The sequence below is a fragment of the Ctenopharyngodon idella genome, chromosome 16 (genome assembly GCF_019924925.1).
Source record: "Ctenopharyngodon idella isolate HZGC_01 chromosome 16, HZGC01, whole genome shotgun sequence".
Lineage (NCBI taxonomy): Eukaryota > Metazoa > Chordata > Actinopteri > Cypriniformes > Xenocyprididae > Ctenopharyngodon > Ctenopharyngodon idella.
In genome coordinates this window covers 296,996-366,857 of record NC_067235.1, presented here as the reverse complement: position 1 = coordinate 366,857, position 69,862 = coordinate 296,996, and the positions used below count along the sequence as shown (strand labels likewise).

The following is a 69,862-nucleotide window of genomic DNA, read 5'->3' as shown; positions in this document are numbered from 1 at the left end:
AAGTAACTATAGCAGAATTAAAGGGATAGTTCACCCAAAAATGTCATCATTTTTGTAATCATTTACTCGCCCTCAAGTTGTTTCAAACCTGTATGAATTTCTTCTGCTGAACACAAAGGAAGATATTTTGAAGAATGTTTGTAACCAAACAGTTGATGAGCCCCATTGACTTTCATAGTATTTTTTTTCCATACTATGGAAGTCAGTGGGGCCTAGATTTCAATCATTATAAATCACACTGTACGACGTGGATCTAATAAACTTGGGTATGACATGTATGTAGATTGTACGATCATGACGCCTATTGAATGACCTATTTGACACAATCCTGGAGCATACTCTGGACTTGGACGGCGGTGACGATTGGGCTGCTGTTCTTGTCTGTGTACTGCACGTAGTAGATGGGTGTGTGCTCTGTTCCAGGCCTCTTCGCTGCGCTGAAGCCACTCAGTGACAGAGGGGAGATCGGATGGTTTGCCGGACCAGGGAAACAAGGGTGGTTGATAGCCCAGAATGCATTTGAAGGGAGTCAGACCAGTGGCAGGTTTCTGAAGAGAATTCTGTGCATATTCCGCCCACATTAAATATCTACTCCAATCAGACTGGTTCTGTTGGCAGTAAGATCTGAGAAAACGTGTGAGTTCTTGATTTAATCATTCAGTTTGGCCATTGGATTGTGGATGGTAACCAGAAGTGAGACTGATGTTTACATTAAGCTGTTGGAAGAATGCTGACCATACTCTAGAGGTAAACTGAGGGCCTCGGTCTGACACAATGTTTTCAGGTAATCCATAGAAGCAAAAGACGTAATTACATAATACCTCAGCAGTCTCGAATGCAGTGGGGAGTTTAGACAGAGGAACAAGCCGACAGGCTTTGGAGAAGCGGTCAATGACTGTTAGGGTGGTAGTGTTGCCCTGAGAGTTGGGAAGGTCAGTAATGAAGTCGATAGCGATATGGGACCATGGGCATTGGGGAGTAGGCAGGGGTTGAAGTAAACCAGTGGGTAGTTGTCGAGGGGTTTTAGAGGTATTACATGTGGTACAGTTCTTCATGAAGTTTGTAGTGTCTGTAGACATTGTGGGACACCAAAACCGATTAGTGAGGAGATGGTGAGTTGCTGTTATTCCACGGTGTCCAGAGCTGGGAGTTGTGTGAACCTGATGAAGCAGTCTCTCCCTCAGAAGTTCAGGCACAAAGGTGAGGTTGTGTGGACAGCCAGATGGTGGAGGATTCTGGGTGTTGGATTGGTCAATCTCTGTCATGATGTCCCACTGTACTGGTGCAACAAGCAAAGTCTCTGGGATGATACTCTCAACACTTTCAGGATGGACTGGGCCTTCAAGCTGTTGTGAGAGTGCGTCAGCCTTGGTATTCTTGGAACCCGGTCTATAGGTGACAATAAAGTTAAACCGAGTGAAAAACACGGCCCATCTTGCCTGACGAGGATTCAATCGTAGCTGAACGAAGATACTCCAGATTCTTGTGATCTGTGATGACTGTGAAAGGATGCTGTGCCCCCTCCAACCAGTGACGCCATTCCTCTAGTGCTGCTTTCATGGCCAAAAGTTCACGATTGCCGACATCATAATTCCTCTCTGCAGAAGATAGTTTCCTGGAGAAGAATGGTCATGAAAACATACGTGCTGGAGGTCCATGATGCTGAGAAAGTATAGCCCCTATGCCTGTATTGGAAGCATCCACCTCCACAATAAAAGGGAGGTCTGGGTCAGGATGATGGAGAATGGGCGCAGAAGTGAAGCGTGTTTTAAGATTCTTGAATGCCTGTTGGGCCTCAGGTGAGCAAAGGAGGCGTGAAGTGGAGCATCTGGTCATGGCAGTTAGAGGAGCAGCGACTGTGCTGAAGTCTCTTACGAATCTTCTGTAGAAGTTGGCGAACCCAAGAAATCGCTGTAGCTCCTTCACTCTGCGTGGTTGTGGCCAATCAAGCACTGCCCTTACCTTACTTTCATCCATAGCTACCCCCTCCTGACTGATGATGTACCCCAGGAAGGATGTGGATGTCTGGTGGAATTCACATTTCTCTGCTTTGGCATAAAGTTGATACTGGATTAGGCGTTTGAGTAAGGATCTTACGTGTTGGACGTGTTCCTTGAGAGAATTGGAGTAGATCAAGATATTGTCTATATACACTATAACCCATCTGTCGAGCATGTCACGGAAGACATCATTGATGAATGACTGGAACACAGAGGGACTGTTCGCCAGGCTGAACGGCATAACCAAGTATTCGTAGTGCTCGGACGAGGTTGAAAAAGCGGTCTTCCATTCATCCCCTTCTCTGATACGGATTAAGTTGTATGCACTGCGTAAATCGAGTTTAGTGAAGTACTTGGCTTGACGGAGTTGTTCAAGTGCAGCAGGAACTGATGGCAGGGGGTATCGGAATTTAACTGTGCTGTCGTTAAGACTGCAGTAATCAATGCAGGGTCTTAAGCCGCCATCTTTCTTCTTGACAAAAAAGAATCCAGCTGATGCAGGAGATGTAGAGGGTCTGATGAAGCCTTTTACCAGTTCTTCCTCAATGTAAGCCTTCATACCTTCTGACTCAGGTTGTGAAAGAGGGAATATTCTACCTCTAGGGGGAGTTGCACCTGGTAACAGATCGATAGTACAGTCACTGGGGCGATGAGGTGGCAGTTGGGCTGCTTTGGTCTTACTGAATGCCTCGGTCAGATCAGTGTATTCGATGGGTAAACCTTGAATTACAGGCGTTTGTTCATTGATGGTTACAGCATGCAATGGTAAGGAGTTAACGTGAGTGAAACAAAGATCATGGCAGGCTGGGTCCCACTAAACGATTTGTTCCTCCTTCCAGGAGATGTGAGGATTGTGTCGGTGCAGCCAAGGCAAACCCAGAATGATGGGGTTATGGGGAGAGTGAATTACATAAAATCGTATGGCCTCCTTGTGCAAAACTCCAATGTGCAAACAAACTTCTCCAATGGGGCGACCATCTAGCGCCTCCACTGCCAAACAAGAATTGCACTGTGTTAGAGCGAGTTTATGCAGTCGAGCAAAATCATGTGACATAAAGCTGCCAGCAGCTCCTGAGTCTAATAGAGCAGAGGTAGTAACAGTCTTGCCTTGAACAATTAACTCCACTGGAATCTTTACACATGAGGAGGAATAATTGGGTTGCGCACGAACACTCACCGATTTGGAATTGTAAGAAGTGGGTCGTATGGGACATGACATCTTCAGGTGTCCGGCCTGACCGCAGTACATGCACAGATGGTGTTGAATTCGATGTTCCCGTTCTTCAGGGGTTAAATGAGTGTAGCCAAGTTGCATAGGCTCTATAGTGACGTCAGGTGCTTGCGTGCCAGTAAACATGGTGCGAACAGGGCGTCGTGTGCGGATTAAATCGTTAATTTGGATCGTCAGATCAATAAACTCATTCAGCGATCTTCCCTCGTCGCGGCACGCTAGTTCTGCTTGGAGTTCCAGACTTAATCCTCTTCTGAACAGCAATTTTAAAGTGTCCTCCACCCAGTTAGTTTGTGCCGCGAGAGTACGAAACAACAAAGCATATTCTGCTGCCGTTCTCCTCCCCTGACAAAGAGCGAGCAGCTGATCACCAGCAGTCTTACCTCCAGCGGGATGTTCAAATACCTCTCTGAAGCATTGGAGGAAGATATCGAAGGACGGCACAGCTGTCCCGTCATCTCTCCAGACAGCGGTGGCCCAGTCTAAAGTCCTCCCAGTTAGCAGCGAACAGACAAAAGATATTCTGCTTGAGTCCGTGGGGTAAGGTGGGTTGTTGATTTACAAACAGAGAGCATTGTAACAGGAATCCCTTGCATTTCGCTGGATCGCCGTCAAATTTTTCGGGGAACGCGAGCCGTGGGTTCACGCTGGCGGGAGGATTGGGCATGTTGTCAGCGGGTGGAGTCGTTGGCGCCACCGCGGCCATCACGCGTAGGCCTTGTAGCGTCTTGACGAGTTCTTCGGTCAGGGAAGTTAAACGATTGAGCTGATGCTGATGCCTCGCGAGCTGATGGGCTTGTGCAGATAGCTCAGAGGACAACTGCATAATAGCTGCTGGATCGCTGTTTGGTGAAGTCTTCTGTAACGCAGAGTCAGCGGAGTGAGGATCCATCTGCAGCTTTATTATAACCAGAGTCAAACAGTACAGGGTCGTAACACAGCAATGGCAATAGCGGAGACAAAACTGAATCGTAAACAGGGGCAGGCTAAGTTTGAGGCAGGCGGCAAACATACACAGTCCAGGAAAACAGGCAAAGGGTCAGGGCAGGCAGAGTACAATCACAATCCAAAGAACAGGCAATAGTCGGGGCAGGCAGCAGAGAATCAGGCAACAGGAAAACAGTCCAAGATCAAACACAGAATAACAATCCACAAAGAAACGGTCAGAAATGACCACCGTAGCAAATCAAGACTTCGCGATGGTGGTTTGTGTGTGTGTTGCTTAAATAGCGTGTGTGTGATGAGCTGCAGGTGTGTGCGCAATCAGTCCCAGGTATGAGGGCTTATGGGAAATGGAGACCAAAAGCAACAGTCAGTATTCTGGTGAGAGCTCCCTCTGATGATCCGGAGGAAGCGGAGAGGGAGCCTCACCTGTGACAGTATGGAAGCTTGTTTCCACCACGGAATAAAGAAAAAGATAATTGGAGATATAAGCTCGCAATTCTGAGAAAAAAGTCAGAACTGCAAGTTTATCTCTCGCAATTACAACTTTGTCTAATTTTGACAAGAAAAAAAATTGTGAGATAAAAAGTCTCAATTACCTTTTGTTTTTTTTTATTCCATGGTGGAAATGAGCTTCCTTAGATCTGAATGCAAGCGTGCAGGGACAGAAGTCTGGCGTACGTCATCAGAGAAAAAGAGTTTTTTTTTGTTTTGTTTTTTTAAATAAAAAAAAAATAAATGTATGGATAAATTATTTAAAATAAGATCAATAACATGTATTTTTCATTTCATGCTGAATTTAAGTCTGTGTCAGGTGTGGGTGTTTGGAGGCACATGACGCAGGAGTATAAATGGAAAAGTCTTTAATAGTCAATCCAAAAACCAAACATGTAGGAGATTATAAGGAATCGAATATTAATATTAGCATTAGCATATAAGCTGTAGATGATACCGGACAAAGGAACAGAATGAAATTCAGGGCTTAAAGACGAGGAACAGACACAGGGAACTAGATGAACACAGGTGAACAGAATCTAATGACCAGTCATTAACCATTACAACTCTAAAAAAAATCTGTAAAAGTAGGGCACAATGTACTGTATTAACAGATTTTTTCCGTATTTATTTATTTATTTTACAGGTGTTTTACCTGTATTTAGAATTTTGCACTTCATTGAGTTGTATTACGGTTAATGGAAATCTCCATAAAATTACTGGATAATGTCCAGGTAATGAGCTGCCAGTACAGTGTACAGCGTGTAACCAAGGAAACTAATATGAACAGGCAAACAGAGAGAAAACAAAACTAAAACAGAACATACATACATCTTCTTGTTTTTCAACCATTCTGAGGGAATGTGCTTGTATGTTTCGGGTCTTTGTCTTGCTGAATGACCCAACTGTGCCTGATTATTTAGACATACCAGAAAACCCCAGCATACCAAGACACATGATTTAAAACACTTAGTAGTTAGTATTTTAGCTCATGTGTTTGGCCATGGTGAATTAATTGTACACTTACAGTTTTTCACAATTGATGTGACACTAAACTCCATTCTCTGAGCCTAAACCCATTCATCGAATAAATCACTCTTTCTGCAAAACCTTAAACAAGTTCAGGCAGTTAGACAATATTTGAAAATCTCATGCACTCTTTTTGCAAAACACTCTTGCTCACTAAAGTACACGTCGTGTATTTTGCAACTTGTGTTGCAAAACAGTAAACATGAGTGTCATAAGTTAAACAGAACTACAACACAGTTGTCATCGTTTACACTCAAAAGTGTTCACACTTGTTTCTAATGGTTTGATCAAACCGACTGTACGAAATAAGCCAGTTTGAGTGCACAGGTGACACGGGAGCACTGAATGATGATACCAACAATAGATGGAAACAGTCTGAGAGGGAGAGGAGGAAGAGCGAGGTGAGGAGAATGTTTCAGGGCTGGATCGGAATTTTCCCATCATTCCCTGTGATGTGGTGAAGTCCTCAAGCTGGACCCAACGTGAAGACGTGATGCTGCGGCACAATCAATCTCTCACTGACTTTCATGTCTTTTTTTTTAACATGCTTTCATTTCATTTAGAGTTTTCTTTGGCCTTTTTGGCTTTTGCACTATGACTACTGTATTTTTACAGTATGCAAGTGCTGAATATACAGAAATTCAAAACCACACAATATTCAGTACAATACTATACTTGCAGCACATGCAGTATACAATATATTCATCTTACTAAGTTGCGATTACTATACTTTTTACATAACTGCAAAATTTGTTTACTGTGTTACAATATATATATTTTTTATTTTCCTGCAACCTCATGATCTGGATGCTGTTCTCCATTTTTTGATGTAGTGTCTAATGAATGATCTGTAGTGTATGATCTGAGCGCATCGCTTGATTTTGAGTACAGGTGAAATGGTTTTGAGCGATTGTTTGATTTTGCCAGAAGAGGGGTTTTGTGTTTAATGTTGTGAGAAAATGGGTGAAGGTTTCTAGAAATGTGTTTTAGCAATTGTAAAAAACTGTAAGAATTAAGGCTCCAAAAGAGGGTTTTCATATGCCGAAGAAGAACCACAATTCGGTTCCCCAAAGAATCTTTCAGTGATCAGTTCATAAAAGAACCATTTTTTTCTTAGTTGGAGAACATTTCAATAATCCCTTTTAGTAATCATTTTCTACTAAAAAGAACATTTTGTGGAAGTGGTGAGTTTATCTATTGATCCAGCAGACCAACCTAATAATCTAATATCTAATAATAATCTAATAATCTAAGCGCTTGTGACCTGCAGATTATTGTGTTCCTGTGGTTGTCCTGCTGGCTCTATACATGAGCTTCAGAGCGCAGCAGTATAGAGTAACTACTAGAAGTAAGAAATATGATCATATCAGCCCAAAATCTTCTACCTGTCATGTTACTTATCAGTTTTAAAATTCTGATAATCCGTCACGACAGTCGCATTCTGATCTGATGATTGTACCCAAAATAAAATAAAAATACGCAACTCATAGTTATGCTGTATTAGTCAGAACTGAAAACATTTTTATGCCTTTTATACTGAATGAATGACATCAGTGGTAATGTTTTTCTTTTTTTACTCTGTTCTCATTCCCAGCGCTCTTTGACTACAGATCTCTGACCATCACAACTACACGACTGTCTCCAGTGTCCCACGTTTGGACCTCACAAAGACTGAACATCATCTGCGTTCACTGCATCAGGGCAGACGTACACACTTTTCCTCGTGGCAGAGAGAGAGAGTTTGGAAATCTAAGCAATTCTTGCCCCTTGCCGTTCTCAAGTAAAGGATTTGGACACTGACTGGTGCTCTTTTCACATATACGCACATTTGAGAAATGACCGTAAGACCAAATGTAGGATGGTTTCTATGCAACGTTTTATAAAGAGGCCCCAGTATTTCAGAGACGAGCCTCAAAGGCACTTGTTGTTAATGTTTAAGTTGACATTGTTTGAACTGGGTTCTCCTCGGGTCTTATTTCATTCCTTGCCACTGACGTCTATGGTTTGCTCACTGGGTGATTAAAGCATTACGTGTTGACTTTAGTTTTACACTGGTGGACGATATGACCAAAAACTACTCCATGATATAAGTAATATTTAACCACAGTAACGAACAACATCACAATATAGCAAATCTGCCTGAAATCAGAGACGTTACTGTTTGAAATTAAAGTCATAGCCTTTATTTTTCTACATCGTCTCTTAAATGACTGCTAATTAAAATTGGAAAATGTTAAGCTCACATCAGGCTCTCTATTTTTCACTTAAGATAACTGATTTTTCCCTCACTGATGGTTTTGAGAATTGTTTACTGTCCATTTTTAAATACCTTCATTACTGTTGTATGTTGAATTTTTGTGAATTTGTCCGAGCTTCAGATTTATGAAACCTTTCACGTGACAACCGATCATATTTTCATTAACACTTTTTGAGAATGGCTTGCTCTCAAAACCGACCAGCATATAAATCTCTTAATAGAACAAAACCAATGAATATTTAAAACTGTTAATTGTCCTGATCACTGCAGCACTGATATAACACTATAAATACAATATAGCTATAGATCTAAATCACCCATATCATCATTATCATATCATATCATCCAGCCCTAAAACTAAAACTTGCTTTATATGGTAAACCTGTAAGGCATTGTGGACATAACATAACATAACATATCTGTAATGTCTAGTTTTGGGTTTTGTTCATGTTCATGTTTTCATGTCTTTTATTTTGTAGTTTGATTCATGTTGCTTGTTTGTGTCATGCTTCCCTTGCTCCTCATGTTCCCCCTTAGTCTGTGTGTCATGTTCTGATTGGTCATGTGGTTTTCATTTCTGTTCTGTCATTGGTTCACTTGTTCCTTGTTCCTTGTGTCACTTGCTCATTGGTTGTCTTAGTCATGTGTTCACTTAGTTCTTGCATTTAAAGCCATTGTCTTCCCCATGTTACTTTGTCATGTATTGTTAATGTAACCCTGCTGTCGGTGAGTCTTGTTGTCAAGTCAAGTCAAGTCAAGTCAAGTCAAGTCTGTTCATGTCCAAGTCTGTTCATGTCAAGTGGTTGCTTTGTTTGTTTGTTCGTTCGCTTTGTTACAATAAACTGCACTTGGGTTCATCAACTCACCTTCAGTTTGGACTGGGATCATTACAATAACATAACATAACATAAACATAACATAACATAACATAACATAACATAACATAACATAACAATATGTCTTTCTGTAAAGCATTAAAAAATGCTATACAAACAGTTTTTACTTGTCTTTAACCTTTTGGTTACTAAAGCAAGTCTTCAATGAATATCTTTCCACCCAGACATCAATGAAAGGGTGTTGTGAGAACCTGCATTGACCAAAACTCACCCTGCCAGTTTAGCAAGGCTTCGTGTGAATTAATAAGAGCATGTACTTGAAACCACCCACATGTCTGGCTATAAACCTGAAAGTTAATACTCCTACTTGTGTACTGTATGTAAGAATGTATTTTCTTAGAAACTAAGTGGCTGTAGTTTGATTGTCATGATAAAAACATGGTTGCACGTCACTGCGAGTTAAGCTGTCACACAGGTCCTACATCGTGTCAACAGCAGAAAAAGCCATTCTGATCTGCCTGCTCATTCCCGGATGCTGATTTAAGGCCGGTTTTCTCTCATTCCAGTTCCACTACAGCACCTGGAAGGAAAGATAAAACATATACATTTGCATTCCTCATTTAAAAGGAATGCATTCTTACAGAGAATCGAATAATAATGAAACCCGTGTCAAAAAAAGGTTTGGTTTTCGATTACATCTGCTGTTTAAATAGCTGTTTTCTTTATTTTTCATAAAAAGTTTTTTTTTTTTTTTTTATAAATTTGTGTTCTTTTACATTCAATTATAGTCAACAAATCTGATTTGGCAAAGTGACTTTCCAAGAATGCTTATATAAAGTTTTCACCGCTGATCGATTCTGAGCAGATTTTGCTGATCTCAAACGAGCCTATATTCCCCTCCAGCAACCTGTCACTCACATCCACCTCAACCATCCAATCAATTCCCCATGGACACAATCAAGCCCCGCCCTACATTTGTTCTTGTTCCAGAAGTGTTTCACTCGGATATACGGCACAATAGGGAAGAAAAGACTAGTGTAACTTCTCTTTCATGATGACTTTAAAGATGCATAAAGTGATGGGATCCTGACAAACTATTCTGACGTTTATAAGACATTGAATATTAGTTACTTAATACCATGATTTAAAACCAACAAAATATCAATATCAGCTGTCAGCACTACATCAAATTGATGTTGGCAATGGACATTGAATTTTGGCCATCTATATTCAACCATTTAGCGTCTCATGACGGTGGGTGACTGCTATAGTGGTATAGTGGTATGGCCATACAGCAACACAAGTACTTTTTTGCACTCATATCCTGAATTTTGTGGACATTCGTATTAATTTAGATAACATTTTTGACACAACCCCTCATTTTTTGATAACAAAAGAAATCAAAGTGGAATAAGTTATTGATTGCATTTGAAGCAGGAAGTTTTACATCCAATCACATTAATGATGAATCAGAGAAATCAGTTTAGTGATGTCGTGTAGTTGTGGTCTTGACTGGTCTTGAGGTAAAATCCTGAGTCATCTTAGTCTGAGATGAAGAATGGAGCACATGGTCGCCGCGTGCTGGTTTTGTGCTCAACTGTCACATGTTACCCTGTCCCTCTTGTTAGCTCATTATCTCATTATTCCCTCCTCTTCTGTCCTCTGTCAGATCAAAGTTTAGCTCTTTACCCTGGCTCTCGTCTGAGGACAGTGTTTATCTAGATCTTGTTATATTCATAGTTTTAGTCTTAGTCTTGTCTTATTTTCCCTGCCCTTATCTTAGTCACAGTTGGGGTTTCTCTCTCTCTCTCTCTCTCTCTCTCTCTCTCTCTCTCTCTCTAGCCTCTTGTTCTTTTGAGCTCCTGTTTAGTTTAGTTGTTTCATCTTTTCTCTCCCTTTTCTTTTGCTCCTGCCGTTCTGTCCTCCCAATTTTTGAAAATTTCCCCCTTCAATTTAAAGCTTTATTTTTGACTTGACACAAAGTTTTATTTTGCACCCAGAGAGCTGTGTGTAAATTAAAGTTTACAGAGATACTCTAGAAAAGATACTCTGAATGACTGACACAGAGGCACGACGCTTCTCGGAACACCCCCGGTTCCTGCTTCCATGGCAACAGCGACTCTCTCTGCTGTTCGGGCTCATTAGGGCCCGAGCACCGATGGTGCGAGGACCCTACTGGAATTGCTCCATTTATTATTATTATTCAGATTCTTCTCCGAAATAGATCGCATTTTTGAGGGCCTAAACATACCCGAAAATTTTGCACACGCAAAAGTCTCTTGGAGCAAAATCTGAAACCGAACAGGAAGTCAGATATTTTTAATTAACTCTACACAATTTGTGCAATTTTTGCCATTTCCAAGCGTTGTACTTTAACGAACTCCTCCTAGAGCTTTAATCAGATCAATGTCATATTTGGTCAGTCTAATCTAAAGGCCTTTGAGACGTTAAATTGCACAGATCTAGAGTTTTCGCTGAAGGGCGTGTTCTTGTTTTTTTGCTAAACATTTTCTGTCAATTGTTCAATTGTTCATCAACAATGTTTAATTAATGTTTCATTATTTTATACTCTATGAAAATTTCCAGTGCACCAGGCTACAATAATACTCTTAAATGACTTTGCCAATTCTCCTGTATTTACTTGCTCACTGTCACGATCACCAGTGAGAGTGCCCATCATTGCCACCAGAGGGCACTCCATCCTGGACTACACACATCATTTGGACTCCATTTCCCATCTACCCTCATACCCTGGACTGATCACCCTGCACCTGCTACCCATTATACAATCACTCACTCACGCATAAAAGACACTTGCACCCACACCTCCACGTGAAGTCTTGATTTTCCCTGGTGATCTTTTCTGAGAGTTATTGTGGATTGCTATTCTTGTGTTTGACTGGACTGTTACTCGTGTTTGATTCTCTGCTGCCTGCCCTGACCTTTGCCTGTTCCTGGATTCTGTATGTTTGCCGCCTGCCCTGATCTCTGCCTGTCCCCGTTTACGCATCTGCCTTGTCCTTGCCCTGTTGTGTTTGCTTATCAATAAAAACTGCAAATGGATCCTAACTCCGTTGACCCAATCCTTACACTTACATGCATGTCACCCACTGTTCACTGCTTTCCTAAGGCCACCGGGTGGCGTTGAGCCCGGGTGCGAGGGCCCTTTCATCGCTGCTTGCAGCTTTGATGGGTATTGAAGTTATTCCCCAGGAAACTGGCAATTGTTAAATGTGACTTTTTTTTAATAAGTAAGTACGTAAGTAAAATTTTATTTATATAGCACTTTTATCTCTACAATGCACAAGGTGCTTTACACAATATAAAAAAACACATCATTGAAATACATTAATGAAGAGCTATACAATATATGAAGAAACAAATTATAATATAAAATATCAAAACACAATAAAACACAAAAGACATCACAAAATACTAAAAGCATGTCTATACAAGTAAGTTTTCAGATGACATTTAAAAACAGACACACATTCAGATGATCTAATATCAACTGGCAAAAAAACAAAAAAAAACAAACATGACCTTCACTTTAGAATTAATTATACATTATGCATTATTCACATTAATTATGAACCTGTATATAGGAGTTCTTAGTAGTTCTCTGGGAGGAATGAAAGAAAAGGTAATTACTGATTAGCTAATAGTGAACGACCACCTTCAACTGAGCACTATTACTTACTAATTCATTAATCAGAGTTTCTTGATAGTTAATAGTAGTTACTAGAGTGTTAATAATGCGTTACTCATTTGTTCATGTGTAGTTATTCATTAATGAAGGATCAGTATTCTAAAGTGTTACCAAAAGAAGATCTAAGACATATCCCTGTTTCATAAGGTCTCAGAAGCTCGGTTAAATGTATAGGTGCCAAACCATTTAAAGCTTTATATGTCAAAATCAATCTTTAAATGAACAGGTAACCAATGTAAAGAAGCTAAAACAGGTGTAATTTGACGAAATAACTTTGTTTGTGTCAGTAGTCTGACTGCAGCATTCTGAAGAAAGAAGAAAACAGAGCGTGACAATAATCAAGACGGTAATAAAAGCATGTATCTGTATCATTAAAATTCAAACACCGCCTCACTATGGAAATGTTTCTTAACTGATAAAAACAAGAATGAACCAACTTCTTGACATGAAATTTAAAATTTAAATTGGAATTAAAATAAACACCCAAATTTCTTACTACCTGCTTAATATTCAGAAAAACCCTATTAAGAGCAAGCTCAATCTGATTTTTACTTGAGCTTATCACAACTTCGGTTTTTTCAGTAAGCTGAAATGTATGTCAAAATGACGGAAAGCATTTTGAACTATCCCTCCGTGTGTTAACATTTCGGTAAACTATGAATAATGTAATATGTTGGCTACCTTTTACTTGGTATTCTGTTAGAATAGCTAAAACAGGTTTGCTCTTATTGCTCCTGCACTGACTATTCATTCAACTGTTTCCAATAAATATGCTTATATTGGCTAACACTGATTCAGTGAATGCTTGTAGATTTTATATGATTCTCTACAATAATAAGAATGAAAGGCAAGCACGTATCAAGTACAATATAAGCCCTATTTTCCTAAAGCATGTAGTGTCAGATTGGTTGGAAGCACAGGTGGGTAAACCTGCAAGGCATTTCTGCCAGACGCACCTCCGCCAGTGTCACCAGCCGGGAGCCACCCTTCACTGAAGCTTTGCTCCTTTAATCCGAGAACATCTCCAGGTGGTGGAGCAGTGGCTGGGACGTCTCTCTACTGCCCCCTGCTTTTTTTTTTTTTTGCCCACATCTTGTCTTTCCTCTGGAGCCAGAGCCAAAAGCTCCTATAATAAGTACTGCAAATTAAATGTCAATAGAAATAAAGAAATAAACACATGATAAATGAATTGCTTGCTGTTGTGTAGTGTAATATGTCATAAAAGGTAGCAGGGTAGTTTCTTGTTTTTTTGCAAAACATTTTCTGTCAATTGTTCAATTGTTCATCAACAATGTTTAATTAATGTTTCATTATTTTATACTCTATGAAAATTTCCAGTGCACCAGGCTACAATAATACAATGGTTGTATTAGTGTTTAAAACTTTACAGTGTATAGTAACATTAACTCCAATGATCATAACATGCTACATGGGTCAACATTAAAGGGTACATAACACACACAGTTTCCGCCAATCTCATGTTAATCTTGAGTACCTGTAGAGTAGTAGTGCATCCTTCATATCTCCAAAAAGTCTTTAATTTTATCATATTTATAAAAGATACATACGCTGCTGTCACGTGTATGTTCTGTTTACCTCAGTTCTGTCTTGTCTGCATTAGTTTCTATGGTTTCTAATTAAGTCTCGTCAGCTGTTCCCGTTTAGTAGTCATTATCTGTGTGTTTAAGGTCCCGGATCCAATTCCCACCCAGAGCCAGGAGCAGATCTAGACCTGATCGATCTGTGCTCCGCGGATCCAATTCCCACCCAAGTCCCCACCCTCGAATCCTCCTCTTCTTCGCCGGTCCCGTCCGGTTATCTGGATGCTCCGGTCCCGTCCGGACATCACCTTCTGCCTGTAACCCTGCCTGTCCTCCTGGTCCTGTCTCCATCGCTGGTCATGACCAGCCCCCTGGATCCGTTGGTACTACCGGTGTCATCAAGCTCCTCGGCTCTGTCCCCGCCGCTCACTCCGTGCGGCTCATTCTCCTCGCCTCGGGTTTCCCTACCACCGGCTCGGCTAGAGGCTGAGTCCACGGCTGCACGTCGGGCCTCCAGGCCCACATCTCCACCTCGACCTGTCAGCCCGTCACCATCGCCTCGGCTCACCGCTCCCTCATTGCCTTCGTGGCCCGTCTGTCCGGATGCTCCGCTGGGCTCACTCGCCACTCCAGGTCGGCCTCCGGTGGTCGACGCCCAGCTTCCGCTACGGACTTCCGGGGTTCAAGCTGCGCCTGAACCCTGCACCCCTTCGTCATCGGTCTCCTCCCTTCCTCCGACCTCCCTGTCGTGCTCGCTCGCCTCATCGTCACCCCGGTCATCCGAGTCCCGGTCATCGTCTCGGTCCCGCGAGCCAGCAGCTCAGCGCCAGGCTTCCAGGCCTGCGATGTCGCCTAGGTCCGTCAGCCACTACATTCCGCCGGCGCCTCCACTCACCATTGTTCCGCCTCCGCTGATTGGTCCCAGGGTTCCGTCCACCCCTGCAGTCGGGACTCCACCCTGGCTCCTCCCACCGTCAACTCCACCATGGTGCCCGTGGTCAACTTCTCCAGGTTGCTGTCTGTCACCAGCTCCACGCCCTCCACCGAAGCCTCCGCCCTCTCTCTTCTCCATAGACTTTGTTACGGCGCGAGGACACGCCTTTCCGAGGGGGGTGTAATGTCATGTGTATGTTCTGTTTACCTCAGTTCTGTCTTGTCTGCATTAGTCCTCATTAGTTTCTATGGTTTCTAATTAAGTCTCGTCAGCTGTTCCCGTTTAGTAGTCATTATCTGTGTGTTTAAGGTCCTGCCGGTTCTGTGTTCTTTGTCAGTCATTGTTGGTGTAACCCGTAATGCTCTCCTGTTGGATTAAAGACTGTGTTTTCTACTATTATCTTCGTCGTGAGTTTCTAAGCCACCAGTACTGTAACAGCTGCGGCTGTACCGACTCTTTCTGAAAAAAGCAGAGGTCCTGAAGGAGTACCTGCCATGAGTAGAGCTAAAGAGTCACGAGCGCGCAGCTTTTGTGTAGAGATTGTCTGCGACATCATTATAAATAAAAAGGGAACAAAAACGTTTGTGTTGTTTACATTTTATGCACTTGTGCGCAGATTGCCAACAAAACACAGACATTTGATGCAGTTTTAGTCAGTGCCCGCGATCTGTAAATCCAGCGCTGAACTGGGACTTGTTTACAAATCATTCATCACCAAAATCCCGGGAACAAACAAACGTATGTGCACAACTCCGTTGCTGCCCCAGAAAAATAAACTGCATCCACTGTTCCCTTAACGCTGGGTTCTTTGGGAAGCTGAAAAAGGTAATCTTTCCCTCACAACCAAATACTTCTTTGGTGCCATTGTTGAAAACTCTCTTGGCAAAGCACGTTGCTCTCGTTCTGGGTGGTGTGTGTGTGCGCACGCTTATCAGGGAGAAGTGCCCATACAAGGAATTCTGCCCTTTATGACTTGATACAGGGCCATACTCGAAAAAAAACTTTCCGAAACATATCCTGAAGCATGAAACTTATGTTTAGCATGAGAATGCAACTCTTTAATAGTGTAAATAAGTCAGAATGCATGAAATAGCATTAGATTTTTTTTTTTTTTTTTTTTTTTTGTTCTCGGAACAACGATGAAGAAAAGAGCATGGACAAAGATGAAAAGGCCAGAAAAGAGAGAGAGAGAAAGCACAGACAGCAGTGAGAGAGAAACAGCAGCACAGACAGACATGGTTCCTTTTAAACCACATCAGCCCACTTCAGTGTTCACTGTTGAATCGTGACTGTCCTCGGCTCCACTACTCTGCAGCAGTTGGTGGAGTTTTGTGCTTTCATTGTGCAAATGCATTTAAAACTCAAACCCCAGCCCTTGCTAAAACACACACCAGGCCTTCATCCCAGCAGGGTTCAAAAACTGGAAAAAGCCATCAACAAATTCACAGCTCACCAAAGTAGCCAAGTGCACATAATTGCTGTCTTACAGTTTAAAAAAAAAAAAAAAAAAATTGCTTTGGTGCAATTTTCACAGGGAATTGGTAAATTTTCAAAACTCTTAGTACTAATATCACAACAGATCATCAAAGTGCACTTTTTTTCAAACATTTCAGCATATTTTCAATTGTTTTAGTACAATACACAAAATCACAAAGTATCCTTTTCACTTCACAATATAAGTGTTTCATCTATATAAATGTTTCATTCACAGTGACTGCCTTTCATAAAGCTTTTACTATCAAACTTTTCATCAGACGATTTTAAGATGTCAATCATACAACAGTAGTTCGAATAGCCACAGAGACATTGCACAGCCTCGATGTTTTTTTATCCTCACTAATTTTGCGCTCTGGCTCAAATTGAAAAGGCTGATCGGGTTTTAAAAGAAACCCCGCAGATTTTAAGACTTGTATGCGTAACTAGATTACTGTTGCACCAAAACATACAGATAAAAAGCCTCAAAGTCATCAGGGCTAAAGTGAAGAGAACAAAGACACTTTTATTCGTCCACATTCTTCACAACGTCCCATTCTTTTCTTCTCTTATCACTAGTAAAGCAGTGAAGACTTACATCACTTGCTCATCGACTGAAAATTACAACCAAAAGCTGCACAATGGATAGAGGGACAAGGGAAAACAGGAAAACAGTCAATGCTGTATAACATCAGACTGATCAGAGATACATCAGAAATATGAGAGAGATGGCATCAAATACAGCATTTTACATTAATTATGTATGCCATGTGACACTGTAAACAGATTACCATGGTAGAGACTGCCACATTACTGTAAGTCACCCTTATAAAGGTCATCTTCAGTATAGATTCAGTCATATGGCACAGTGAGAACATTTACTGTATTGGCAGCAACCTCGGTTCTAGCACAGAACCTCATGACTGTGTCATACTTCATCACACCTTTTGATAACACACTGAATAGATACTATTAAACATTATGGATTTTATGAGAATTATGTAATGTAGGTAATGTAAGTGTATTTTCTAATGTGGTATCTGTAGCCTGTGATACTGTAATTATTTCAGCATCAAGGGTGATATAGAAACATTATCTTGCATTGTTTGCTACTGAATGAACTGATTGTTAAAAGTACTAAATTGAAAGAAGATCATACTGTTGATCATTTCGGTGATTAAACCAAATGTTCTCATTACATATCACAATGATCTTGTGTCTTGAAACAGTGATTATGTAGATTGAAAATATGTACAACTAGAATGAAAGCATGAGATCAGGTTTTGAAAGAATAGCTGCGTTACAAGTGTGATCAGTTTGGATTTTTGTACTAAGAGTTTTGAAAATGTACACCTTACTTGTGAAAATAGTACCAAAGCGAATAAAAGAAAACTGTAAGCCACTCACAGAGGAAGAGACTTGTTGATGCCCAGGTGTCTTCTGCCAAAAACATACAAATGAGAGTGTGAAAAATGTCTCATGAAAATTGTAGGTTCAGTGCAGTTTTGGCCAGACAGTAACAATGCTTTAAGGGGTCATAATAGCCAAGAAGGCAAACTTGCATTTGCATTTGCTATTTAAACAACATGGGCGTGAAATTAATATCTGCATCGGGCTGAAACTAGCAAAAAACACTTGCGTCACGCCTGGCGTCGCATTGAGCCGGGTGTATGATAGGGCCATAGTTAGTAGCATTTAAAACCTGCCTCTTCCTCAGTTTGCAGTCATAATGGATGGAACCCAAGACCTAATCTGGAGCAAACAGGAATCCATAAGTCTGAGGCATGTAGACCATAACCTAATTCCACAAGAGGCTTTTATTGGATTTTATGAAGTTTCAGACACAACTGGTGAGCACTTGGATAAAGTCACTTTCAATGTCTTGGTGCGCTTGAATATGCCTTTGTCTGGTCTGCAAGAATATGATGGCGGAATCAAAGGGGCACAAGCCAAGATACTAGAGCAACAGCCACTAGCTTTATTTGTGCACTGTGGCCCTCATTGTGTGAATCTGGCTGCCCATGCTGCTTGCAAGTCATTAACCCTGACATGTGATGCATTGGATTGGGTCCATTGTCTCGGCTGTCTGTACAGTCTTTCTGGCAAGTTCAGAAATGCATTTAAAGAAATAGCAGCCACAAGGGGTTGATGTCCAGAGCTTAAAACACTGTAACCCACTAGGCGGGTTGAGAAGACTCCTGCCTTTAGGTCTGTACTAAGTCAGTATGAGACTGTGCTACTCAGCTTAGAGCAGATGGCAGAAATGAACTCTCAATCAACCACAGTAGCAACTGCCAGGGGGTTGTTGGTTAAATTTGAGAGAGGTACCACAGTCCTAGGGCTCTTGATGGCTTCAGAGGTTATTCAGGAGTTAGAATGCTTCAACTGCACATTGCAAAAGAGAATAAAAACTGTGTCTGGAATGCTTGCTGCAGTGGATTGTGTGGAAAAATACATTGAGGGCAAACAGATCTGAAGAAAACTTAAAGAGCATCTACAAACATGCAGAAAATATTGCATCTAAACTTAATATTCAGCCCATTACACTGCCCCACCTTCACAGACCTCCAAAACACCTTTCAGGTAATTCTGCTCCTTAAATGCCAGCAACAGCCTAGGAGCAATACAAGGTTGATTTCTGTGGGATGTTGGACACAGCTGACCGGCAGCTAAGTGAGAGGTTTAGAAAGAGCGGCCTCAACTGGAGAACATGCTTTTATCTGGAGAGGTGGATTCTTCAGTCATTGCTCCATAACCTGAGTTGAATCCTGCAACAATTCAAACACAGATTACTATTTTCAAACACAACTACGAAACTCTGCAGGAAGCAGCAGCAGTACTTAGAGATGAGATGCCTGACATATGTGGTTTGTTAAACCAGGTTGAAATTTTATTAGACTGTTCACTGTCGTGCCTGTTGGAGCTGCTGAGGCAGAACAAAGTTTCAGCACCCTGAGAAGACTGAAACTTATCATCGCTCCAGAGCCCGATCCCAGTGAAGAGTCTGACGAGGTGCATGAGCCGGCAACATTGTCCGTCTCAGTGGCTGTGCTGGTGGAGTATGAGGGCATGGAGGGAAGCTGCATCTGACCCCTTTAAATTATTTTGAGTTTATTTCTCATTGTCTCCTGTCCCTGCTGGTCCCGCCCAGCTCCAAGTCTCCTCTGTCTCCAATGATCCCACCCAGCCTCTTACTCCCACCTCCTCTACCAAAGCAAACCAGTCCTCTGGCCCCACCTCCGCTGGCTCCCTTCAGTTTCTCGGCTCCTCTTCTGTTTGCTCCACTCTGCTCCATGGATCTGCCTCGGGTCTTCCGGTCTCCAGCTCCGCCTTGGCACATTGATCCTCTCCAGCTCCGTCTTGGTCAGTCGTTGCTCTGCCTACGCCACAGACTTCCGGGCCTTTCAGGTGTGCCTCGTCCCTCCACCCCTCAACCATCCTTCCCTCCGGCTCTGCCTTGGTCCTCAGTCACACCACCTCAGTCCTCCAGCACCCTGAATCCACCTCGGCCTGCTCGTCACCGCGGCTTCGCCTTGGCCTCCAGGACCTACAGTTTCGCCTGGTCTCTATGTCTCCTCAGCTCAGCCTGGGTCTCCAACTCTTCTGGCTCCACCACTGGTGCTCGGTCCTCTGACTCCATCTTGGCTCCTCCCACCATCGGTTCCGCCATGGGCCTTCGTCCTGGCTGTGCTTTGGGTCACCTGTATCCTCCCTCCATCGTCGCCTCCCTGGCTCCTCCCTCCATCTCCACAGTGGTGTCTCTATCTGCTGGCTCCTTCCAGTTGCCACCTATCTCCACCTCCTCGTCCTCCTCCAGAGTCCCTACCCTCCCTCCTCTGTTTGACTTTATTTAGTTAGCTGGTTGACATTATTTAGTTTTGGTTTAGTTTTCTCTGTTTCCATTTTGCCTGTGTTCATGGTCATTGATAGTTTCCATGGTTGTTGATTAATTTTACTCCTGGTCTTAGTTCTGTTGTTTACTCCCTGTGTATTTAAGCCCTCAGTCTCCTTTCTTCAGTGTTCGGTCTCGTTTATGCTTATGTGGGTGTTTTTTATTCTTATTTCCTGTGTGTTCTTAGTTTATTGTACAATAAAGTCTTTCTGTTCAGTTTTCCTCGTCATTATGTACTCTATAAAACCACCAAGCCACAAAACAAGATAAACAATGCAATAATTGCACCTGAAAACAGCACTCACAAGCATAATATCAAAGAAATCATGCAGACACAATATTCTTAATGACATTCATCATATAGAGCTCACTACAGTGGACAGCTATTCAAAAAGCATTTTCTTGCATATGCATGGGTTTTGATGGCATAGTTGCACATCAATCTCTACAGTGGACACTACCGCATCATCCTATACACTGCCATCAAGTGGCAAGCCGTTGTATGTCGATTTTTTCCCCCTCCAAACCAAGATGGCTGATAGCCAGTCAGAAATGCCAAGTTGCTCCGGGATATCCATCCATTCCTTCTATCCTAGAAGACTCTTGCAGGTTAAAAAAATGTTGTAGCATCAAGCAATATCTAATGAGTCATATCACAGTTAATTTTTTCAAGTACTGATTTTAGATTGGGAGAAAATTCTGATTAATCATCTGTCCACTATCCGCTTAAGTCATGAGGTAAGGAACGCCATTTCTGGGTCCAAGCCTCGACTCGTTTTACTTGAGAATGGCATCTCCACGGCCGTTTATGAGCGCTATTTATTCCTATTAAACATTTAACATTTTAAAGTTAAACATTTAAAATACACAACAGTCTCCATGCTCAAAGCATCACAGACATTAATATTTTAACGATTTATAAAAGATGAATCACTGTCTGGCCATCTGGGATTTTGGTATGGAGATAAAGGTTATGATTATAATTTTTTGTATGTATTACACCACATCGTGTGTGTATATTAGCACCATTTGTTGTTTTCTTGTGGTATGAGAGAGAGCGTTTGGACTCGGAAGTGCTGCAGCGTGACGTCAGACTTAACAACCGAATAGTGTACATCATGCATCAATAACTATATTTCAGCTACAATTCATACTATTACTGTGACTGTTGTTTTTGAAAATACTTCATCTGCAGTAACTTTTTTGACTGTAAATAAATGTATTTGTGTTATTAGAATGTAATTTGCATTAACATCAAAAAAGTAATCTGATTATGTAATGCATGGTACTTTTAATGCATTACTATGGAAGTAAAATAATGCCAAATGTTTTTGAAATGAAAAAGCTTGTTAAATTTCACTACTTGAAATAAAATGCATCGTATTAATCGTGCTTGTATTTTTATAGGCTAAACTTTCAACATGGTTGTATATTTAAGCTAGGAATATTTCAATTTTAAACATTTCACACACATTTTCATTATTAAAAATTCAATAATCCATATTCACCTTTCAGATTTCACTTCCAAAATATTCATTCTGTTTAAAAATACAACCTATAATATTCGACGGGCAATTTTTGGTCCATTATATTTCACTTTACAAATTTGCTTTCACAATTTCAGTGCTTCAAAGGCCCTGTCCCAAATGGCACACTTTCATGTGCACTTTCGGTCATGTGGACTAACAATGGCTGCTGCGTGTGCGTGTCCATTAAGTCCACGAGACCGTAAGGTGTCCCATTCATCAATTTATCTTTCAGAAGCGCTTGCAAGAACCCTTTGCGGCCGCTATGCGCCCTCGATGCGCACTTCTGCTGAGCCCGCAAGCAACGTGGAGGACTTCCACCCGGCATTTAAAGCGGCATTACGTCACAAAAGAGCGGACTCAGAGGAAGACTGTGAGGGTTTAGGGTGCCATTTGGGACAGGGCCAAATTTGACAGAAAATTCAGCATTTCACATCCGGGAACTGCAGGAATACCCGTAGAGTTTCATGATCTCCATCTGCTGTTCGTCGGCCTCACCAGCAGGTGCCGCTAGCAATAATTAAAGCAAGTCATCCATTTCATTCACAAAAAAGGATTTACAGAAATGAAGCAAGCAATAAGTGTATGTGTGATGATGATCAGGACCAGTATACAGAAAAGCTGATAAAGACACAAAAGCAGCGTTTATGTTTAATTCAATGTCTTCACGGTTACTTTCCCTGTGTAGCCTACATGTAAGCAGTTTTCTCTACCGTGAACAAGATTATAACGTTATTCCCCAATGCTGATGTACAGATCACGCCACGCATTACGTAATCACGTTGGAAAGGTCACGCGTGATGTAGGCGGAAGTACCGATCCAGTGTTTACAAAGTGAACGTGCAAAGAATAAGTCAAACGCCCTTTACAAAAAAAGGTAAATATATATATATATATATATATATATTAGAAAATGACCGATTGTTTTGCTAGATGAGACCCTTATTCCTCGTCTGGGATCGTGTAGAGCTCTTTGAAGCTGCACTGAAACTGACATTTGGACCTTCAACCCGTTGAACCCCAGTGAAGTCCACTATATGGAGAAAAATCCTGGAATGTTTTCCTCAAAAACCTTCATTTCTTTTCCACTAAAGAAAGAAAGAAAGACATGAACATCTTGGATGACATGGGGGTGAGTAAATTATCAGGACATTTTCATTCTGAAGTGAACCAATCCTTTGAGATAATTTTTGTTAACATTTTTTCAGTGTATATTTTTTATCAAGCAAAATAAAGCCTAATCGACTGATTTTAAGAGAAAAACATGATTTAATTTCACCGAATCAACTTGACTTTACACCAACAAAAATATTTTTTATGGGTTAAATCAAGACCGTTGGTGAAGACAGTCAAAAGGTAGGACATTTTCACTCAGGGTTGCACATAAAAAAAGCACATTCATTTGTAAGGTAATATGCTGGACAGCTGTGCTGAATTAATGTTCAGTGTTTGTATAACACTGTAGCATAATCTGAAACATTATTTGTTGCATGTTGTATACTATTTCACACACTATTCTTAAAACAATAGTAGGCAGTATGCACTGTGTACTGGTATACTGCAGTAAGTTAGTGTGCCATTTCGAACACAGCCTGTTTTCCTATGAAGGTGACTTTAATGGAAGAAGCGAGGCTTTTCGAAACTTCGAATCAGTTGAACCGATTGCCTTTCAAAATGATTCACTGTTTCGAAACTCAGCACGCTGATGACATCTGCTGGTCAAAGACATCAATGACATCTGATAAAGCAGGGGGCGTAAGTCGTGTAAAAGCAGCGAGAACAGCGTGACAGGGTGTACGAAATGTGTAATGTCGCCTACATTATCAGTAAATTCCATTAAAGATGAGTTATCTGTATAATATGCAGGCTTTTATTAATTCATAGCACTTATTTTGTGTACCATCAAGTTTATAACAACACAGTTTTAAAAACTTTTTAAGAAAATTATGCTCAACATTTATTAAGTTAAATTATGAAACTGGCTCGGTGTCCGCTACACTGAAAAAATATTTTGGCCTAAATTTAAACTATGTATCAGAATATAAAATTGCCATCCAGATTACACAGATTTAAGATAAACTAATAAACGTAATATGGTGCATACTTGTCAGTCATACACAAATAAAACAGGCACGATTTAGGTAAATGCACTAATAAACTAAACGTTTTAAATTCACAGTAACCGGGTTAAAGCAAAGTCTCTGTCTATAGTCTTTGGTTAAAGCCACTCGAAGCACTGATTCGAAACAAAAGATTCGGATCTTTTGTAAGGCTGATTCGAACGCGCAAAGCACAAGCGGCTCAGAGGGAAGATGGCGGCCGCCTACCTGACCCACCAACAGAAGGTCCTGCGACTCTACAAGAAATCCCTGAGACATATCGAGTCTTGGTGTATTTTCAGGTGAGGGTTAACTTTATCAGCTTTATAGTTGCAGTTGTATGGGTTTGTATCAGTGTTTACAGGCCGATCTGAGAACACAAACACGGCAGACGATCTCAGTCACCCTGATAACTCCTGTGTTCGGGTAAATATGAACTACTGATACATGCCCTGCACATTTGCATCTATATTAATTGCCATTAAAAGATACTGAAATACTGAGATGCGTTTATTTGATGGCGATCGCTTTGATCAGATATATTTAATCCAGTTCAGTTTCTCGTGTTCAGAACAGGAGTTCGTTTGCTTATTTCGTCGTTCAACCTTCATGTTTTGTTGAGATGGACTTCCTTGCTGTTTGGGACCCCAAATGGAGTTTTCTCACGGTGCTGAACCCGGGTTGTCCTCTTTTTAAAGTCTGCTTTAACCCCGGTTGTCGCGCTAAACTTGGAATTGTATTTTCTAGAACCGGATGCAGTGCGCGGTTTGTCCTGTGGCGGCGCTGATGCGTCAGTGTGTAGTGATGGCCGCTATTCGTGATTCTTCGTTCATCCAAAGAGTTTAAAACTCTGTAATGTTTGCTGTTGCCACGCACACATGATTATACATAAAATAAGCTTTCTTTATACAAGTTGTGTTGTGTGTAACTTAACCTGTACGCAGCAGACTTGTCAAAAGTGATACGGGATCATTTTACTGATTTGATTCAGCAAAAATGAAATGATCTTTAAATGTTACTTTTCGTCCATAGACAGCAATATAATCAACACTTTCAAGGTCCAGAAAGGTACTAAAGACATTGTTAAAACAGTCATGTGACTGCAGTGGTTCAACCTTAATGTTATGAAGAGACGAGAATACTTTCGGTGCTCAAAAACAAAACAAAAATAATGACTTTATTCAACAAATTCGTCTGCCCCATGTCATACTATGGACCAAATTACTCAAAATGAAATAATTAAATAAATCATGAATTCAATAAAACAACAATTTAATGTAACAGTTTATTCTGAAATAATTAAATAATTTATTTAATTATTAATTCAATTATTAAATAAATCAATAAATAAAATGTATCTATTTATTTTGTAAAATTCCATGAAAACAACATTTATTGTTTAATATATTTCACAATATCCTCATTCACACTATTATTGTTTAAATATATATTTTTTCCATAATTAAATGTTCTTTTTCAAAAAGCTGTTTTTCATAATTATATGCTGAATTTATGAATGACACCTATTTGACGAATCATGTATTTCCAAAGCATGATTTTCCCAAAGATGCTTTTCATAATAATAGAGGACATTTCACAAATGTCAATCAACAGGCAGTGGGCGGTGCTTGGCACTGATTGGTTTAAAGTTGGAGAGCGGACAGACACGACAAATCGATCTTCACGTGGTTGGTGACATTAGTCACGGAACGCCATGTTCCACCCTCATGAAGTTTTTTTCTCATCATTAAAATCAAATGATTAGCAATGATTGTATATCAAAAGCGGGGACACGTTTGTGTGGATTTTGTTTTGTGATTACACCGGAAAGAATAGACCCTCCGCAGCGGCTTTAGCGATAGACTGATGCGCGCGCTCGTCTGTGTGAAGACTGTGCACAAAAAAAAAGTGGTAGGGACAATATCGACCCTGGCAAAATGTGGTGGGGACATCACATGTCCTACCTGCAAATTACGCCTGTCACACAACTACTCATCTACAAGAACTGTGTTCAGTGCTGGTAAAGTGTTCCATATGTAGCTAGTCATCAATTTCTAGATCCTCTGATGCACTTATTGCCACTAGCAGATCCCTTATGTCGTCTAATCCAGATAACAGAGCATCACCAAACAAAACATTCCCTTCTACTTCATCTGCAAATGAAAGCAGTGCGTTTTTAACTTGATCAAGTCCTACAGCCATATTCATTCCCAAGGCTTGTTCGAGATGCATCAGCGCTGTGCAGGCCGATCGCATTATGCGTTTGGAGAGCATGTGACTCGTTATGCTTTTGAATCGCTCTCGCGGTACGTTGATGTCATACGCTGATCGGCCTGCACAGTGCTGATGCATCTCGAACGTTCAGTTCACCTCGCCAGACCTAAGTAATTCATCCCAAAGGATTAGCCAATTAGCGCCAAGCACCACCCACTGCCTGTTGATTGACATTTGTGAAATGTCCTCTATTATTATGAAAAGAATCTTTGGGAAAATCGTGCTTTGGAAATACATGATTCGTCAAATAGGTGTCATTAGTAAATTCAGCATATAATTATGAAAAACGGCTTTTTGAAAAAGAACATTTAATTATGAAAAATAATTTAAACAATAATAATGAAAGAGGATTTTGTGAAATATATTAAACTAAATGTTGTGTTTTCATGGAATTTTACAAAATGAATACATTTATTTATTGATTTATTTAATTAATAAATAATTTAATTAATTTAATAATTATTAAATTATTTCAGAATAAACTGGTACATTTAATTGTTTTATTGAATTCATGATTTATTTATTTCATTTTGAGTAATTTGGTCCTCCATATCGTACTGTTAAGCTATTTTTATTGCAGAGCTTCAGTATTTACATTTGAACGCGGGCTCAGTATTGGCCAGCTCCTGCGTCAGCATCACACGCATGCGTCGTGCTGATCACGTGACCAGAGATGGCCAATGCTGAGCCACCGTTCGGACGTAAATACTGAAGTTCTGCAATGAAAATGGCGACAACGAGAAAACTAGGGATGTGCCGATCCAATATTCAGATCGGGTATCGGCTCCGATACTGCCATTTTTGCCGGATCGGGTATCAACCGGACGGGACCGATCCAAATCCGATACTGTGCGTATACTATTCTGTGTTATTGTTAAGCCCCACAAAAGGCACAAAAACATTAAAAACACCATAAAGTTTTCATGCACTATATTCCAAGTGTTCTGAAGCCATTCCATAGTTTAATTTGAGGTACAGATGAATATTAAAGTCGTTAAATTAAAGTTCACATAAATACCTCCCTCCGCTGCGGCTGTCAGTCATTCTCAATTCAGTATGTTTCGGCATTCGGTAGTATGTTTTTAAGGGCAAAGTATTAACAAGATTTAAAAAAAAAAATAAAAAAAAATGAAATTAACTGACATGGGAAAATTGTCAGTTAGAGGTTCTGAATTTTGGTTTCAATTACGTTTCTATTAATCGTCTGGCCCTATCTCATTCGTGCGTTTCATCAATCTGAAGTGACAGTACAATAGTGCCATATATTTACATAATGCGATATACGTAATATACCAAAGTCTCTAATGACAGATATATGGTATAAACTGATATACGGTATATTGAAACTGACAATATTTAGGTTTTTCTGTGATATTGCGATATGAATAGCGACTTGAATAGTGCTACTAGGAAGGAATGAATCATTCTAGAATGATTGGGGTGATTTTGTAGGGAGTAAACCTGCATAGAAAATAATAAACAAATTACAATAACATTATAATCTCCTTTACATGTAAACCTGCTCACGTGTACAGGGGGAAAAGAGTAAACATGGAATTAAACGTAAATGCTGCTTTTGTCTTAATCAGCTTTTCCGCATATATATACTGGCCCTGATAATCACAAACGCTTGCTCCATTTCTGCAAATCTTTTTGTGATTGAATGACTTTACCTGTTGCTTTAGTTTTCATCACCACTAACAGCAGACGGAGATGCTTTTGTTTCAAACACGTTTTACATTTTGTTTTCAAAGACAGCTCTGAGAGCTCAAATCTCTCAGCGTGCTCAAACTTGTGAACTTTTTTTAAATAAAACGTTTGTATGCCACTGTCAGTGTAGTAATGTGCTGTTAGTCTGTAATTCTCGTGGCTTGCTTTTTTTCAGTCCAAACAGTTTGGTTAATGTAAAATAGTGTTGTCAAAAGAACCGGTACTTCGGTACCAAGTCGGTACTGAAATTTTGAAAATGTGACGATACCTGCATTTCTGTAGTTGGCCTACCGGGAGTACAGAGAATCCGGGTATATTCAGTACCCACTGATAGGACTGTGCCAGTATTTACGTGAATATGACAGGAGTGAAGCACAAAGCTCTGTTTAGCCAGCAGAAATAATAGGTTAGCAATTAAATGTGACATCGCAGCCATGGAAACATTTTGGTTCATGCTGAATGAGAGATGTACACGAGTCCATACGTTTAAGCTTTGTATTCTGTTTTGCGAATCATGATCTGGTCACCCGAGAATTTAACAATATTCCATTAGTTGTTCCACTGAACATGGAATCTCTGTTTCTTTTCCCAAATCTTCACTCACGAAGGGGATTATAAACGTTTCTTTCTTTCGTTCGCTTTTAGGCCTATTATAGGCTATTCGCATTCTTTACTGTGGTAAAGTAGAAAAAACACCGTAGGACAGAAACCTTTTTGCTTGCGCGTCAGTTTCTATTTAACACAGTTTGTGCTTGTTATTAGACTTGATAAGGCGTGGCAAGTTTATTTGTATAGCGCGTTTCACACGCTGGTGATTTTTACCTTCGCTTTTTTCTGGCAGCACTAAATCAAACACAGCCTGAATGTCTGAAGATAAAACTCGCTCTTCAGACCTTTTACAACAAGTGTCAGTTGCTTGTAACATCAGGAGATAACATGAAGATATTATTAAAGAGAAATGGTCTCTTTCCTGCTCGTGTCCCACATCCCTCTCAAAGCATAAAGCGGTAGGCTATATGACGCATCTTTGTGTAGAAATAAAAAACGATTTTTTTCTTTTTTTCTTTACACAATATTTAACTTTCTTATTATTTAGGTTACAATTATTTACTGATATTTATTTCATAGTTTTACAGGCTGTAGTGTGTCGTTTCACTGACGGAATAGCTAAAATAAACACGTGCATCTGTTACAAAATGGATGTTTGAGCATTTTTTTTTTTTTAATATATTTCAAAATATATTTCATTGATGTGTATATATACACACAAGCTCCAAATATTTATATGTATGATTACCATATTTAATATGTTTTTAAAATAGGCCATATAAAATAGTAAAATACATAGGCGTAATTTGCGGGTGGGACATGTCCCCACCACTTTTTGCCAGGGTCGATATTGTCCCCACCACTTTTTGCAGACTCTATTCATTCCTGTGAAATCACAAACAAAATGCACATAAACGTGTCTCTGCTCTTGATAAACAATCACTGATGAACATCTTTGGTTTTAATGAGAAAAAAATAAAAAAAATAACACGAGGGCGGATTAGAACCCAGAACCTCTGTCATGCGGAACAAAAGTTCTACCTCCAGTCCGTCAGGACAATCTAATGTTAGACGTGGATTTACGTATTTGCTGACTAATGTAAATACTTTCGAGACTAACTATATATTGTATTATAGTAGATGTAAGGACGAAACTATCATATTAAACATGAGGTCTATGTCAAATAAATTTTGTGCATTTATTATTGTAATGATACACACACATTCCGACACACTGTCCCACCCACTTTTTAAAACAAAGTTACGCCACTGGTAAAATAGTTCCAACAGATTTAGCTGTGGTACCGAAATTGGTACCGAGAACTGTAAAATTTTTATGGTATTGGTACCGATTACTGGAATTTTGGTACCGTGACAACACTAATGTAAAATACAGTTTTATGCAGAAGATAAAGTGTTAGCATTTCTGTAGACATTTCCCTAAATAATGATAAACTAGGGATACTCCGATCAGGATTTTCGCAGCCGATGTGACTATCGATTTCTTGTCATCACGATCGGCCGATCCCGATCATTCAAGCGTTATATAAGTGATATATCGGCTCTCTGTTGACTGTTACTCACAACTATTTTTCAGATAAAGTAATACCACAGATGTTGCCTTTATCTTATTTACAGTAAAAAAAAAAGTTAAGTATAGAATCCAATAATAAGCACAACAAATATTAATTTTACAATAAACATTTTAAAAACAGAGCTTACACAAAACATTATCCAATATTAGGATGCTTTGGCTTATTAAAGAGTGTACGTGTATATGAGTGTGTTTACTAGTATTTCTCATAACACATACCATAGTTTGTTTATAAGCCATAGTTGCATTGAGCTAATCATGCTAATGACGATGTTTACAGGTGTTTGTATGCCTTGTTCTTAGCTGTGTCATTTCATCTGAAGTTTCTCTTCCATTCAGGGATAAATATCGCTTCTATGCGTGTTTGCTGCGAGCGCGCTTCGATGAGAACAAGCATGAGAAGGACATGGTGAAAGCCACCATGATGCTGAAGGCAGGAGAGGAGGAGTTCTGGGCCAATCAGCACCCGCAGCCCTATCTGTTCCCAGACTCACCTGGAGGAACGTCCTATGAAAGATACGAGTGCTACAAAGTAGGTGAATCAGTCAGATGTGTATTGTGTAGTGTTTTTGCAAAGGAATATGTGTTGGTCTAATTACCAATGTGAGAGAAATGTTTTGAAAGTGTACGCAAATAATTGCTTTTATTTTGCTGCAAACTCTGACCTGTGAATTTGCTTAGCAAAGTCTTGAAGAGGAGGATCTGAAAGACAGAGTAAATCATAGAGAAATCTTGTTAAGGGGCCCCTAATATGCTCATTTGCAGGGTTATATTTTTCTTCGCTTTGGCAAACCTTTTTGCTGTCTTTAGCCCTATTCGCACGGGATTAGTATTATCTGGGGACCTCATGTGATTTAGAAATTACCCCCCCACATCTGAATTTTGTGTGGCACATTCGCACCGGGATAAGCGAAGCCTGTGATTTTACTAGAATTTACTGATTTATCACATTAACCTCGAATTATGATGTAAACCCCCTCGCTTTATTGTGCTTTATTTTGAATAGGCTATTGCTTGGAAATGTCTTGTCGTTATAGGTCTAACTGTATGACGCCGCTGCCGACAGTATCTTCATATCATAAACAGAAGAATGTTCCTTACCGCATGCTGCTATACATGTCATCCATCTCCATCTAATCATTCTTTTTGTTTTCGCTCTTCTGGTGGTTTTCAGCTTTCTCTTTCTGCAACTTGTGTAGTTGTATGGTGTGTAGCGATATGACCCAGCACCCAAAATACTATCAAAACACTCCAACGCGAACTCAATTTTCGTGAAAGATGAATCAAAAGACACAAAGGAAACAAAAAACCTTGAAAAAAATGATACGACCCACCAAATCACAGAGATGCCGATTCGAACTGGACTAATATTATCACAGGACCTCAGTGTTCGGCGAAATATGGTAGGTCGTTTGTGGGGGAATTTTTACTTTACAAATTACAGACATGGGCGATTCGCACAAGAGTAAGTTAGACAACCTCCACAATTATTACAAATGACTAGAGATCCCTAGATAATACTAATCCTGTGGGAATAGGGCTTTTGCACATTCATGGGTATTTTTTTATTTTTATTTTTTCCTCCGTTTAAAAAAAACTAATCCACACAAGCACATTTAAAAAAAAAAAAATCTCTGTCCACATGAACGCAAAAACACAATATGAAGCGCTGTCAAGAGCATGCCAAACCAACAGGTGGCGATGTAACCCTAACCTTAAAGCCATGTTGGCCAATCAAAGCCCTGTTAGCACAGTTATTAGCAGCAATATTTTGGCTAGGTCCATCATAGCTAAGACTCACCTCAAGTAAACAAAGGAGATCTGGCGCAATCTGACGTCAAACAAAGAAGATAACAGCGCGCACTCCGACGTCACTGGCCAAAATCTCCGGTTTAACCGGCGACACGACAACACTGCAACCGGAGTGTCTGAAAAAATTCGCCCTGGCAGGAGTTTACAAACAGGTTCGGTTTCAGTGACTGGATACCTCGTTTGCGTGTGGACGAATGGCCAAACCGCATAGAAAAAGCTGCAGTTTTGAAAATACCCGTGTTCATGTGGACAGGGCCTTAGTTTCGTTTCTTTAAAACCTGCCTTCCAAAAAGCGCAGTCAGCTCTGAATACCCGCTGAACTCTGCATTTGGACATGATTTTTGTGTGTTTGACCATTTCATTTTTTTTTTGATAACTTTTAATAACTCATTTTAGCAACAGTAGACTGTAGTCAGGTTATCTGATTTGGACATTGAGTTTAGGCTTTAGCGAGGAACAGAAGTGCAACGCTTACATGTGTCGACGTTCATTAACTGCACCACACCTTCATGCTGTTATAAATTCAGTCATTTAAGGCCCTGATATACGCCAAACGAAATCGAAAAACGAAATGGTGTGACGTGACATTCAGGCCAAAATGAAGTTCGTTCTGTGAGTTCAAAAAGGTTTGCCAAAGCGAACTCTGAGGAAAAGTTCGCTCCAGCGGTGAAACACTTTCGTACTACCATTGATCCGTGACGATAACGTAATAGGAGGAGTGCACTAAAGCTCCGCCTTCTTTCACGCTGAACTCTTCTGACTCATTTCATCTGTTGAGTCCGTCGAGGTAAGATCTCCACCGGTGAAAACATGAACACACTGGATTTATAGTAGAAAATGAAGTTGTGCTTCTGATGAAATGAGGCACTGAAATGGTTTTTCATGTTTGATACTGTAAAGCTGCTTGCTTTTAAGCAATCTATTGAATAAAATGCCATAAATGTGACATGACTTTACTGGAGTGCTAATTTGCAGAGCTTGTGTTAACACACCCATGTTGTTATGATTGGATGCTTTTCTTATGCTTTCTTCTATAAAAAAATACTTACTGTTTTCTCATTTTTGTTGTTTATTTTGTTACTGAGAGGAGCGTGCAGCACATATTTATTTACATATTCATCTAACCGCCGCTCTCAGCAGTGTGGGCGGAGTCAGATGTTCAATAACAGTACATCACTGCTCACATATTTCGAACTTCATTTTACAAACAAAGAACGAAAAAAAACTTTGCAGTGAGTATATCGGGAAAGAAAGAACAGAGCCTCTGCTTTTAAACAGATAAAAAAAAGCAACATTTTGAACAAAACAAGGCTGAGAAAATCGCATTTTGTCAAAGACTTTGTCCGGATGGGATTCAGAGCGATGATTAAACACAGATGGAGTAGATCGAGTCCATCTATGTTCTCAAAGCTTCAGTCGTTTCCTCTTCATGGGTTCAACATTTCATTCAGAAACGTTAGACAGATTTTGTACTCAAACTGTGTGGCGTAAATGCATAAATATAAGTCGTCCTGCTGCAGATGATGTCACTGATGACCTTGATCCACATCACATGATCCAAACATTCCATTACCATGGCAACCCTGTTTGAAATATCACAAATATGCAATTTAAAATCATAACATAATGTTAATGTCATTTGGTCAGAATTGGTCCACGGTCCACAAGGTACACTCACACGTACGACACACTTCCTGCTGCCAGTGTTGACAGTGTTGACATGTCATAGTCACAAACATACAGCTCCAGTTCGCTCTAAATCACTCAACACACAGGAGATACGAGACGCTTCCTGTTTCCCTTTTTCACCATAAACCTATTGCCTCGCCATGGCAACACTGTTTTTGGCATCTTCAGTGTTGTGGCATAAAGTTGACCAAATCTGGTGCCCGTCGGTTGATGAATGTCCTCAAAGAACGGTTGCTTGGGCCCTAAAAGACCAGAGGGTTCATACTTTGCTGTTATTAATTTCCTGTACACTTACATTTCTGCCTCTCCAGGTCCCTGAATGGTGTCTGGACCATTGGCATCCCTCGGAGAAAGCCATGTACCCCGATTACTTTGCTAAGAGGGAACAGTGGAAGAAGCTGCGGGCTCAGAGCTGGGATAGAGAGGTACTTCCTGTGGCCTTTCACACATCAGACCGCGTGCTTTCAGGGTTTGTCCTGCAGAGTTCAGCTCCAACCCTGATGAAAACTCACCTGTAATCCTGAAGACATTGATCAGCTGCTTCAGGAGTGTTTGATCAGGGCTGGAGAGCGAAGCTGCCCATTCCTTGAGATAGAACTGTTAACGTAAACGGTATAAGAAAAAGTATTGTAGCGTTTGCTTTTATATTTTTAGTAATAAGAATGAAAACACTACTTTCTCATTTACCATCAGCATTCAGCAAATATGCATTTGTAACATTTAAACAAATCTTTGAATATTTTAAAAACCATTTCATTTCACAAACCTCACAGACGTTGTTGAGTCCAGCTCTAGCCTGTATGATGGCGTTACGCTGTGTGACGGTCGGTCCGTGTGAACCGGATGTGGACAGTAGAGTTCAGCTTCACTGGAGACTTTAAACTCTTGATTTCAGACTGTGCTGCGCTGAATTCAGTTTCTCACTCATATTCATGTGTCAAATTAGTGTTACCTTGTCTTTATATGAAAATATGATTCCCAGGGTGCACAAACTTAACAGATTACTGAGAGCCCTGCTGGTTACAGTGTTATACTTAAAATATGAATATGAAGGAACTAAAGTCTGCTTATTTTACAGATTTATTTAATACATTTTCAAATTATTTCTAATTTATTTGCCATCAAAAAAATCAATATCGGTCGACCTCTATTCTTATAGCATCATGTAAATGCGTTAATCCATTTTCTTTTATCATCGTAAGGTCATAAAGGGCTTTACACATAAACTGATAGATTGACACGACTGGATTTTTGCCCTGATTTCACCCGGCATGTAAACGCCCTGGCCTGCATTCTGTGGCTTATCGAAGCGTGCGATACATGACAGACATCAGAGAAATGATCAAAATACTGCATGAGAGGAGAATATATGAGTTTAAGTTTCCCGCTGACATTTTGGAGAACTCTGGGGTTTTAATGCTTTATTTAACATCACATCTCATTAAACAAATAGAATATTTGAAATAAGATCCACAAATTCTAATTTTTTTGATATGTCACTACCGGGAAATAACCTGATTTCCTAAAGGTCACATATTATACACTTTTCTGGAGTTTTATTTTAGGTTTTGATGTCCTTAAGAATATCTATTTTCAGTATAAGTACCAAAAAACCATCTGCATATATTTGTATAGCTCCTTTCTCAGGAGCTCTGCTAAAAACAGGTGGATTTTGGCCTGTCTAATTAATATTCATGAGCCTCTCTTCTGATTGGTCTGTTGTTTTCTGAGTGACGCACGACCAGGCCAACCACAGGTAACTAGGGTCATGTATGCTGTAACCTGCTGTGGCTTGGTGATACTCAGAAGCCAGGTAAATATAAACACCTGTAATGATGGCCACTGCTGAGGGAAATGTTTTCCGGCCTTACATGTTTGAGCCAAAAACAGAACACCGGGATTGCTGACGAGACATTGTTTAACTATATAGCTCCTGGAGCGCGGAGAAAATGGTGGACAGTGTTCAACTCACTGAGGGCGGAAACTAGTGGTGCTTTCCAAACAGGATATATCGCCCTCCGAAGGGCACTTCGGAGTGAAAATAATCATGGCCGCCATTTTGAAGGGTCGTTCCAAACCGAAGTGCTCAAAACTGGCCACTTCAAAGGGCCCTTCTGAATGAAGGATTTCGAAGGGTACAACTGATGGACACTTCGGGCCCCCGTGATCTTTTGCACAGGGAAGTTGTTTGTCGTCACAGAATGGGTACAGGAGGCTCGGAGTTCGATTTTACCTCTAAATGTATGTGTAGTATTTTTCTATACTACTGTAATATTTATACGAGTTAGATTTGGCACATTATTATGGTCAAAACGACATTGTACTTCAACAAAAGTACTTTACAGCTCCCTTTATCAGTTCATTTAAATGTTTAAAATTCATAGACACAATATCCAATATGGTGATAAACCAAAAATAAATAAATAAATAAACTAACGTTAAACAAAGGGCGCAGCTTGCACAATCTACTCCTCCTTGACTGTCTCGTTAAGATGACGCAGAAGTGCGTTCCAAAAAAAGAGTTTTTTTGACCCCTACACCCTTCATCCCTTCGAAGCTCTCACTCCGGAGGGTAAACCCTTTTAGGGGATTAGGGCATAGGGATCAGCCCTTCCGAATGGAACGCAGGGTAGGACTGTCAGTTAGCGGCCGTGGGCAGGGCATGAGTAACGTGACGTCACATTACTCAGAGAATCAAAACGGCTTGTCTATGAGACTGCTTTGGTTTAATGTGGATTAAAAAATGAGTGGGTGGATTTTTATCATTGTAAGGTGGTTGTGTTCACACACTGTCAACACACATTTATATTCTTGTAAATGTGGATTTTGCATAATAGGTGATGTCTTGTAAGTCTTGTAAACACAGTTTACTTGCGTTGTGTTATTGGTTTGCATGTAGAGATCGATAATCTATTTTGCCTAATTTGTTTCTGATATTTAAGCATTTTCCCTTAATCAGATATTGTTTTTTAATAAAGGGCTCCATCTGGTGGGGGTTTCAAGAATTGCAAGAATCTGACAGTTTTCACAGACACAGCAACTTGTGAATGATTATTTTTAGTAAACACACTAAACAGAACACATGTAAGGATATTATAATATACAACCTTTTTACATTATTATAACTTATTTTTATTACATACAATTTAAAGTAAAACAAACTAAATTAGCCTTGCACTTTGACAAACAAAACAGGATTAGATGAGGTAAATAGTTAATTGCATGTATTTATGATTAATGTATATGTTCTCCATGTGAAAACATTAGACTCAGTTTATTTCAACATTTTTATTGCTGAACATGCTATGTTTTGTTGTCATATGAAAATGAAATTAAATAAAAAGCAGGATTAAAACATTAAATATATCGGTTCTGTGTATTGGCTGCCAGACATATAAACAGAAATAAGATTATTGTGATTATTGGATGGCAGGTGCTAAAAATAACGTTTAGTGTAGTTTTGTTCACACATGTTCACAGACTTAGATTCTTAAATCTCCAGAATAGATATTTATCAGTTCATTAAAATGAGAATCGATCAAAACCGATATAATATTCCACTGCATGACCACGATCACATGTGTTTTGTGTTTATTCTCACTCCTTCAGTTCCACTAATGCTCACAAATCTGTATTTTTATAACCGTTAAAGCTCTTTTCATGTAGTCATGATATATTGTCATGTTTATGAAAATAAAACTGATTAAAAAAACGTAAACTGCACTTCATTTTGGTATTTATATAGCGTAGGCTTATGTTGAACTTTATGTACTGCTCACAGTGTCTGTTTGTACAAGAATAAAGTACTGAATGAAAACGTCTCTGAAACATTGGTGTATTTGACATCAATCAACTTTATGTAATGACAGATCGACTACATGGGTATGGATGCGTTAATAAATGTAACCATAATAAATCTAATTAATACGTTAAAAAAAAAAAAAAAAATATATATATATATATATATATATATATATATAAATTGAAGACTTCCTTAAGATGGCAACTTATTGATTCTGTGATCATATTACTGTATTTTTCACAATTACAGAAATTGTTTGAAATTGTTTGTTTGAATAGAAAGGAAGTAAACTGTAACCAACAAGGCACTCAGTAATCTGGTAAGTTTGATCGCACAGGGAATCTCTTTACACACAGCAAACAGTGAATCTGACAGCGGGAAACTGAATACAGCGCAGCACAGTCTGAAATCAAGGGTTTAAAGTCTCCAGTGGAGCTGAACTCTCCTGTCCACATCCGGTTCACACGGACCGACCGTCACACAGAGTAACGCCCTCATACGGGCTACAAACACACTTCAGAAGAGCTGACAGCTGGATTCGACTAAGGGGCCAGTCACACTACATTTTTCATCCATTGAATGCACCAGTCCGTAAACGTGAGCTCATGCGAAAAGTTTAGCATTCCGCTGTGAACTCTGACCTGTGAACTCGCATCAAGTGAAGACGTGACTAGTAGAAGATTGATATGTCATGAGGTGACCTCTTGGCTGAATTAAAAGAATGCGTATTTTTGCAGTAAAGTCAATTAGATTTGTATATTTTTACAATTTGAATGTATTACTATTTGTTGAATTCATGTTTATAAGAAATGCCACAGAGTGACGTCATATCAGTGACCGTACAAATTTGGTGTACTTTTTTACTCGAAGACTAAGCCGCAGTCACACTAGACTTAAAGGTTTGTTTATAAGATACAAATGTGTATTTGCTGAATGCTGGCGGTAAATGAGAAAGTAGTGTTTGTTACTAATAATATGAGAACAAATGCTATATTACTTTATCATATGGAGTTTACTTTCTTTAACAGTTCTATCTAGTATTGTATTTGGACAAAACTGTTAAAGAGAGACCGTAAACTAATGAAAACGGAGAATGGGAGCGTTTGCTTTCTCAGCAACATCAAAATAAAAGTCCCTCTTCAGACACATCGGCCAAACAGAAACACTTATCGGCCAATGCTGATATATGCAGTTAAATATTTTAATCAAATATTTATAATATACCATCTTTATTTTGTTTCCACATTAATTTGGAGATTCAATGTGAAATCATATAATTTTATTTTGAAAATGTATCTGGTTTTAAGCACTGCTTATTGACATTCATATTTCATTAAGCACAGGTCAAAGGAACAGAGAACATCTTCCTCAGAAACTGCTGTATTTACAGAATATTAATTGTGATTTCAGTCAGTAATTTGTCATTGTTTATTCAGGCTGATTGGTTTGGTACTCCAGTAAATCGATAAATGATCAAATCACCATTTCTTTTTTCAGGTCCAGCAGCTGCAGGCTGAAACCCCTGCTGAAGGCCCTAAATCTGAGGCGCTGCCTCCAGCCCGCAAGGAAGGAGACCTGCCGCCCCTGTGGTGGCAGTTTGTCACTCGTCCCAGAGAGCGTCCCATGTGAGGACGGGTGCAGAATAGGTGTCTGAAACACCCCTCTGTCAAACTATGTCTCTATGAGCTCAGTCCTTATAATTCAAATAAAGTATTGTGTGAATCAGTTCCCTTGTATTCATATCAGCTTTTTTCATCTTTTATATATAGTTCAGTCATGACACTAGAGAGGGTGCAGGCTGATGGTCCTTTACATGCAATCTATCACATCATTACCGCATGGCACAAGCTGATTGGCCTCGGCTGATCCTGCAGCCAATGAGATGCTTGCTCAACATTGTAATAGTCTGTTTCTGTGTTTATCATAGGCTGGTCCTGCAGCAGTTCCTCTGACATTCAACCTCTAGGATAATTATTCCAAACCACTAAACATTCTTCCACGGTCTGCATTTATCAATTCATAAATACAAATATATTAGGGCTGTCAAAATAAATGTGTTAATTTTGCCATTACAGTTTTTCTCGATTGCTAACACACTATAACCAGTTCAGTTGGCACAATTTCACAAAGCATTCAGTCAGTTCTCAAAACAAAGACACATTTCTCAAAATGTTTAATTTGTTTTACCTGTTTTCTCACACATTCCACTTTTCTCAATGATTTCTGCCGAACTCTACACAAAAATACCCTCGTGTGACATGGGTTTAACCATGATCTCATTCAGAAAACACAATATTAACTGAAGCATCACAATGTGAACTCAAATAGCACACATTTATCCAATCAGTAAACATAACACCTTGCTAATTACTTACAAAGCACTAAATGGTTTAGCTCCCCGGTACCTGAGCGAGCTCTTAATGCATTATAGTCCTTCACATCTATTGCGATCTCAGAATTCTGGCCTGTTGATAATACCTAGAATATCAAAATCAACCACAGGCGGTAGATCCTTCTCCTATTAGGCTTCAATTGCTGAGCCTGGGAGCATTTTTGCGGAGGGAATGTTGAGGAGGCCCTGGTCAAGTGCTTTCTTAAAATCCAACTGTGCAAAGATTCCAGCATCAGAGGCCCTGCACCCCTACGCTGACATGCCTGGATTGGTATGCTGCATCAACAACAGCCATCGCCTGCACTGAATACCGGCACCTGTAGCTGCGGAAAGTGCTTCCAGTGTGCTGAGGGCTGTAATGATGTGTTTCCCATCTATGGCTCCAAGATAGTGGGGAAACCGATGAGAAAGTGTTTTGGGGAGAGGGGGTCTGAGAGGACAGTCTTTGGACAGGGTCACAGTGAATGAAATCGTGACAATCACGCCTTCTCATCCATTTGTCCAAACAAACAAAAAAAAAAAACTTCTCCTGGCTTCACACGTGCAACGCGCCTGGAAAGAGTGAATGCACGACTGAAGAGAGTCGTCTCCGCTAGGTCTGCCCCCACGCAATCTCGTAAAGTAGCGTTATGATAACCTTCATTTAATTGGCATAAGTATCGATATGTAAAGCTTGGGACTGATAATAAGCCTGACATGGCTAACGTTTTGATTTTAATGTTGTTAGCGTTAATCCACTGAATAGAACGTACTTTTCATTCCAAATACACCTTGTATAACGCTACTAACATTACCATTTTGCCAACGAATAACTTTAGTTGTGCTCTACTATACTATATTGTCAAAACATAATGAAACAGTTTGCTTTTACACATAAGATGTTCTGTGCAATTTCATAATGACAGGGTTTGAAATGAACACCCGAAAAGTGTGGGTAAAAATCAACTGTGGAGGCAATTTGGCAAGTTATGTTTCACAAATTATGTTCACTCGATTTGCTGGCGAAGTTTATGTAATCTGCACAGATTTAGCGCACATACTCAACTCATGAGTCTATATGCATATTAAATATAGCCAAACTGAACCATCACTAAGCAACAAATAAAGGCCCCCCCCTTTTGGTACCATGTTTTTTTTGGGGGGGGTGGTATGGCATGTCTCACATCTTTCTCACCTTTTTCACCCCTGACGTGTTTGCATCCCTGAGGAATGTGTAATATAAATACATTTATTTTTAAATCATGAAACTTTATTTAAAAAAAAAAGTGTCCTGCATTTTCATGTCACTACTGAAACAGTGTGTGTTTTAGTCCATTGTCTGAGACTGATTTTAACACACTTCTACATTTTTGATCAGGAAATATTGCTGTGTCCCTCCCTCTCATAGCCTCTCTTAGACAGAGTCCATCATTTTGAGTTAAAAAAAAAAAAAGTCTGAAAAATCTGTGTGGAACTTTAAGGAACTCTAATGTGTTGGTAGTGTCCACATCACATTACACTGTCACTACCGAAAATGTGCAGTCATGATCGAAACGTGGGATGTTTTGTCAAAAATAAAGTATATTGAATTATCAATCAAGATATTATTATAGCGGTTGGTTCAATGTATATTCATTCTAATGAATCCTTAACTTTGAAGTATGATAAACTTTATGACTTGGATTGGATTCAAAATACAACAAATTGGATTGAAAATACAACAGATCTCATAAATTACACTTGAAATGTTAAAATTGTAATTGTTATTGATTTACCTGTGAAAATGTAAAAAAAATTTAAAAAAAAAAATAGCAAAAAAATATATATTTACAGGGCAGATATAAACAAAATCTTACAACCCGAATTCCGGAAAAGTTGGGACGTTTTTTAAATTTGAATAAAATGAAAACTAATAGACTTTCAAATTACATGAGCCAATATTTTATTCACAATAGAACATAGATAACATAACAAATGTTTAAACTGAGAAATTTTACAATTTTATGCACAAAATGAGCTCATTTCAAATTTGATGCCTGCTACAGGTCTCAAAATAGTTGGGACGGGGGCATATTTACCATGGTGTAGCATCTCCTCTTCTTTTCAAAACAGTGTGAAGACGTCTGGGCATCAAGGTTATGAGTTTCTGGAGTTTTGGTGTTGAAATTTGGTCCCATTCTTGCCTGATATAGGTTTCCAGCTGCTGAAGAGTTTGTGGTCGTCTTTGACATATTTTTCGTTTAATGATGCGCCGAATGTTCTCTATAAGTGAAAGATCTGGACTGCAGGCAGGCCAATTCAGCACCCGGACTCTTCTACGACGAAGCCATGCTGTTGTAATAGCTGCAGTATGTGGTTTAGCATTGTCCTGCTGAAATACACAAGGCCTTCCCTGAAATAGACGTCATCTGAAAACCTTGATATACCTTTCAGCATTCATAGTGCCTTCCAAAACATGCAAGCTGCCCATACCGTATGCACTTATGCACCCCCTACCATCAGAGATGCTTGCTTTTGAACTGAATGCTGATAACACGCTGGAAGGCCTCTTTAGCCTGGAGGACACGGCGTCCGTGATTTCCATCAAGAATGTCAAGTTTTGACTCATCTGACCATAGAACACTTTTCCACTTTGAAACAGTCCATTTTAAATGAGCCTTGGCCCACAGGACACAACGGAGCTTCTGGACCATGTTCACATATGGCTTCCTTTTTGCATGATAGAGCTTCAGTTGGCATCTGCAGATGGCACGGCGGATTGTGTTTACCGACAGTGGTTTCTGGAAGTATTCCTGGGCCCATTTAGTAATGTCATTGACACAATGAGTGATGCAGTGTCGATGCAGGGCCTGAAGACCACGGGCATCTTCGGCCTTGTCCCTTACACACAGAGATTTCTCCAGTTTCTCTGAATCTTTTGATGATGTTATGCACTGTAGATGATGAGATTTGCAAAGCCTTTGCAATTTGACGTTGAGGAACATTTTTACGCACTCTTTCACAGCTCTGCCCATCTTTACTTCTGAGAGACTCTGCCTCTCTAAGACATCCCTTTTATAGCTAATCATGTTACAGACCTGATATCAATTACCTTACTTCAGTCAGGACCACTTAAGCCAAAAAATTACCAAAATTAGTCATTTTTTTATTGGCATATTTTGCTGAAGTTACATTTGGCAGTATAGCTCTGTTCTAAATTCAGGGTTTCTACAGGTTTCATCAAATCTTAATGCTTTTTAATGCCAATTTTAGAATTTTTTAATGCCATATATATATATATATATATATATATATGCCGCTAAATGTCGATAGATGATGACATACGGCAATTAGAATATTCATCATGTCATTGTTGCATTCACATTCTGCCAAGTATCAGCCCTTTACATTTGTTTGCTTTTCTGCTGCTACCCTTTTGGTCACATAATATATTTTAATACAGCCAAATTCCCAATAAAATTGTTTCATCTATATATTTTTTCTGTTTTTGTTGTCAGACAATATGAAATGGTGACTGAAACACGGCCCATTAAGATTACATACAGGGCTCGACATTATGCCTTGTCATGTGGACACGCATAAATCGGTCATTCACTTGTACAAGTAAAACAGTTGCTTGTCCGAAAAAAAAAAAAAAAAAAAGTATTTTTTTGTGGTGGAAATATAAATTTGTTCTGAAGCAATATCCTTTCAGAATATTGCAGCTTTGACATATGTAAATCTGCATATTTTTGATTGATTACAACTGCATTAAATAATTGTTTTAAATATTTTTTGAAAATACAAATGTGAAATGTTGGGGGGGAAATTATACTTTTAAAAATGAAACTAAACCACCAGTAGGTGGCGGCAAGTAACCGTCTTAATGAGTGGGTCATTGATTCATTCAAATGGCTGATTCATTCAAGAATGAGGCAATTGTTTATGAATGGGTCATTGAATCTTTGACTCAACCGATTCATTCAAAATGCTGAATCACTCAGTAATGAAAACAAGGCTGAGTGTTGCGCTTTGGTAATGCTGTGATCTTTGTTTGAAACTATTTTCGCTGATATAATTGAACAAAAACAGCCAATGTTCCTTCTAAAATGTAAGTGGGTAACTTAATATTAACTACTTGTTAATTGTTGTATGAAATCAGTGTCACGTTTTTAATCGTGATGGTAGCCTGTTTAGGAAAACAGCATTCTTGGTCGTGTAGTTTTGCTTACCAGTATCAAGTTATAAAAACTCTACATTTTGAATTTTTACCACAGTGTGTTTAACTGAGTTTCTTTTTGTGTGTGCTTCGCTCATGTTTCCATTTCTCCTCCAGATGCTGTGCGAGCCTCAACAGCGCAACATTGTTATCGTCAGTACATTATACAGACTATTATTATCCACTATCGATCGCCACTTACACTAAATGTAATAAAATTAGTCATACTCGTGTTTTGGTGATTCCCAAGTTGCTGTTTTTTTTTTTTTGTTGATTTTTTTTTGTTTGTTTTGATGTTTTAATCAGGTCCTTGTCCGGTTGGGAAAGTAAAATTCGAACCCTGACATGTTAAACCAGCACTAAAATCCTGATTTACAATCGAGACGTTGTCTGAGAAAATCACCATACACATAAGATAAAGACATTTGCTGTGATTTTGGCTATATGTACATGTAAAATGATCACTCGGGTTAGAAGTAATAGTATCTATTTTATTTGTTCTCTGACAGAGCGCACATCCTCAACTGACGCGCTGCTGAACCAGAGAGGTGTGCCTGCGGCAGGAAAGCAAGATCTCGCGCTCGTGCGGTAGTACCAGGGGGTCTCCGAAGCTAGATCAGGTTAACAAGTCGCTATATTTGTCACGACGCGCTTTCTTAGAAAAAAGTCGCAAAAGGGGTCTGAAAAGGCACTAAGTTGGCAACACTGATGCAGCCTTCCGTCTCCAGGTCCCAGCCTGCCGCTGTCCAAACCGGCGTTATGGCAATTTTGCATCGGCCGGAGGCAATTACCAAACTGGTTCCGTGTGCATATCACACCAATGTACATATTTACAAAGTTATTAATTATTTAGGCTGTATTCAAAATGAACTGGTAGTATTATTTTTCTTCAAAACTATCTAAAAAATTTAATGCTTGTAGAAATAACATTTTATGCTTTTTAATGCCATTTAAGGCCTTAATTTTCGCAAAATCCATTTAATGACTTTTAATGCTTTTTAATGCCCCGCGGATACCCTGAAATTCCCCGTCCTTTTCATGAGCTCCATGAAAGCTAAGACCGGGAACAGCAGCAGCTTCTGGGGACAACCTCCCATTTTTTAACTGGAAGAGCAGCACAAAATCCCCCTATTGAGAACAGAGCATGCGTCAATGACAACAGAATGACACTGATTAAGTTAAACACAAGTTTAAGGAGGAGCTGGGGAGGAGGTGGGTTGCAAGCAGCGTGCAGTGGAAGCAGCCAAGCAAGCAGAGAGATGGAAGCTGCGTTTAAGTAATGCGCCTTATTTGAGAGTTGCCAATTGAGTCCATAGAAATCAGATCAGCTGATATGGGTGGGGTTGGAATTTGCGAATCAGCTGATAGCACAGCTTGACTACGAGGCCTGCCTGAACTAATGCAGAATGCTTGATTTCAGTCAGGACCACTTAAGTCAAAAAATTACCAGAGACAAACTTTTTAGTCAATTTTTTACTGGCATATTTTGCTGAAGTTACATTTGGCGGTGTGGCTCTGTTCTAAATTCCCCGTCCTTTTCATGAGCTCCATGATAAGCCAAGACCGGGAACAGCAGCAGCTTCTGGGGACAACCATTTTTTAACTGAGAGAGCAGCACAAAATCCCCCCCAAACAGACCACACCAGGCAATCCTCCCTGGCTCTTCCTGCTAAATTGAAGAGCCAGCCGAGGATCCAGATGTGCATTTCAGGAAGCCAATGCAACAATAATTGTAAAAAAACAAATCAAGCTACGTGAAGTTTATATGAGAAATGTAGCTAGAGCTAACGATAGAAAAATATTAAACAGGCGGTATGGCTCTGTTCTAAATTCCCTGTCCTTTACATGAGCTCCATGATAAGTTAAGACAGGGAACAGCAGCAGCTTCTGGGGATTACCTCCCATCTTATAATCAGGGAGAGCAACGCAAAATCCCCCTCAAACAGACCATACACGGCGATCCTCCCTGGATCTTCCTGCTAAATCGAAGGGCCAGCAGAGGAACCAAAATGAGCGTTTCAGAAAGCTAATCTTACTGAATTTAAGAGCCAATCGATCTATGTGAAGCTAGCATGAGGAATGTAGCAAAAGCTAATGATTGAAATAGTTTTTTTTTTTTTTTAATTTTACATCAATAGCATTTTGAGAAGCAAGGTCATTTAAGCACTAGTCGCATGCGTGAGCGCTCTTCCCAAAGCGCACGTGAGAATTTGAAATCGAAAGCAGCCTTCCATCAGTGAATTTCATATTTTTATATATAAGCCCACAGAATTCCAACAACATAAATGATGCCTTCGTAGAGCATTTGTACAGAAAATAGGCCTACCGACGGGTGAGACCACAAACAGCAAGTGTAAACATCAAGCAAAGCACGCATTTCTCACAGCTCTCTCATACCCTGTGCAATGAATCCTGTGAATGTAATTTGCTTCAGCTTTTCCGAACTTCACACTCAACTTCAAAGAAAGTAACTGAAAACGTTCTGACGCTCGCAAGCTCACGCAGCGTCATCACGCATCTGCGTTCAAATTTACAGTATTTAAATGTAAATAGGCCCAACAGCTATTGAAGCCATAATATTTATTTTCAAGCCATGGATCAGGGAGCAGCACCCATTGCTTTTCTCAAGGATGGCTGGAGCATCGGGCTGGAGGTAACGTTCATAAGTAGCTGAAGATGTAGCCTTCAATGTAGAGACAGGAGTGGAGGAAGCTGCAGTTGCAGCAGCACATAGCACAGTGAATGAAGGAAGCTCTGGGGAAGCTTGTAGCATTGCAGAGAGGGCGTAGATGGGAGGGAAACCAGGCCCTGGACATGGGCTTTCCCTCCTCCGTGGCAAATAATGCGTCCTGCTGACCAGCTTGTGGACGGCTCCTCAGGTAGCCCAGCATAGATGACAGAGGATAAAAGCAGAGTTAGATTCAAAGATAAAAACGACTATTCCTTTCTTGTTCCTATCAGTTTTAGAGGGCTTTAGAAATATGAAGTGGTGCGAATAATTTGATACATCAGAAATTGTGAGGTCATGTGACAGATTAAAAGAATCTGTGTGTGTGGAAAACTCGCCACCTCTGAGAAAACCGTGAGCAAAAGGGAAAAGTTGATCATTGACTTGAGGTTTCTCTCTTTAAAGCCCGTTAGCAGGAAACAAAAAGATGGATTTTCTAGTACGCTGATGGTGGATGGATCCAGGCAGCACAGGTGACCATACTTTTGATTGAAGGCAGTACAGCTATGGAGAAAGTGGCACAGAAGAACTGAAGTGAGACCAAGCAGTTGTACATTTTTTTAAATGTAGATTTGGCTAGATGACTACGCATGTAGTGAGCTGCAGAGTGCAAATAATATTGAAGGGTCACATCTAGTCTAGTACGGTTTGGCTGAAAGGGGGGCGGACCAGCTGATGGCACTGCCTCTGGACACAGGAGGTGGAATTTCTGAAATTCAAACAGAGACAGAGAATCAGAAATTGGTTGTTTAAGCATGGAATGTGAGCAGCCTGAAATACAGATTTAACCATGACTGAACCAAAAAGCAACTTCAAATCTGTTTGTAATCTGGACTGAAGAGAGTCCCTTATTAATATGAACGGTTCCTCATTGTTGCAAAGAACAGTGTTTCTAGACTAGTGTTTACCCCACAGAATACAGCTATCACAATGGGATTCAATTACAACAGAGCGTTTGACAAGCTGATAGCAGGCACGGATAGCAGCTCATTGCAATACACTAGCAAACCACTGACCATTAAAACACAAAGTCACAACAAACCCTCTATACTCCTATTTGTAAATGTGGAGGTCATTTGGACAGATGATAGCATGCGTCTAATACTCATTCAGCTGAAACCAGCCCGAAACACACGGGTAAATGAAAATATCAGCCCATTGGGAAAAGGCATTGAAAATAGTTGAGCCCCGGTAAATGTCTATACATGAGAAAGCCCATCACCGAACATCTCTCATGTCCACTATGCTTAGTCGCAGTAATTTTTACGTAAATGGCTTGCTGCTGCTGCATAAACTTAACTCCTCTCTTGATGTTAATACTACATCAAGAGAGGAGAGGTCGCTATTTCCATCCGATCTCCATATTAATAACAGCGTAGGATGTGCACGCTAATGTGAAAGTTTACTAAAATTAACAAAAATAAATGAAAAAAATTTAAATAGTGTTTTCACCATCCAATCAGGATGGTTAAAGGATTATCTTTTTACCAAGTTCAAGGGGTCACCCATGTAGCGAATCTGTACAGGTATTTAATTAATTTATGGGTGAAATATATGAATATAATAAATCATAAAGCTTTTTGATTAATTATAATACATATACCGACCCGAGAGGGAATTATACATATATTGTGAATTAATTACAACGAATTATAATCAATTACATATATGATTAGTTCTGGTTTGATAATAATTTAGAGAAACTATTAGTTTGTCCAGCAAACCGTTAGCTCCTCATAGCCGATTATAAAAGGAAGGTTTTTCTCTGGCCACGAGAAAGACTTCCTATTCTAGCATCAATGCGTAAAGCAAGGATACTGGATCGAAACGTTAAAGTGACCTGGGTTTGTTGCATGAGCAAAAAAAACAATCGAGCATGAATATAATGTATTTAATATATGAAACTACGGATACAGAGACTATACTACTAAACATACACAAACAATACACATATATAGAAAGCGAAAGTAAAGTCAAGAAAACAGAGGTGATCAAAGGAATGGCAACTTACGAACAGTTAAAACCTTTGAGAGCCAGCAAGGAAACTCAGCTTACACATCGAGCTTAAAACGCTTTGGAAAGAATGGTTCTATACTTGCATAGGTTCAGGTTCTGTGGTCGTTTCGTGTTTCCGCAGGAGTTTCGGTGCGTGCGGCTGAAGCGATTGGTCCTTTTCCGAGAAGGTGTTCTTCGGCGGGATTTTCAAACAAGGGTTTAACTTAAGAGTAAGATAACCGGAAAATAAAGAAAAAGAGTCCGTCTCCTAGGCGATGAAGAGTGAAGACTTAGGGCGACGGATGAAGAGGGTTTGACAAAGAAACTTGTTGCCAAAAGATGGTCGTCCCGAAGAGAGGGGGCGCGTGATGGAAGAGAGACGGGTGTGAAATGGCGAGAGACAATCGAGAGACAAATGAGAGACGCGTGTCATTGTGTTTTAAGGACAACAGACCAGAACACCTCCTGGGATACATCAGCCAATGATGAGGGTGCGAATTTGGCGGGCAAACTCTTTCCTTGTCTCCATTTATGACCTAATTTGCATGGTTTATGAAGTGTCCGATCTGAGTACATTTTCTTCAAAGTACCATTAAAAATAGAAAAATGCATTTTACAGTCATGTGACATACATTTTCAATTAGAGCATAACGAAAGCTTTACAATGAGACCAAACTTGTCAGATGGCAAAGACATAAAAGGTGAGATACAGTTTATACTTGAGTTTTATCGTTTAGAAGAAAACTAATACAACTACAGTCATAGCTAAGCTTATATACTAGGGATAAATACATGCACCTTTAAATACAGCGACGGTACATTCACAATCTCCATGCGTGTTTGTGAGTGTCTGTATGTGTGTGTGTATTGGGGTTGTGGCCAGTGTCTGTGACCACATGGCCCTTAGCCCCACCAGGGTGACTCTTTGAAGTCTCTGGAGCTGGTGAGAATATGTTCTGTTTTTCTTTACTGGGGTAACAAAGGTGCCAATGGGGCAATTGGTCCCGGACTTGCCGGAGCCGATTCGTGATTTACATGCACAGTTCAGGAGGCTAAAAGCATTCTGAAGATTCTAAAGTTGATTGACTCCGCCGGATCTATCCAGACGCTACACCCATGTTTGATTTGTTTGGAAACGAAATCTGTAATGATATAAGATTTTATTGTAAATTGCCATTACACCACTGCACTGCTCACAAAATCCGCTTTCCACTGTTGGGCCGAACGGATGAATGGTAAGGAACGGTTCCAGTTGTATTTCCAACTGAGCCCGGTACAGCACGGCACGATTACAAACCGTTCTCCGCCCGGTATTAGCCAACCGTGCCGAACCGTTCTGCTAGAATGCGAGTAGTGACGTCGTCACTCAGGATCGGTCACTTGTCTGTTGCCTGGCTGCCGGTTTCTCCTTGCTAAACATTATATTTGAGCAACGTGAACACAAATTAATCATACAATTAAAAGAAATAACTGATCATCCTACATAACGCGGTCACTATTTACATCGCATATTGTGTGTAAACTCTTGCGTTACTAAGGCAATGACTGAAGAGCTCCGTTATCAGCCCCACAGTGGAAAACGAAACCAAATCCGTACTGGCCGGCTTGGATCAGATCGGCACGGAATGGAATGGTAAAGCAAAGAGAACGGTTTGGCCCGACGGAGGAAAAGTGGCTAACGAGAAGTATGAAAGATACACGTGACGCAGAGTTGCACTTGTCTAAGATTTCAAAGGTAAAATGTATAGTCAACAAAACCATTTTTTGCCAAATGAATGACAGAAATGTATCCCGGTTTTTGAGGTTCTGTCCCCGGAAATGTCCCCGTTTTACAGCTCGTTCAAAACAACCCGCAAATACATAGCAAAAAAGTCCGACCAGTTTACCTGTTGGTTATTGGAGCAATTGTGTAGTGATTATGTTCACCAACAGAGGGGGCTGTGCTTCTACACTTGGTCACGCGCGCGCCGCTACTTCGTGAAGAACGTAATCTGGACCAGAGCAAAGCGCCATTATCTCAAATATCAAAGTAAACTTTGTTATCGGTTTCAAGGTAGTAACATACTAACTATTAATTTTAAATTAAAGTACTGTGTGTATGTTTTATAACAGGGCCTCAACAGGGTGCGAGATTGTTTTGCATAATTTTAAACGTCCAAAAAAGTTCTGCTGTCACAACGCAGCAATTTCCACACACATATCACGTGGTGAAGGTACACTCAGATATGAATAAATAAAAATAAATAATAAATAATAATACACGTGCAAGTGCAACTTACTTGTGTCTAAAAGTAAAAACTAGAGGTCGACCGATATATCGGGCCGATATTTGTCTTTTTTTAATATATCGACATCGGCCGATATCCGTGTTTAGTAGCGCCGATTTAAAGCCAGGCACGTCCGCGGGCAGCCCTGTGTTATTGGTGCGGTGGAATGTGCTGCTGCCGCATGTGAATTGAAACTTTTGGAAGATTCATCAACTGTCCTGGGAGATAAAGGTAGCCTAAGGCTTAAATTCTGATATTTCAAAGTCCTATGGCCATATATTTACTATATATTACTAGTAAACTATGAAGTGTTGCTTCACTTAGTGAAAGAAACAACGGATAGCATAGAACCGTCGGGAACTGGCATAATGCTACAGCTGGTTGAAGGTTCGCTTACTTGTAGTTAACTTTAAGGACTGTAGTCCAAAACTACCAGCAGCTTGCTTGCTAACATATTAGCCCCAATGTTATAAGTTCTGTTTTATTTTTCCTGTATCGGAGTCGGAGAATTTCACTCTGTTCTTGGGGGTGGAGAAGGCGGCAGCTCTGACAAACACTGCAGCGTGATTGAGGGCTACGTTACTCCGACAAATACTGGCAATATTAAGAGGATTTGGCATTTCCAATTAATGTAAGCCTGTTACATTCTTCTAGTCTATTATTATTACTATTAGGTAAGCTAGGCCTACTTTTATTAGGCTATTAAATATTATAATAAATTTGCCCCGCAATAATTTCACAGCGCATCACCGCATAACTGACGTGCTGTGAGGATAATAAAAGATTAGGATATCAGCCTGGTCTCATTGTTAATACGTAGGTATTAATACGTAACTTTCAAAGACACTAAACATACATTTTTGTACGTTTAGAAAGGTGCTAAAACGTACAATATTGACGTAATTATGGCACTAAAACGTAAAAATACTTACGTTTTTACAGCGAAAAAACGTAAAATATTTACGAATCTTTCATGTCATAAAGATATATGTATAATTTCCATTTTATCGTTTTGTAGATAAATGTAAGATCCCTAAACCCCACCCCGAACCTAAACCTTCCAATTTTATACAGAATGTTAAAAGAATAAAACATAAAGAACAGAAATGTGTAGGAAAATGACAATTTTAGTAAAAATATAACATTAAAACGATATTTTGAGCCACTAATCCTACACCTACCCCTAAACCTACCCATAGCTATTTCTTTAAACTACCTACTGTTATAAATAAAAGAATGACAGACAAACAAGCGTAATCACAATAATTTATTTATTGCGAAAATGTCAAAAGTGGTACCAAAAGTAGTTCAAATGATGATGAGTCCAGTCACAGTCCTCTCTGGCGGTAATAGTTTTTTATAGGGTACAGAGCAGAATTTAACTTATTAATCCATGAAAATATGATGAATCCGGCTTCTCTCCGTGAAGGCGCGCACTCATTTCAAATGTCAATCCACTGAAACACGGCATGTCGCAATCTGTGACGAAGCAGGTGAGAACCAATGAGCGTTTGATATCAGTGCCGTAAACCATGTCGTAACGCTTCTCGAGGGTGGCGCTACTTTCAAATTTGAATCATAACGAGCGCGAGCTTTGACTGTGACGGTCGCTGTTGCTGAGAATGAAGATGAAGATCGATGGATAAAGGGCTGAAATTGAATCTGTTCCTTACAAACATATGGATTCTAAAGATTGGGAGTACAGCGAACAAATAAAATTGATGTGATTTGTGAATTTATGTTGTGTTTTGGTGTATCTTATGGTTGTATTGTCAGTCGCTGCATAGGAGAAAACACCTTTCTGTGTCTCACAGCAAATAAACTAAATATTACAAAATGGTTAAACAATTACAGAAATTTTATTCATAAGGTTTTAAATTGTAGTCTTGTTTAACATTATGTAATCCTCCGAAACGAGCAGCACAAGTCACGAACAGAAATGTTATTTCATATTAAGTAGATGAGTAAACTGCTTTCAATAAATTCGACTAAAAACATCGTTAAATCATTAAAGCCACGATTTTAATATTATTACATGGGAATTCATATACATTCACACTTCACTTTACATGATTTACGTTTTTTTGCTGTTAATACGTAAGTATTTTTACGTTTTAGTGCTATAAATGCGTCAATGTTGTACGTTTTTGTGTGTATGAAAATGTAAGTAAATGTACGTGTGGTAGAACCACAATTTATGTAAAAATACACACGTTTTCTCATGAGATCACGTTGAAAATTCATATGGACGGCATAAAATCCTAAGCACTGAAAACATCTTAGTGGAATAAACCTCACCAGATTAATGTCAGACAGAAAGATGTCACAGTTTGATAATGGGGAGGGGGGTGCACTGTAAAAAATGATGTGTTGGATTTACTTAAAATACATATGCACCATTTTTGCATCACACTTTTTAAGTAAATCCAACTTGAAGCAAATTTATGTAAAACTAACAAGAAATCCTTTGTTATAAGTACTTAAATATATTTGTTTACTCAACATTCTTTACTTAAAAACAAGTTGAATTTACCAAGTAATAGCAAGTTGTGTTAACTTAACATTTAAGCTAATTTACATTAAAAAAAAGACAGTAAATTGAGTTGAACAAACTTAATTTTAATTAATTTTAGACCTTGAGCTATTGAATAAAACTTACTGTACTGCTCTAGAACATTCAATGTCTTAAAATAAGTGCAAAACATACAATAAACACAAAACAGCATTTTACTTCATTTTTGGACAGCATTTCAACAAAAGGTTTTCACACAATTAGTACAATTAGTAAAATCAGTACAAAAATAAAGCATTTTAGGTTTTCTGACAGAGATTGCAATACTACTCTGGAAACAGCAACTTAAATAGTCTAAAACCAAAAATCATGACTGTAGTACTTCTGAAAAAAGTGACAATTTGACCAAAAGAAAGTTACAGTCTCTAAAGGATCGTCCATGAAGCCACCTCTGTGATAATCCTCAGTGTGTGTGCTGTTCCAGTTCCTTTAGGTCACCATGGCTATCCTAAAGAAAAGCATAGAAAATGTGTATTTACTTACATTATGTGGTAGTTTCAGATTGTTTTACAGTGGGGAAAATATAATGTATTTATATAACACAAAGTGAGATAGAATGTTTTGAAATAAAAAGAAATCACCTTTATATTTAATAAATAAAATAAGTGTTAGTTTATAGTTTCATTTCGGTTTTATTTTATTTTACTCTAAACAACTGTCAAGGGTGGTTGCATGCAAACAGACGAAGATGAAGAAGAAGGTGCCAACACAAAGCTTTAATAACAATAATCCAAATGACAGGCGAACAGGACGCAATACACTTAACTTAGGGGCTGTTTACAAAAAGCTGTTTTCAACAACAAATGGAAAACTTTTTTAGCCGTTATGGCCGTTCATTTACACAACAGCATTTTGGTGGCCTGAAAACACAAACTTTTGAAAATGGGTTTCAAAAAGTTTTTGAAAACGATACAATTGTCATCTCCGTATAAACTGCAAAAACATGAATCTGTGAAAACAGTGATAGCACGCACATGCGTATTATGTATTTAGTCTATCCACCTTACTTTTCAACGCAAAGGTAAGGTGTTTTCTGCGAGTGCTCTGTAAAAGAATGCGTATGTGCAGGCAAGTAGTTTCTTTTCAAAGTGACATTACCAACTACTTGTCTGGCATACATAATACAGTTTTTTTTTTTTTTTTTTTTTTTGCGAACCCGTATGAATGGGGATAGTTTTTTTTAAGTCATCTGTAGAAAGAAAAAACTTTACGATTTTAGAACATCGTCGTGTAAATATACCCTTAAACGTGACCGGACAAACACTGAGTGAACAAGAGCAACTTAAATATGTAATGGTGACGAACTAAATGATGAATTGTCCATGGTAACGGATGAGTGGCGAGAAACTAAGACAAAGGAGACATGACGGATGAAAACAAACTAAAAAGTTTGTGAAAACTGAACATAACTGTGGCAACAACAGGATAGTAGGACTGTAAAATGTATTAATGTGATTTATGCTAATTTGCAAATAGGTTGTTTTGCTATTAAATGTGTTCTTTTCTTCTCAAATGTGCGTAGGATAATATAAATGTATGGAAAATTAGGGGGAAAATAGTGTATAACAGTTACTGTATAGGGCTTATGTCTCTCTTAGTTCATGAAGCTCTCTCCTAACAAGCTGATGATCTGAATCAGGGGTGTTAAATAAGGGAGGCATGCAAAAATGTGCAGAGCAGGGGGTCCCCAAGACCAGGTTTAAATACTACTGCCTTATGTATAGCATTCAATGTATTTCAGACACTCACCTAGTAATGCCTGATGAGATTATCAGCATTGTCAGAGATGTACACCATTAAACACTGAATCAACTTCTCTGTGTATTTCCGCAGACAGCATTGGACTGAAAAGTACAAGTACATGAAACAAAAAAGTTGATTTTCATGGTCCTTACACAAGCTTTTATACTGTATCTTAACTGACTGAGAAAAACATGATGCCTTTAAAAGCAGACAAATCACCCAAAATGCAGAAAATATCCCAGCTAGAAATGTTATTGTTATAAGAATGTTTTGAGAACATTATGCTATGTTCTGGTAATGTTTTCAGCGGCAAGTTTTATTTATGTTCCCAGAATATTCTCCTAAAAAGGTAGGATAACATTATTTAAAAACATTGTAAAAATGTTCAGTGATAACATTGTTAGATCATTATCCCCTAACGTTCTTATAAAGTTTTCAGAGGGAAGTTTCCCATCGGGCACTGGATGTGGACTTCAACATCACCCATAGATGCCAAACTTTGATTGAAAATGAAAATCAGGTTGATGTCTAAACACAAAATTCTTTGATGTCAAGCTCCAATGTCATTAAACAACTCCACAAACAGCATTACCAGCTTCACATTACAAACCATTGACTTTATTGCTGACATACATCTACAAAAGTTGTTATTGAGAATTAACAGAGGTTTAGATGTTGATGATTTGTTGAAAATAAGTTTGGTTTGATGTCACCGTGATCGAGGGCAGTGCTTACTTCAGTTAGGCAGTTTGACTCGACTGTTTTAGTGTTATTGTTTCTCTGGCTGCTCTTGCTGTTTGTTATGGCAAATAAAAAAAACACAAGAGACAATGTGGTCAGCTGCTAGATGATAAGAACATAATCATCATTTAGTGGCTTATTTCACTGATCTAATGACTGAGCTTTATTATGAGCAAAATGTGATTAACTTTGTTGGATCTCTTCAAGAAATCAGAAAATTTGAAAAACACATTGTTCACTAAACACTTCAAACCTCCTGCAAGAGTCACTTACACACAGACATCAAGAATCAGCGTATGTATCTCAACAATGGTGACATGCTTCGTGCCGCAATGCATTCTGGGAGCCATGGATGAGTTTTGTATGAGGCACCCAGAATGCATTGCGGCATGAAGCATGTCACCATTGTTGAGATTCATACGCTGATTCTTGATGTCTGTGTGTGAATAAATCTTGCAGGAGTTTTGAAGTGTTTAGTGAACATTTTTCAGATTTATTATTTTGATCTGATTTATTCAACTTTTGTTGTTATTCTAGAAAAGATCCAGCTCAAAGTTAATATTTTTTTCATATAAAGCTCAGTCATTAGGTCAGTGAATAAAGACACTGCATGATGACAATTATATACTTATCACCAATCATCTGACAACAGCTAAACATCTCTTGCTTTTCTTGCCACAACAAACAGCAAGAGCAGCCAGAGGAAAAACTAACACTAAAACAGTCGAGTCAAACTGCCTAACTGAAGTAAGCACTGCCCTCGATCACGGTGACATCAAACCAAACTTATTTTCAACAAATCATCAACATCTAAACCTCTGTTAATTCTCAATAACAACTTTTGTAGATGTATGTCAGCAATAAAGTCAATGGTTTGTAATGTGAATCTGGTAATGCTGTTTGTGGAGTTATTTAATGACATTGGAGCTTGACATCAAAACAATCAGCGCCCGATGGGAAACTTCCCTCTAAAAACTTTATAAGAACGTTAGGGGATAATGTTCTAACGATGTTATCACTGAACATTTTTACAATGTTTTTAAATAATGTTATCCTACCTTTTTAAGAGAATATTCTGGGAACATAAATAAAACTTGCCGCTGAAAACATTACCAGAACATAGCATAATGTTCTCAAAACATTCTTATAACAATAACATTTCTAGCTGGGATGCCAGGTTCACCTTTTATTTTGGCAAAGCCAATTTTTCAAAAACAATTAATAGTCAAGTGTGAAATTAACAAAATTGTATACCTCCAAAAACAGGATGCACCATATCCTTCTATTGTTGCACCACAAATGTTCGCACTGGAAAGACAGATAGAGAAAAACAACAGTATTAAACAACATGAAAAAGGATTAGGCTAGCTTTTTCAATTTTTATTATGTATTATTTTTGGAGCTGTGTGAAAACTCAATGCATTAATGCATATGCATTAGTGCAAACTCGATACTTTTACCTTAAGTAGTCTTCGTGAATACAAACACTGCATAAGCACTCAATACGTTCGATGGAAGCACGCACATTTATAAATATATATAACGTTATATAATCGCGTGCAAACCGGTTTCCTGATTCACGTGCAAAACTGGATATAGAAATAGTTGCAAAGTATGAGTAACATGTTTCTGATTGTTGAATAATTAATTCAATTAAAAATACAAGTTTAACAAATCCCCAGTGACTACAAATGCAATAAATGAGTGGACATTAAACGACACACTTATATTTTATTTCGTTAATATAAAGCGAAGCTTTAGCTTACCTCCTTTCACCATCGTCACCACATCGTCAAAACGTTGCGTTGTGCTTCCAGTTTACAAATACACCCCACTAACACAATAAATGAGTGTTAATGAATGTTTAAAAGTCAAAATCTAATGTTTTACTTTGTTAATATAAAGCTAAGCTTTAGCTTACCTCTTATCTCCGTCTTCACCACATCGAACTTCAGAAAATGTTGTGTTGCGCTTCCGGTTAAGGAATACACCCCACTAACACAATAAACCAGTGTTTATGAATGTTTAAATAGTCAAACTCTAATGTTTTATTTAGTTTTCTTTAAAGACCTGACAGAGTATTCGCTGTCTTCACCACATAACGCTTCAAAATGGCTCCAGCTTCGCTCATTGGCTGAATAGAATATTTGCATATCACGCAGCTCACAAATACGTAAAATATTATATTTTATGTTTACTTAATTTTAACCAAGTTTTAATGCTAGTTGATGTTACTTACGTTTTTTCATTTACTTTATGAATACACTTATGTTCACCTTTTAATATACATTTTTGTGTTGCATACACTAGAAAATGTTAAGTAGAGCTTGAAATGTTATGAATATATATATTTTTGAGTTTATTCTATTTATCTTGAGTAATAGATGTTGAGCCAACAAATCACTTTTTACAGTGTGGGTTGGTTTTTTTTTTTTTTTTTTTTTTTTTTTTTCTCCACAAGCGCACTAAATAAACCATTACAAAAACACATAAGATAAAACTTGTGTGGGATCTTGATAAAAAAAAAAATTAAATGTGATATTTAAATAATCTGATAATCATCTAAACAAGCAAATTTTTTTCATATAGAAAATAAATCTTACATTTTTTATTTAAAATTATTAGTAGTATAGCATAATAATTATAATAATGTTTAAATAAAGTTTAAAATAAAATCATAATTGTTTTTTATTAGAAATTATTAGCAACATGGCAAATAGCATATGATTAAATAATATATATCATATTTATATATAAATAATTATAGTTACATACATGACTAAGTATATTCATATTTGCCCTGAAAATCCATAATTCCATGAAAAATTGATGCATATTCATATCTGCATTGTAAAAAAATTCCACCTATTTCAACTTAACTTAAAAAGTGCAGTTCTACCTTAATTTTTTTTAAGTTGAATCAGCAAGTCATTTCAACTTAAATTATATTAAGCTGACTTAAAAATTTGAATCTCGTATAACATATAACATTTTTTGAATTTTTTAAAATTATTTTGATGAGTTAAAGTAATGAGAAAACATTAGTTGGTGTGAATTAAATATTGCTCTGTTAAGTGTTCTTTTTGTTAATGAAAGTTATTATACACAAAGTATTATTTATTTCAACACGTTTCTATATAGTTTAATATTTGCCTATTGAAAATAAATGCAGTGGGCATGTACTTTGTTTCCATTTTCCAAACGCTGACAGGTGGAAAAAGTCAGATCATGAATTTACCACATGGAATAGATGAGTCTTTAGGCATTTTGGACATACAAGAGTAATGCAGAAATGATTTTACACAGAATGTTAAAACATACATAAATTAAATAAGTATGGCACTTTCTGGTATGGGCATCAGCAAAAAACTGTACTGTCTGAAGATGTGTATCATTGCTGTAAACTTGTGACATCTGCATTTTATCACCTCGCAATCTCTTCTTGCAAAAAAGAAAGCCAATATAGCAAATGTGATTATCCGTGTAGGCATTGAAGAAGAGGTGGGGGCTGCAGTATATGTCCTTATCTAACCGCAGATCTGAGTTTCTATCTTGCATCACGTCCGAAAGTGCTTAAAAACGTAAAGCAGGCACGGGTTGTCTCAGACATCTACAGCAATTATCACGTTTCCAGATCAACTTCAGATCAGAAATCATGAGGGCATCTTCTGTGTGTATGGTGTTCGGGCTGGTCCTGCTGATGGCCTGGACTTCTGAGGCTCAACATAAGTTCTCTTGAAGTGTAGTTTTGCTCTTGACTAAATTATGTATATGGACATATATGCCATAATAATTTAATTACACATAAAAAGTTAGTGATATTTCGCTCTTAAAAAATTTATCAAATTAGAAACAAAAGAATTTTACAGTCTTTGCAAGTTCCTCAATGAACTTTGTATTCTCAAGTTTCAAACAAAACATAATATGACTTATGATGCACGAAAGAAACCCAGAAACCAATATGATGATCCAACCCTATCTCACAGCGAATTCATACTAATTTGTACGAATTAACCAAGTGGCTAAATCATACGAGCTGGGTCGTACGAATTCATACGATTTCTTCATTGCATTTAAAACAACCTCGTCAAGGTGAATTCGTACTAATTCGCACGACTTAATTACGTGGTTAAATCGCATTGTATAGTACGATTTCTTGTTCGCGTTGAATAAGCGTGACCCAACTCTCGATTGGAAAGCATCGCGATATTAAACAGCAGTTACACGTGCCATGTGTAGTAAAAGCACAGTTATTGCAGCAGTTGCCATGCTGTTAATACCTTTTATTTAATATGCAAAAAATGTAATTCAGCATTTCTTTTTCTACCTTGCAGTAACTTCAGATCCCACTCTTCCATACAGACTTCCTACAACATATTAACCCAACGGCTCTTTTAAGAGCCATCTCTTGCAAATCTCTTGTCTCTCTGACACACACACACACACACACACACACACACACACACACACACACACACACACACACTCTCACTCTCACACTCTCTCTCTCTCTCTCTCACACACACACACACACACACACACACACACACACACACACACACACACATACACAGCGACTCTTTCCCCCTCCATTCCTCTTCTCTTCCTTCGTCTCTTTGTCTTTCGACTTTTCTTTGATTATTTCTCTTTCTTTCTCTTCTTCAATATGGCATCTTGTCAAAACTCAGGTTTTGACCAATTATGTCAGGAAGCTGCAATTATTACAAGGGAACTTGAACTCAAAGCTGCCAGTGCTGCACTTGAAGCAGCTGAAGAAATTCTACTAACCTTCAACCCTCCACCAGTAATGTTGAATACATTTCATTTCAATTTTTTTTGTTTTAATTTAACTACTTTTTAATTCAAATTAATTTGCTGTATTTTTATCTGTTAATATATTTAAAAGACCTAGCTTATGATCATCTTAGCGTTTTGTTTCAACATGAATTTACAAAAGAAAAAATAAGTCCTCTTTTTTTCTAGCTGAAAAAGAAGACCAAACAAGCCTGTAGCACTCGTCTCAGACCAGTCTCTTTTGTAGAGAGGGATGAGTTTGGGCATCTTGTGCCAAAACGGAGAAGGCCAAAACTTACCAAGGCAAACATCTCCAAAGGTACATTTGTTATATTTTGCACAATGTATTCTTGCAGCTTATACATGTTTCTCCTCTCATAATGAGTAGCATCATATTTTGTCTGTTCTGTATGTTTCTATTAATCTTAATCTGTTTTTTTAGCTACAACGATTAACAGTCCAGCTACGTCATCATCTTTGGAGTCTGGGCAAGTAGACATTGATCATGGTGAGTAATGACATGAACACTTTTCAAAATAACTAGTCATGCAGAGTTATTAGTGACTTTTTGTTGTTTCATTGTTTTTCACTGCCGTCCATCACTGCCTTCTCACACTGTTTGGCCAGCAGTTGAAGATATAGGTGTGTATATGTGTATTGTTTAAAGAGTTCTCAGTATAATCACTGCTTTGTAATGATCAGTCTAACCAACTGCCATGAACACTATAATTACTTTAGTTTTTTTCTAATTCAGAAACTCTTCATCAAGAGGTAGAGGATCTGTTGGCTGATACTGGAGACATTCAGTGCTCAAATCCGACTTCCTCAAACACATGGTCAGTTCGCATGGCCCAGACTAAAAGAAGTGGGCAGCTTTGAGGCCAGAGATGGTGGAATCTTTATTAACAGCTGAGTACACGGAGATCAGACAGTGCCAGCACTGCCAACTGAAGCGATCTGTTATCCGCTGTAAAGACTGTGTTCCTCAACAGCTGTACTGTGCAGACGGTGATATTTTGGCCCATGAAAGGAAACTGCACAACCGAGAGACAGATGTAGAAGGATTCTTTCGGGCCATATCCCCGTCAACTTTGGTGAAGGTGGATATTGACAGCCAATTCCATTTTGAGGAAAAAGGCATGTAATTCAGTTGTTTTAGAATTTATAATACCTTCATGTTAATCTATCATGTGAATTTCCATGTAATCATAATAATAATGCAGCTATGGTATTTTTGGTAAAGGTTGAATTTTCTAGCCTTACTTTTTTTTTCCAGATTGCCTTTTGCCTCTAGAGACACCTGATCAAATTTGCAGCTGTGCCACTGATACCATTGTGGTGTCAGGAGGTAAAAAGGCTATTCTTATTGGAATTGATGGTGAGTCCAGTGTATTTAAAAAAAATATATATATATTTTGATTATTTTGTTTTTATACTATACATTATTTCAATAGGTCGCTACAGTGTCAGCTTGCCAACCTTCACATGCTCAACATGCCATATGAGCAGAACGACCAACTGATCAAGTCTGGTTACTGGCCTGCCACAGCAAGCTGTGAAACACTGTATAAAATTGATGTGTTTGTGTCATATGACCACATGAAATTGACTGCTCCTGGACTTTCTAGACAGTCCTTCATCAGTTTATTGGAACAGCGGACGGAGTTCTTTGGCCGAGTATTAATTGAATGAACTACTGAATTATTTCCTTTTTTCATCTTTTCATGTTTGGGAGTGAGCTATTTCTTACAAGGTTTATGTTTTTTTGTGTGTGTGTTATTTTACAGGATGGAAAGATCTGCACAGATGCTTTTCAAAGAAGTTTTTTCGAATGGAGATACTGCCAGTTCGAAATTGATCAGCTCTGTGGACTGAAAGTGTTTGACTGTCCAGCCTGTTCTCCATTTATGCTTGCTGTGTCAGTAGATGGTAACAGGAAATTGTATCGCTTCAAAAGAAGGTAGGAAAAATTCTATATCAGTGTGAAAAGCATTGAAATAATATTTAATGCCAATTAGCTTTTCATTAAATAATTATGTAATTATATTCAAGGGCTGAAGATCATGGTCTGTTCAAGGGTGTCTTTGTCTGTGAGGATGAAGATGTTTCCAAGTTCGTGGACTACATTAATAAGAAGACAAAGCACGTAGGTTGTATTGTTTTGTCATAGTGCTTTCTAAAATTGTATTTCCTGAACAAAAAATAGCAATGGACATATTCATGTAAACACAATAGCAAAATTAAGACCAATGCATTGAATTGTCATATCTTTCTATCTCGCATGGCTTGCAGTAAAGCAAAAATTCAATTAGTGGTCATTTGAAATGTCTGTCTGTTGGCATTTTTTTCACCCCACATATTTCCTTAGACATTTATCCACAAACATCATTTAATACAATGTTGTTGGATCATCACATTTCTTTCTCCTCTTGATAGTCCGCTGGAAAAGGTGTCTGTGGATCGAGTCAGTGGACTGCAGCACGGGTGTCCATCCCAAAGAAAATCAACAAGCTGGATGAGGAGGGGATGGAGGTGGCTGTCTGTCGGCATGGTGTGCTGCTGAGGAGTCTGAACATGATGAGGGGGGAAATATTTGCATATCCTTTGTTTCTCCAAAAGGAGCTGACTCCAAGGAATGTTCAGTTCATGTGCACTGACGTAATATGCAAGTACTGGCCATACCTGCAGAGAGTTAATGATTGTCCAGAGCTTTCTCCTCTCCTGCACATGAAGCCATTCCTGTCAGTGATGCATGCAAAGGCCCACTCTTGGAGATGTGAGGTAAACTGTTTTCCAGAACATGAGGGTACCAATTTGTGACTTGTGCATTTATGATCAGTAATTGTGAAATTGTGTGTATATTCTAAAAGATGTGGTTGTTTTATTTGTTAAATATTTGCTCTCCATGCACAAGATTAAGTGGGGTGGCCGAAACCAAGAAGGAGCAGGCACCACCTTGGGTGAAGAGGTGGAGCGAGTAAACAGCTTCTTGTGGAGAACTGCTATATGCAGTAAATACATGACCAAAGGAGGTAAGTGCATAACTACAAACATATAAAATGCAAAGTTACCAAATGGGACGCAAAAAATCCATTCATTTTTGAATGGCATTAGTATTAAACTTTTACCTGACACTTGATCATCCCTAGAGGTGTTAATGCAAGTCCAACATCATTTTCATATCAGTCTTCTAAACAAACCAAAATGGAAAAATTGGTATGCAACATTAATGGGAGCTATCGATTATTTATATTATTTTATATTGTTTAGCTAGGACAGACATGATTACTATCTAGGCCATGGCATGGAATCAACACAAAATTGACAACCTTGCAAACTTGCTGTCCCGAAGATTAATAAAGGTATGTTTCTAAATTGCTTTTCTCTTTTACAGGTGACAGCTGTAGTCTTTTAGTGTTTAATTTTGCTGTAGTATTTGCTGTGGTTCAGTAGGCAAGCGACAACTATAAAGTCAAAACTGTGAATTCCAAGACCAACTTTATGTATTAATAAAAGAAAATGTATATCCTGTTTTTCCATTTGAAAAGGGTCATTAATCATGTATGCATCTGTCATTAGTTTTTATCTCTTAACAAATGCACTTTATGGTATTGTTCATTAGACAAAAGCACAAATTCAGGAGGAGTCCCTAAACCTTGATGCACTAAAGACAGAGTTTGCAGTAACCGATGACACGCTTTAAGACTGGACCAGTGAGATCCAGCAGTGGGCTGACACAGGTAGGCATATTTTAGATTACTTTAGCACTGTACTCATTGTTTTAACCCTTTCAGTAACAGAACTTTGACTGTAGTGTTGTGTATGACTTTTCTGTTTCTACTTTTTTAAAAATTTAAGCCTCATCCTTATAATCATAATGTACATGTTTATTTCTATTGTAAAAGCATATCTTATCAATAATTTAGCAACAAGTAAGGAGAATGCAAGCAGTCAACAGGGACTCCAGAAGACAACTGAGACGCGAGATCTTTACCGTCAAACAGGTTAGATCATTTTAAACATTAAATAATTTTAAAGCTTTTAAAGGCCAATTCACAACTCTCAGACAAACACCAACAAATGCATCAAGTCTGATGGTGTTTTTTTTCACCTGTCTCAACATGTTCAATCAGCATTTGTTGGTGTCTGTTGGGGCAGTTATCTTCATAAATGTCAGCTTGATTGTTGGTGTTTGTTGGCATTAACCTGTGTGGTGTGAATTGGCCTTAAAGGGGAAATATTATCCCCCTTTTTACAAGATGTAATAAAAGAATGTGTCTGTGAAGTTTCAATTCAAATTACCCCAGGGATTATTTATTATAGTATGTTTTATTTGGGTGTGAGCAAAAACATGGTGTTTTCATGTGTCTCTTTAAATACAAATGATCAGCTGCTTTCGCTCCCTTTTCAAAAGAGTGTGTAGCCTTTATAGCTTGTGTTAGTTTGGATACTCCAGCAACAACAGCTGGAGTCTGAAGAATCTCATGCAGTGAATAAAATTCACAAAAAGATTAATACCAACTGTTTGTGATCCACATTCATATTCAGAACATGTAAGTACCACGTTATATATTGTGAATGTTTGTGTGTGTTTTTTACCATGCTGTATGGCTAATGTGGCTAAACTTATTGTCTCTGTATTCACAGAGATCAGAGCTATGTCATTAGTTTTGTTTTTAAGTACTAAAAGTGTGCTTCAGAATTATAGACAGTGAGCGTTTTCAGGTTAAAAATGACGCTCTGGTCTCTGTGAATACAGTAAGAGACAATGGTAACTTTAGCCACATTAGCACATTCAGAAAGGTGATTTGCGAAAACACACGTTATAAGGTGCGGTACTTGCATGTTCTGGATATGAAAAGTTGGATCACAAATAGGGCTGAACGATTAATTGCATTTGTGATAATATCACGATATGATAAAACAAGATTTTTTAAATGCAAAGGCTGCGATTACACTCTGGTCACGTCACGTGACATGCGAGAGAGTGAAGCAGTCTTCAGAGGAAGCATCAACTTGGCATGTTACGCATACAGGCCTGGCCTACAGGAACAGTTTGTTTAACCTAATATTGTGTTGATCATACTAGGGGTGGAGATTCTCTCTCCAACGATTCTGGATCGATTCTGAGCTTAGTTTTTAACCACAGATGTTCATTATTACAGCCATCAACAGATTAGTTATAATGTATGAATAGCTGAAACATTATATCACTATCTGCTCTGGCAAGGGTATAAACATGGCGGACTGTGTGCGGCTCCCTCAGGGCAGGATCTATGCTAATAATGCAGAGATCATCGCCAGTGAATGGGGCTTTTCCCTACAATGATGTCACAGTAGGGAGAAAACTGGAACAGTGTGTTTTCAGACACTGCTTCTGATTTATGGGGATTATAAAAAAATAGATTTGTATGATTGTAGGGTGGTTGGTTATACACACGGGGACACAATGTTCAAACACCATGTAAAAGTGAATTTTACATAATAGGCCATTTTAACAATTTCAACACTGGGTTGTGTTGTTTTATAATAGTGAGACCTTGGATAGCACTAAACTGAAGAACTTTGGGAAAGAAATAAATGTTATGTACTTTAACAAATACGTACAGTAATTTTTTTTTTTTTTTTTTAATTTAAGAAAGAGTCTTAAATTGCACATATTATGGCATTGCATTGTCTTTTCAGATGGAAACAAAAGAAGACACAAACTCCGTATAAAAAATTTTGGAGGAAAAGGCCAAATTTAGTGCGGCTGTAGATGAGTACAACAGGGAAGCACCTGAAAAGCTGCAGTCAGCTGACACAGTTCTGGCATCTGAGAGCTGTGCATGGCCATGGGTGCTGGATGAGCGTGGTATGTTATGTTACTCATTCAGATGTATGTACTGTATTTACAGTATGTAGCAGCTTATCTGCTTAATTTATGATACTCATTTAATTTCCATTAAATCTTAACTGTCTATATTACTTGATAAAACACTGACAAGGTGTTGTGCAAATGTGTAATCCTACTGTTAAATTCTTGTTTTTATATTAAATTTCATAATTGACATGGTAAAAATTACACTGTAAAACATTACTTGCACTCACTATTGTAAAATAGCTTCTTGATGTAACAAACCTGTAATATTCATGACTATCTGTACATTGTTTTACCAAAATGTACCAAATTCATGACAAATTCAGACAGAGAACCTGACAACCAATTTTATTGTTTTCAGTATGAGTGTGCTGCAGATTTCATGTAATGTAGATTTGTAGATAATGTAGATGTAATGTAGATAATGTAGATGTTTGGAAATGCATGTACAGTATGTGTTTGCAGTGACCTGTCCAATAAATGTGCTAAACTCTAGAGCTGACATGTTACTAAAATGCCTGCCTAGGTCCTTTTTCATCCTTGCCCTAATAGACTGATTGACAACTGGTTAATCTGATTTATAGCCCATTTCAGGCGAGTACTATTGGATTTGTGTGTAATGATTCAAACTCAGGATCTTATTTCAGGCTTAAGACTGTTTTCAGAAGCTCACATGTGCCACATCTTTTTAAAAGCCTAAAAACAGCTCAAACATGCATTTTAGTCCAGGACTATCTTAAGCCTTGTCTGTGAAACCGGGGGTTATTGTTTATGTATTTAATATGTAAAATCTATTTATTTATTTAATAAATATTACTTAACTCCATGGTGTATGCAATGGATGGAAACCATTTGGCCCTTGCTTGGAAGAGCCTAACTTAAAGCCTATTTCTACATCAGGTTAACCACACAAAGGAAGCTATCGTTTAAAAATGCTAGTTTACGTTTAATGGGAAATTATAAATGTATAAAACATAACCAAATATATTTTTATAGGAGTCTTATGCATTCATCTCATTAATAAATTCGCCATATAAAACCGTAATTGACCATATATGTAGACAAGTGTGCATGGCGCCTCTTTTGAACTGCGTTGTCATTGGCTCCACAGCACCGGCAGGAACCGCTCTGGTTGGTCGATCTTTAAACCCCTATTAAAAAGCGCTTCGTGTTGCAAAGTACGTTTTGCTGTTAATATTATGCCAGTTATACATTCAGTTAACAATACCACGTTGCTATGTTGAGAGAAATTATCCCATTATCGACATCACAACCCTAAACCTAAGCCTAAGCACACACTTCAAAGAACTACAAGTATCAGCGCCATGATTTCACGTTCCACCGACAGAATGGCGGAGGCTTATGGGTAATGTAGTTTAAAAACGTTTACTTATTAAATAAAATAAATTCCATCTTTAATGAATCAATGGATACTTAAATATGTTCATTGGGCAAACCTCTGTGACATATTTAAGAGAGAGGCTAAAATTTTGTATTTTTCTATGCACACTTTTTAAAACGCATTTATACCACCTTTCTATAAATGTCAGGAAGCTGTATCTAACATTATTTATTAAACACCATAAAGAGTTGTCCTGCAAATTTTCTTTTAAATACACTAATCAGACTTTGATTTACAGTCATTCAAAGTGGCGCTCAGCCACGGGGCGCACGCGACTCACGAAACAGCGTCTGGCTTACAGTGCTTCTTGGGGTTTTCAGAAGTAAAACTTGATCGTAACGATTTCAGTCTCCAAAAGTGCAAAAATACTAAAAAAATAAAAAGGAAAAAAATAAATCACTCCGTAGAAAAACTATAGTTCAGTTCAGAAACACTTCCTCACGCACTAACAAGTGCACTTAAGTAACTCGCAGGAAGAAATAGATGTCTCTCGCTCTGTAAGACAGTTCATGGGTGACTCGGAGAAAAAAAACAGCAGAACTCTCAAAATGCCTAGTCGAATGATGCAAAAACAACAACAACAGTGTTCTTGATGAAACTCTCTCTCGTGCTCTCGGTCAGTCTCCAACACCGCTCTCCGTCCGGTGACGCGCTCAACCGAACTTCTGCTACGGTGGCTGCGTCCGAAACCGCCTACTTCTCTACTATATAGTAGGGGAAAAGCAGTAGGCGAGCGAGTATGTCAGAAACCTCAGTAATAAAAGAGTAGTCGAGAAGTTCCCGGATGGCCTACTGCTCCCGCCCAGATTCTGAAGTGCTCCTCGATGGACACTCTTCTATCCCAGGAGGCCACGGGAGAGGATACGTCATGATCGACACAGAGGAGAAAAGCGGCGCGGATGCTTTCAAATGTGAGTATTGAACACCAAAAACACAGTTCTTGTGTTAAAATCGCATTTGCTGAACTACTGTAGAGTAAACCGCTGAATGTGTAAAGATGCTAGACACTACAGTTGTGATTTTACAGTAAAAACACGATTATGATAACAGGCTCTAGTAAACACACATAACTTAATTCTCTGAAGTGGATTTACATGTTCTAAACCACATCTTAAAGATGCTTATTAAATGTTTATTTAACATCTGACAGGAACATCTTCTGTAAGTATTGTGGCTTATGAGTGATGGATTATGTATGAGTGATGTGTGTGTGCTATTATGTAGAATTCACTGTTGTCAAAACTGTTTACTTTACATGAATGAAAATAATGTAAATAAATAAATCTACAGTAACTAGACATAAGTTATCTGTTTTATTTGTCTGTTAGTACTGTTGATAAATGAAGGAACATTTGTGTTGATAAAAAGAGAGTTAACAGATCATCATCATCATGTGAATGTAGTGTTGAGCACATCAATCTCAGAGAAACTTGAATCTTGTCTGATGTTACAGGGACAGATGATCACGTGTGTTTATCCGGTGGAGAGAGACTGATGAAGGACTGATGCCATCAAAGGCTTTGAGTGACGATACTACAGAAATCAATACAAATCTACTTAGATCTTAAGCTGTAGTTTATTTTAACCCTCTGGTGGTCTTTGGTTTTTGACCCCAAATGATGTTTGCTAAAATAAAAAAATAAAAAGTTCTCTTCGTCCAAATGGCGTGCAACTTTGTACGGTGGTTAACACTTTCTAGATCTACAAATAAATAAATTGGAATGATATCTGTTTTTATGTTAGTGTGAAAGAAGAAGTAACACTCGTGACCTTCGGGGTCTCTGGAGACCTCAGTCA

General features: G+C 38.7%; 1 protein-coding gene and 2 long non-coding RNA genes across 4 annotated transcripts; 2 read left to right on the top strand and 1 right to left on the bottom strand.

The window, feature by feature from the left end:
* Window positions 1-24,100: 24,100 nt before the first annotated feature.
* On the top strand, window positions 24,101-39,119 carry ndufb9 (NADH:ubiquinone oxidoreductase subunit B9). Of its 2 annotated transcripts, none has more exons than XM_051866026.1 (4): window positions 24,101-24,266; window positions 30,431-30,623; window positions 33,904-34,017; window positions 38,892-39,119. In XM_051866026.1, exons 1-4 carry the CDS (start codon window positions 24,178-24,180, stop codon window positions 39,021-39,023), a joined length of 528 nt encoding a protein of 175 aa, XP_051721986.1. In that variant the 5' UTR covers window positions 24,101-24,177; the 3' UTR covers window positions 39,024-39,119. The 2 variants fall into 2 exon arrangements, with proteins under 2 accessions (XP_051721986.1, XP_051721988.1); XM_051866028.1 differs by having other exon boundaries at window positions 24,254-24,390.
* Window positions 39,120-53,551: 14,432 nt separating this feature from the next.
* On the bottom strand, window positions 53,552-58,584 carry LOC127497244 (uncharacterized). Its single transcript, XR_007925485.1, has 5 exons — window positions 57,931-58,584; window positions 57,776-57,843; window positions 57,264-57,317; window positions 55,275-55,369; window positions 53,552-53,973 (listed from the first exon to the last, which is right to left on the bottom strand). It is a non-coding gene; the product is annotated as an uncharacterized LOC127497244 (long non-coding RNA).
* A 3,559-nt stretch (window positions 58,585-62,143) lies between these two features.
* On the top strand, window positions 62,144-67,417 carry LOC127497356 (uncharacterized). Its single transcript, XR_007925516.1, has 8 exons — window positions 62,144-62,480; window positions 62,591-62,763; window positions 62,856-62,949; window positions 63,240-63,835; window positions 64,074-64,165; window positions 64,426-64,543; window positions 64,730-64,807; window positions 66,489-67,417. It is a non-coding gene; the product is annotated as an uncharacterized LOC127497356 (long non-coding RNA).
* The last annotated feature ends 2,445 nt before the right edge of the window (window positions 67,418-69,862 follow it).

Excerpts from the sequence above, each read along its gene's own strand:
- ndufb9 (XM_051866026.1), top strand. The coding sequence starts at position 24,178 with ATGGCGGCCGCCTACCTGACCCACCAACAGAAGGTCCTGCGACTCTAC. Across the intron at positions 24,267-30,430 it reads GAGTCTTGGTGTATTTTCAG|GGATAAATATCGCTTCTATG; the intron begins GTGAGGGTTAAC and ends TCTTCCATTCAG. Across the intron at positions 30,624-33,903 it reads AAAGATACGAGTGCTACAAA|GTCCCTGAATGGTGTCTGGA; the intron begins GTAGGTGAATCA and ends CTGCCTCTCCAG.